Raw genomic sequence first — 72,089 nt, forward strand, 5'->3', positions numbered from 1 at the left:
GCTAGTAGCTCATAACTCTACTTGTTCTCCCATGTAGCAGGCAGGGACCCAAGTACATCAGCCATCACCTGTTAGTTCCCAGGATCCAGAGTATCAGGAAGCTGAAATCAGAAGCAGAACCAAGACTTGAACCAAGTACCTGGATCTGGACCAGTTTCTTGACCACTGTACCAAATGCCACTCTTACTAAAAAAAAAAAAAAAATTACCTTCATATCTCTGTTAAGTGTCTATGTTAGGACACTAAATCATTTCTGTTTTCCTTTGAAGCTCATTGAGTTTCTTTAAAACAGCCATTTTCAATTTTTTGTTTTGGCATTTGTCAGTGTCAGATACTATGTGGTTAGTATCTGGCACCTTAATTTGTGTTTTAGACGATATTATCATTCCTTGTGAGTTCTTGATACAATTTAGCATATGACATTGTCTGTGCATTGAAAGATTAGTTTTTTTTTTCCTGTCTTCATAATCTGGCTTTGTTTGTAGCTATCTCTAGAAATTCTAACCTCTGCTTACTTTCTCTGAACCTGTTAACTTCTACCACTTCAGCACTAGGTGGCACTGTAAGTCAAGATTTGCTACAAATCTACTGCAAATGCACTCACTGCCTCAGTGACACCCTGAGTTAAGCTTTGCCTCAAATCTGCAGTTAATGTGCTGCTCAGAATGAACCTGGAAAGGATCTGGAAAGGAGTAGTCTATGCCTACAAGACTACCCCAATGACCAAGGTAGTCCCAGATACCCATTCCCATGACCACCAACACGGTATTGTCAGATACTTCTGGATACCACAGTATAGACCAGGGTGGCATGGGGCATAAGGACCAAAGCACACAATGCTATCATTTGCTACTGAGATGGACTTGCAGTCTGAGCACACTGCCACTAGCTGTATGAGAAACTACCCAGAAAGTAAGTCCAATCAATTGGAGTCATACAATGCCACCTGACACTGGGGCCAGTGTAGAGGCTTAGGGATGGGAACCATTAAGATCTGCCCAGGGTTGGGTTTTTGTTAGCCCAACTGAGTCCCAACAAATGGTCTTTTGGTCCCTTGCTACCAGTCCAAGAATGAGGGAAGGTGATAAATGCAGTCCCTTGGCTCCCGGTTTGTGCTGAGCTGGAGTACACCTGGATCTCACTGCCACCAAGCCTGCAGCGACCTCTCAGTGCATGACAGGCCCATGTCCATCTGGTGGTGATACACATGGAATGAGTCTTTCCCACATGACACACATCTTTGCCTTAGACTGAGTCAAGTTTGGAGGTCCCAATCACAGGCACTGGTCCATGGATGGGGACCAATTGTAATTGCCCCAAGTGGGTTTTACCGGTTCGGCAGTAAGTCTCAATACAGAATCTCATAGCTTCGGCTATCTACCTGATATTGAGGCAGGGATGATGAAGGCAGTCCCTTGGTCACCCAGGCGGGCATTATATAGGTCACAACTGGATCTCATATTCATCAAATACTGTGCAATCTTGGAGAGCATGCCAGGCCCATATGAGGTTGGCAATGACACATGCTGAAATAAGACTTTTATACCAGAGAGCAGATCTGTGATGCGGGGGTATTTCTAGAGACTATGTCTTTAAGTACTAGCTTGAGAGTAGACTCCTTTGGGCTTTACCACATTCTGAATCTCCCAACTGTGGTCCAGCTCTGAACTCTAAGGAAGGATATAAGTTCCGTTTCCTACCCTACTCCCCAGTAGCTGGAATCTTGCTGTGCTGTCTGCCGAAGGTGTGGTGGAGACAGTCTCTTAGCCTGGGTAAGGAGAGTCCATAATCTCAGTCTGCAAGTATGGGTCTGGGGAAGGGATTGAAGGGCGCTGTTGGGAACTGGTTTTTTACCATGGTGGACCTGGCACTAGATTTCAAGTCTACAGTCTGGATTTAACTCACTCTCACTCTTCTACATGAGAAACAAGGTATCTGTGTCCATGTTATACTACTTGGAGCTGGGGCAAGGTGACACAGACAACTCTTTCCTTCCTGTTTTCTCTAATGTGTTTTCTTTTTTTTTTTTTTTAAATAATTGTTATAGTAAATCCAGGTCCTGTGGTCTCCCACGTGGACTCATAGTTCTTGTGAAGGCAACTTCATGCAAAAATAGCTGCTCAAATTTGCTCCTTGTGGGGAGATGGTCACTCCAGCATCGGACTCAGCCACCTTTTTGCTTCACCCTCCTATTCTATTTTGAGAGTCATGAAAGCAGTGAGAATTGCTAGGAAAACCAGTCACTGAAGCCTTGCTTCTAATTGATGGCAATGACTACCAAATAAGAATGGGAGTATTCTCAAGTTAAATGAGACATCTTATTTGTAATTATGAAGTGTTTAAAATGGCCACCATTGAGTTTTGGCAAGTTAAGTCATTGTTACCAGATATTTGGAATTTGATGCTATATATCTGTACTTATATTACACATAGATATATGTACCTCCCAGGATATCAAGTTTCTACACTGATGTACTAATTAGGTGAAAATTTCTTGAGTTGTGCTTCCAGGAGCAATGGGGTCACAAGAATTATTTTAAGTGGTGTTTTTTTTTTTTTTTTTTTTTTTTTGGCAAAATATTCTTCGACAAAATTAGATATTTAAATGTTGCAAGCTAAGTCACTGTTCTGGTGATTCACAAAATACACTAGCATTTCAAAGACTCTAAGAACAACTAAATTAAAGAAACTCATTCAGCAGTATTTAACCCAGTGCTTCCTAAATATCTTTTTTAAATGTTTAATCTTCCTAATGGTAACCATATAAAGTCAGAAATCCCTGAAAGCAAATATGCAGCTCGATCAATTATAACATGTGTGCCCTTAAGGTGAATGTTTAGCTAATAGTTTAATGCCCCCTCCCCATGAAGTCTCATCATTATATCCTGCAGGAAAAGTCCCTACTATCCCAACATGTTTGATAATCTGCTTATTATATTTATTTCCCACATAAGTAGCAGTGTATTTTAGTTTTGTATTTTTTTTTTGCCAGGCAGAATTAGACAGTGAGAGAGAGAGAGAGAGACAGAGAGAGAGTTATAGACAGTGAGAGAGAGACAGAGAGAAAGGTCTTCTTTCTGTTGATGTACTCCCCAAATGGCTGCTATGGCCGGCGCTGTGCCGATCGGAAGCCAGGAGCCAGGTGCTTCCTCCTGGTCTCCTATGCGGGTGCAGGGCCCAAGGAACTGGGCCATCCTCCACTGCACTCCCTGGCCACAGCAGAGAGCTGGACTGGAAGAGGAACAACCAGGACAGAATGCAGCTCTCCAACCGGGACTAGAACCTGGGGTGCTGGCGCCACAGGTGGAGGATTAGCCAAGTGAACCATGGTGCCAGCCTAGTTTTGTATTTTATATACATATCTAAGCATTTTAAAATCTATTTTTTCTGTCCTTCTTTCTTCTCTCACTTTAGTTTTATATGTGGCTCAGTCTTCTGGTTTCTATATTTATTGACAAATTGATCAAGATGCTTAATAAGTCATGGACAAAGCCATTTGAAAGCTTACTTCATAGCAGGTAATAGTTTTGTTCATTAGGAGAAACTTGATTGGTTGATTTTCTTTCTATGATGTTAGCACAGATACTCAATGACTAGATTCATGAAATCATTAGAATTTCATGGTGATGATTAGATTATTTAATTTCTTCTTCATTTACTAATTGGAATACTTCTATAATGAAAAAAATTACTTCAGTAGCCCTTTGTTGTGGTTACAGTAAAACAAAATTAATGCCAGATTTTTTCTGCTATCAGTTTTCAAAATAAAGAGCTGATATCTTGCAATTTCCACAGGTGACTTTTTAAACACACCTGGTGTGTTTTACCACATTGAAGACACAATATTTTTTGATGTATAGATTGTATCACATTTGGCCAGTAGAAAATCTCCCATTTGGTTCTGGTTTCTTCCTGATGCACCCTTCATCATCTTTATAATTTCCTTGCCATTTGGTGTGAGAGGATTTCTCGGGAGCTCTTTCATAATCTTGCTTTTCTCTGAGAAATCCAGGTGTTTTTAAATTGTGAAATGTTATTTTAAGACTAGTATCTGGAAACTAGGAATAGTTGTTTCTACTGAGTCAGTGGTTTCTGAACCTTTTCAGTTTTTTAAACTGAATTAATAAATGTATTTATTGAAGAATGTGTATATGGGGAGAGAGAGAGAGAGAGAGAAACAAGAGCTGTTATCCACCATCCTCTGGTTCACCTCCAAATGCCTGCAATGACCAGGCCTGTGCTGGGGTCAACACCAAGGCATTTACTGCTACACAGGTGCCAGGAACCCACTTACTTTGCAGTCATGGCTGCCCTCCAGGGTTCGCATCAGCAGGAAGCTGGAATCAGCGGCAGTACTCAGGAATCAAATCCAAGCACTCTGTCTGATATGGAATGTGGGCCTCTCAACAAGCAGCTTAACCATTAGGCTAAATCCCCACCCCCTCTTCAGTTTGTTAAACATGACATACCTTCTGAATTCATACTTGGAAATATATATATATGTAATGTATATAATTATATATATAATATTTCCAGGAATTTATCATCTCATCTCTGAGTTTTGCATTCTGATGCATGTTGCTGCTTCATATCGTGTATCAGTTTTCAATGCTCCTGTTGGCTTTTAGTTCATTGAGAAATGCTTTCTTATGTTTATCTATTTTGTGGGCATTTTTTTCTCTGTCATGCTTTTATTTTGTAGTGATACTATTTACTCATAATTCTCTTTTAAAAATAATAATTTAATATCAGATTTCATCTCGATCCTCTTCTATTGCTCGTTTGTATATAAAATACATTTTCTAAACTTTTGGAATAGGGGTGTGATTCAGTAGACCTCTCCTAATCCTCCTGCACTAAAGCTCCCCCTTCTGACGCTTCTATAAACTGCAGAAATTGGGCACTGCCCTTCACGAGAACTCCTGAATCTTTCTCTTCCTTCGCTTTCCCCGGATATTCTTTGTCCTTATACCAGGCATGTTATTTCTCTGCTAAATTTGTATTTCATTACCTGGACCTCAGGGCGGGCTTTGTCCTGAACTGGAACTTTGGATGGCTGGCATTGAGAGTTCCCAGTCTGCAGTAATCCTTTCAGATTTGACTTTGGACTTCTTGGTCACCCCTACCAGGAGTACTTCTTTAGGCTAAACAGAACCAAACAAATACAATAAATTGCTTTATTACTATTTTATTTTTTACATACCTGATTGCTGTTGGAGGACAGGAAATAATCTGGTTTACATTTTGTGTACATTTTAAGCCAAGACAGCTTAAAATTCTCCTCCACTCAGGCTTCTTCCCCACTCTAGGTTCCTGATTTTCTGGTTTTTAGAGCATTTACTTAAAAAAAAAAGAAACACATAAAAATTTTTCATTGTAATCTCTTTGACCCTTTGAGATGTAAATCTTTTTCAAAAGCCTCCTGTCTAGACTGGTCTTCCTCAAGGGCTTGTTTAGGCTGGTCTCCCTCAGGGGCTTGGGGCCATCCTTTGAAATACAATTTTCAGGGGAGACAGTGACCTAGGCTCTCTGTGACAGGGTAGGAGACTGACTTTGGAGGGTGTTAACTAAAATTTGTAAGATAACCTTGTTTCATAAAGCTAGGAGGAGGTTTAGCTTCCTTAGATTCAAGAAAGTTAGCAAACACAGATAGCCCATGATACTCTACTTCTAGATCTCAGAAAGTTTCTGGACTCTTGTTTCAGTAGCATATCATAACTTGGTCTGTGTTCTTTTCCCTGCTTCTGGAAATAATGTCAGAGTAAAATTGATTTTTGTTTGCTTGTCTTGTGCAATTTCTTCTTAACAGAAAAATTTGATGATTATGGCGAATAATGATAATCCAGTCTGTAGTAATCAAAAATTAGCATGAAGTAAACCAAGCCAAAAGGACAAGTACCCCATGACCTCACTTATGTCTGGAATCTTAAAAGAAAAAAAAAAGGCTGACCTCATAGGAATTAGAGTAGAGTGGTGTTTGCCTCAGGCTGGAGAAACGAGGGGAAGTGAAAAATGAAGAAAAGTTGATTAACAGGTATGAAATTACTGATAGATAGGAGTAAGAAATTCTGGTTTTCTGTTGCACAGTAGGGTGTTTATAAATAATGGTAATATACTGTGTATTTGCCATAGTTTAAACATGTTTTGGCTCCCAACTCATGCAGACATTCCAACCTCAATGTCTTATTTTAATGGTTAACCTATCTATGTTCATGGTTGATGGATTGAGGACAGAGGTTTGACCCAATTATGGTGTCTGGGAGGTGGAAGGTGGGAGGTCTTTAGATCATTGTGGGTATGTCCTCAGAAGGTAGTTCCCACTAGAGGGCTGGTTACATAAGCTCAGCATACTCCTTGTCTCTCTGCTTCTTGGTTTTCCATGTGACCATCCCTCCTCACACCTTCCACCATTGCCAACCTCAATCGTTATCACATCGTAGGCCAATGGGCTCCCTGATTTCAGACTGTGAACTCCTAAAACTTGAGCAGAGATAAGGTCCTTTCTTCCCTAGTAGCTCCTCTTGGGCATTTAGTAATGAAAAGCTGACTAATATAATACAATTCCAAAAACAAATTGAAAGAAAGGATTTTGAAATTTTTCAACATGAAGAAATGATAAATATTTGAGGTGACATGCTTATCTTGATTTGGACATTATACAATTTATATAGGCATTGAAACAGCACATGGTACTTCATAGTATGTGTTAAAATTTTATGTCTGTTAAAAATAAAAAAATTAAAAATTAGTATAATGAAAAATCCATTTGCAAACTTTTTTAACATTTGAATTTGGCATCTATATGCTAGCTGTGAGTCATACACGTAATGAACTTAAATATGTAGGATAAGCCTTTGATCAAGCAATACATGTGCTCATAGGACTGGGAGTCAAAGGGAGCACATAGACAAGTCTAGTACCTGCTAACGCTAACCGATGGAGTAAATAAAGGGGAGAGTGATCCAACATGGGAAGTGAGATACTCAGCAGACTCATAGAATGGCAGATGTCCTAAATAGCACTCTGGCCTCAGAATCAGCCCTAAAGGCATTCGGATCTGGCTGAAAAGCCCATGAGAGTATTTCAGGCATGGAAAGCCAAGACACTCTGGCAAAAGATCTCTGTGAGTGAGATCCCAGTGGAAAGAACAGGTCATCAAAGAAGGAGGTACCTTTCTCTGAAGGGAGGAGAGAACCTCCACTTTGACTATGACCTTGTCTAAACAAGATAAGAGTCGGAGAACTCAGAGGGCTTCCATAGCCTTGGAAACTCATGACTGGAGCATAGGGAGATTACTGATGCCATAGACAGGAGTGTCAATTGGTAAAGTCAACAACAGGAGTCACTGTGCACTTACTCCTCATGTAGGATCTCTATCCTTAATGTGCTGTACATTGAGATTTAATGCTATAACGAGTACTCAAACAATATATTTCACTTTGTGTTTCTATGGGGGTGCAAGCTGTTGAAATCCTTACTTAATGCATACTAAACTGATCCTCTGTAAAAAAAAAAAAAAGAAATTATCAATTCTCAACTTGACTCTCACTGGGATTAAACATGACAATAGGTCTGCTCTAATTTCATCATCATTTAAAAAAAATCATCTATTATTTTTCACTTTATGTTTCTGTGTGGGAGCAAATTGTTGAAATCCATACTTAATGTATACTAAGCTGATCTTCTGTATATTAAGATAATCGAAAATGAATCTTGATGTGAATGGAAGGAGAGAGGGAGTGGGAAAGGGGAGGGTTGTGGGTGGGAGGGACGGTATGGGGGGAAGCCATTGTAATCCATAAATCGTACTTTGGAAATTTATATTCATTAAATAAAAGTTAAAAAAAAGAAATATATTTAATGATAACATCAAGAAAAATGAAAAGTTCTCAATTAAAACTATTAAGTTAAAAAAAATGAACAAGGAAACAGTTCTGTGACTCCTAGCAGGAAAGTGTTGACCTGAGATTTAGACAGTAATTGTGTATTGCTTTCACATAACAGCCTTTCCCTGGAGCTTGTATAGCCCTCTGAACCAGCAAGGATTATTATTGCTGGCTGACAGGTGAGGAAAATGAACACTTTAATAAACCCTCCAAGGTCACGTAATTAATGGTAGTCTTGTTCTATTTTCCTTCATTTGTAAACTGACTCTGTGCAAGTTTTATTTTAAAAACAATGTTTCTATGTAATGACTTGGACAAAATAATTGGAACAATCAAAGAAATATTTTTTAATCAAAGTTTTAGGAAGGATCAAGGGTAAAAGTTTCATGTAAACATGTGAAAAAACAAACTAAAAAATTGCTGCCTAACCTTGGAGTATTAAAACTTAATTTTCTAGCCTATCATTTATCTCATTTTCAAATTGCTTTTTTTTGTGTTTGTTTTCCTTTCATCCCCTTTGTAGACACTTCTTTTATTACTTAATGAATGCTGATTGTTGTGCACAGTACTTAAGAATGTTTGCATTGTTGAATGAATGGTACTTATTTGGTCTTGCTTTAAATTGAATTACAGATGTCACACTTAAGAAAGTAATAATAATCTCATTAGAGTCTATGATTGTGTTTACAATTAAAAAAACCTTAGATTTAGGAATCTAAAACTTTTCATAGAAAGTAGGATATTATTTGTACCTGCAAATCTTGAAAAACTTTGTGGCTATTGAGTATACTGCCTTTATTGATAGTTTTTTATACAAAGTGCTGCATATATTTAATATATGCAATGATGAATTTGCATATAGGCAAACATCTCTAATGCCATCTGTGGCATTAAGGTAACAGCTATATCCAACCCTTTCCAAAATGGCCTTGTGTGTCTGTGGTGGTAGATGGCGGGTGGGGAGGAAGTAATTACACTCAGCATAAGATAATACTTTTAAGAATTTTTAACAAAGCATCCTTCTACATTGAAGGACATTAGGGGCTGTACACTATATTTTGTTACATCTTCGATTTACATGTCTGCTGTTATTTTAGAGTAAGGCAGCTTAGATGGGTTTTGTCTAAAGTAGTTTCATAGGATGATCTCTGAAAACAGAAGGACTTTTTATTTGACATGTTTGTGTGCTTTTGCAAATCCTTTTTGTCCCAGATTTTTTTTCCCCAGAAGTTGCTGTAACAACAGGTTCTAGCAGGCCTGAAATTCCTGGGATGGGTGTGGTCTGTCAGTGTCTTTCCTCAGGCCACACATGTCACTTACCATATCCTGTGGGGCTCCTCTGATACTGCAGAGTTGGATGTCCGAGAGAATTCGTCCTATACTCAGGCTCACAAACGAAGCAAATATTGGAGAGTTGATTCCTGGGAGTCCACCCTAGGCCACTGGGGTCTGGAAACAATGCATAGATGTTTGTCCTTTGCATCCTGAAGGGTAGAATTTTAAGACTCACTTTTTTTTTTTGTTTCGTTTTTACTTTCATTAAAATTTTTTTATTAATACAAATAGAACCAATTTCAAGCATATAATTCCAAGAAGACACATTTCAAAGCAATATTGGAAGATGCTGGATGTTGCTATCCATAACAACAACAAATTTGCAATAAAAAGTTTTTGTTTTATCTCTTTGTTCTGCTCTTCTAGACCCCAGTAACTCCCCTCTGAGATAATTTCCCAAATTCTCAAGCTCTGCTTTCGGGAAAGGCATGAGTTAAGATGTACATGTGGGGTGGCGCCGCGGCTCACTAGGCTAATCCTCTGCCTGTGGCGCCGGCACACCGGGTTCTAGTCCCAGTCGAGGTGCTAGATTCTGTCCCGGTTGCGCCTCTTCCAGTCCAGCTCTCTACTGTGGCCTGGGAGTGCAGTGGAGGATGGCCCAAGTGCTTGGGCCTTGCACCCGCATGGGAGACCAGGAGAAGCACCTGGCTCCTGGCTTCGGATCAGCGCGGCTGCAGCAAGCTGGGCCGCAGCGGCCATTGAGGGGTGAACCAACGGAAAAAGGAAGACCTTCCTCTCTGTCTCTCTCTCTCTCACTGTCCACTCTGCCTATCCAAAAAAAAAAAAAAAAAAAAAAAAAAAAGATGTACATGTGAATATTTTTGTTGTGTGTTGTATCTTCCTCAATTAATTCACAAACTATATTTCTCACATTGGAGGCTCAGAGAAGCCATGCAGTAAACGAATCTGTTTAACTTTGTGAATCCTAAAACTCTTCAAAATTAAACACAAACCCTTACTTCACCTCATAATATCAGGTTGTGTTAATTCTTTGAGAAGACCTAAAGTTATATAATAGTGTTCTGTTTTAAAAGCGTGATTCCTGTTGGACAAGCCCTAGTTCAGCTGACATTCCAGCTTACTATCAATCAGATAAAACACAGTCAAGTCTCATCTAATTTCTTATTCTCTCCTTGAAGAAATATCCTGCTCTTATAGCCTAGACATTGATTATTCTGCTCATAAAGCCTTGATCTTCCTCTCCAAGACCAAACATTATCTAATGGGATGATTATTGTGATTTCAGTGGTTATTACTGGCCTCTTACAACTCAAGAAAGGTGATAAATTTTCAGGTTAAATAAAAATTAATCAACACAAAGAACACTTAAGAGATTATATTACATAAAACACTGTGGAGAATCCTTTAAAAGAGAAAGGCTAATTCTGTCCTTAAAATACTTAAAAACATTTTTTATATAGTCTCAGCACAAATGGGTTCATGGTGTATATGTTTTTGTATATATGTTTTTGTAGATGTTCCTTTTATTTTCTTATTGAGACAAAAAGTACAGATTGTAGAAACTCATAAATCTTGAAGGTTTCCTTTCATTAACGTTGACAGTTGGCTACAACTGTTTACCACTGAAAATGATATATTTTCATCACTTGATGAAAGTAGTGGGATTTCTGGATCATAGATAGTGCTACTTGTAAATTTTTGAAATTTGTATCTCAAAAAGATATCTGTACTGCCATGATCACTGTAGTATTACTGAAAATAGTGAATATATGGAATTGACCTAAGTGTTCATCAAGGGATTCATGAATAAAGAAAAAGTAATATATACACAAAAGAAAGCTATTTAGTTTTTAAAAAGAAGGAATATTTGTCATTTGTGGCAACATGGATGAACTGACATTATGCTTTGTGAAAGAAGTCACACACAGAAAAATAATGCACAATCTAACTTCTGTGTGAGACTTAAAAGAGCCAAATCCATAGAAGCAGAGGATAGGGTGGTGTTCCCAGGGGACCTGGTGGGTGGAGGGGGAGGGATGATAAAACGTTGATCAAAAGGTGCAAAGTTTGACAGGCAGGATGAATCAATTCTGGAGATCTCACTAAAGGGTGGTGATTAGAGTTAAACACTCATATTTTTTGACACTTGAAGACAGCACTGAAGCATCCAGAAGGCAGATACTAAATGTGTAGGACAGCTAACCTGGAAGTTCACCTGGAACCAACAGCAGAATTTGCCTGAATGAGATACTGCATTAAAATGCTCTTTGTCACGGCAGCTTCACTTCACCCATCTGAACCAATGTAATATAGAGAATAACAGACAGAAGAAACAAAGGGGTGCCTATGAAAAACTATGCAGGTTTGAGATTTTACTTTACTTGTAGCTAAAAAGCTATATGACTACAGTTTAATGGATGCTGACAGAAGATGCCAAATACCTGGGTATGACATAAAGAACTCTACTCACAGTCATAGCAGTAGCCAAAGTATCTGCATTTGTGCTGGTTCCCTGAGCTTCAATTCCCACAGGGCTCTGCAGGAGCAGCAGATGCTTCTTGCACCAAATATAGGGTATGTTACAGCAAAAGAACCCCGAACTTGGGGACTCTGAATCTTTTATAACAGTTAGTTGGCTGTTTGCTATCCTGGAGGGAGGAGATATTCCCATGCTAAACACAGAGCTATGCCTAGTCTTTAGTCCAAAGAAAGTCACTATGTAGCAAGAATCTCAGAGAGCTGGAACACAAAGGCTCTTAGGAAGCAGATTTTATTCTTGTTTTATTGTTGATATTTTGACTACAATATGTCATACTGATGACTATCTTCTGTGATTATGTGTGTAGCACATCCTTAAGCATCTTTTGTAAGGCTGGACAAGTGGTGACAAATTCTTTCAATTTGTTTGTTATAGAAGGTCTTTATTTCACCTTCTTTCACAAATGAGAGGTTTTCAGGGTACAGTATTCTGGGTTGACAGTTTTTTTCTCTTAAGACTTGAAATATATCTTGCCATTCTCTCCTAGCCTGTAGGGTTACTGATGAAAAGTCAGCTGTGAATCTAAGTCTAATTGAATATTCTATGAAAGTAATCCAGTGTTTCTCTTGTGCACATTTTAGAATCTTTGTTTTACTGTGGAGAGTTTGACTACAATGTGTCATGGTAAAGATATTTCTGGTCATAGCTATTAGGAGTTCTATGGGCTTTCTGTACTTGGAGGTCCCTTTCTTTCTCCAGTTAGGGAGTTTTCTATAATTGTTTCACTAAAAAGGCCTTCTAATCCATTCTCTTTCCATACCTTCAGGAATTCCTAAGACATTTATATTGGGTAGCTTGATAGTATCTCATAGATTTCCAACACTGTTTTTTAGCTTTCTAAAGTCTTCTTTTTTCGGTCTGATGGTAAAATTTCCAGAGGTTTGTCTTTTTTTTTTTAAATTTTTATTTTTTTAATTTTTTTTGACAGGCAGAGTGGACAGTGAGAGAGAGAGACAGAGAGAAAGGTCTTCCTTTGCCGTTGGTTCACCCTCCAATGGCCACTGTCGGCGTGCTGTGGCCAGTGCACTGCGCTGATCCAATGGCAGGAGCCAGGTACTTATCCTGGTCTCCCATGGGGTGCAGGGCCCAAGTACTTGGGCCATCCTCCACTGCACTCCCTGGCCATGGCAGAGAGCTGGCCTGGAAGACGGGCGACCGGGACAGAATCCGGTGCCCCAACCGGGACTAGAACCGGGTGTGCCAGCGCCACAAGGCAGAGGATTAGCCTAGTGAGCCGCGGCGCCGACCCCAGAGGTTTGTCTTCTAACTCAGATATTCTTTCTTTTGCCTCACCTATTGTGTGGTTAAGGCCTTCTTCCACATTTTTTATTTGTTCTATATAATTCTTCATTTCCACTATTTCATTTTGATTTCCCTTTAAAATCTCAATTTCATGAGAAAAATTTTGTTTTCATTCTTGTTTCCTGAGTTGCTGCATTTATTTTTAGGCATTTGTTGAGTTACTTCTTGGTTTATTTTTTCCCCCTGTGATGGCTTTTATCTTTGGACTATTCCTCTGTGGATTAATGGAGTGTCTGCTCCTTCAGTGTATACCCTGTGGTGTGTGCTAGGTGTGGCTATGGAGCTTTGTTCAGTGTCCCAGGGTAAGGGGAGTATCCAAGGTGACACCCAAGTTGGGTGTGGTAAATCTCTTCTTCTAGAAGCTAAGTTGGACTTTATAGGGAATAATGTATAATGCATCACATCCTTATGATTGCAAATGTCTAATATATTGTTATAGAACAAAACAATAAAACAATTTCGGTAACAGCATTTTAAAACTCTTTAACTTTTTTAAAAAATTACCATCAAATAACTAGAATTACTTTTTGCTCTTAATAATCTGAATTAACCATACTTTTTCAGTTGTAACCTGTAGTTCATTGTTAGACTTTAGCTTTACTTGTTCACTAAGCTGTTTCAAAGCATTGAATACAATAGAAGTCATGAAAAAAGCCCTTAGGACACTAAAAGAGGAAGTGTTTAAACACAGAACCAACAATATTTTAATTTTCATGAGGAGTGTGTTTTGGATTTTTCTTCAGAGCCTGGGAACCTCTTATTTAATCCACTGATTTTAAAGTTGTCAGAATACCTGTATTTAAGAATGTTTGTTAGAGTTGTTTTTTTTTTTTTTTTAATCTGAAAGTGGTTTTAGAAAATACAAAACTTTGGATGACAAGAGATTTAAATAGCCATGGTTAAATTATAAAACTCATTAACTGACAAGAAGAGGTGCCTATTTACTCCACACAGTATTTTAGAAAGCACTTGTAGGATTTAATAAACATTTATCCCTTTAGGCCTCCAGACCTTTTTGTTATAACTATCATGAATGGTAGACTTTTGTAATTTTTGGACAATTGTATTATTAACTTTTTATATTATCGTATCTTAAAGTTTAACACCACTTCACACCCTGACATTACCGTTAATATAATCCAAATAGCCTAATAAGTTGGTGTCTCTAAAAGATGAAAGATACATCTTTTGACATTTCCGAGGGTCGAACTGGAAATATCAAAGTCCAAAGAATTTAGGACTTTGATTTTTAGGAAACCTGTCAAAGATGACAAGAGGACTTAGAATAGTGGAAATAAGATTTAGCATTTTGAAATAATATCTATCTATGTAGTCAAGGTAATTTCACCAGTTATAGGTCAGATTAATTCATAGTTATATAGCAAGTGATTACTCAAATACACTAAATTAAGTAAATATCCAAAAATTACCTGAACTCTTTTGAAACTCAGCTCTTTCCAGTCAGAACCAGAAAAGAGCTTCTAGCACCTGACTATAAAATTAACAGAGAATATTCAATTAAGATGAAAATTATTAATTGGATATATTGCAATTGTTTGCAAAAACAGATTTTAAAATTTAAGATTGAGACTACTTTTAGGTGTTTGTTAACATACTGATAAACATTTATTTTTTTAGAAAACTTTTATTTAATAAATATAAATTTTGAAAGTACAACTTTTGGATTATAGTGGATTTTCCCCCTGTAACCACCATCCCACCCACAAACCATCCCATCTCCTACTTCCTCTCCCATTCCATTCTTCATTAAGATTTATTTTTAATTATCTTTATATACAGAAGATCAACTTAGTATATACTAAGTAAAGATTTCAACAGTTTGCACCCACAGAGACACACAAAGTATAAAGTACTGTTTGAATACTAGTTTTACTGTTAATTTGCATAGTACAGCACATTAAGGACAGAGATCCTACATGGGGAGTAAGTGTACAGTGACTCCTGTTGTTGATTTAACAATTGACCCTCTTATTTATGTCAGTAATCACTCGAGGCTCTTGTCATGAGCTGCCAAGGCTATGGAAGCCTCTTACGTTCACAAACTTCGACCTTATTTAGTCAAGGTCATAATCACAGTGGAAGTTCTCTCCTCCCTTCAGAGAAAGGTACCTCCTTCTTGGATGGCCCGTTATTTCCACTGGGATCTCACAGAGATCTTTCATTTAGGTCATTTTTTTTTTTTTTATTGCCAGAGTGTCTTGGCTTTCCATGCCTGTGACACTCTCATGGGCTTTCTAGCCAGATCTTAATGCCCCAAGGGCTGATTCTGAGGCCAGAGTGCTGTTTAGGGCATCTGCCATTTTATAAGTCTGCTGTGTATTCTGCTTCCTATGTTGGGTCATTCTCTCTTTTTAATTCTATCAGTTAATATTAGCAGACACTGGTCTTGTTTGTGTGATCCCTTTGACACTTAATCCTATCTTTATGATCAATTATTAACTTAAACTAATCACTTTAACTAGTAAGATGGCATTGGTACATGCTCATTTAGTGGGATTTGGAGTCCCATGGCATGGATAAACATCTATTTTATACCGCAGTAAGAAACAACGAAATCCAGTCATTTGCAACAAAATGGAGGAATCTGGAACACATCATGCTGAGTGAAATAAGCCAGTCCCAAAGGGACAAATACCATATGTTCTCCCTGATCGGTGACGACTGACTGAACACCAAGAGGGAGTGAGGTGGACACTATGGGAAACGGTGGCTTGATCAGCATAGCCCTGACTGTTAATGAACAACTTAATACATTATCCCTCTTAGTAGTTTTTTTATCTGTTCTACTTAATATGACTGGTTTAGTTCTGTAATTGATGCACAGTTATTCTTAAGTGTTGAAAATTAACTGAAATGTGATCCCTGTTGAACATGGGAGTGGAATGGGAGAGGGAAGAGATGTATAATTTGGGACATGCTCAGGCTGACTTGCCCCAAGTGGTGGAGTTGGAAGCATACCAGGGGATTCCAATTCAATCCCATCGAGGTGGCATGTACCAATGCCATCTCACTGTTCCAGGTGATCAATTTCAGTTCACAGTTGGTCATGGTGGAGGGACTGGGAGTCAAAGGGAGCACATAGACAAGTCTAGTACCTGCTAACGCTAACCGATGGAGTAAATAAAGGGGAGAGTGATCCAACATGGGAAGTGAGATACTCAGCAGACTCATAGAATGGCAGATGTCCTAAATAGCACTCTGGCCTCAGAATCAGCCCTAAAGGCATTCGGAGATGGCTGAAAAGCTCATGAGAGTATTTCAGGCATGGAAAGCCAAGACACTCTGGCAAAAGATCTCTGTGAGTGAGATCCCAGTGGAAAGAACAGGTCTTCAAAGAAGGAGGTACCTTTCTCTGAAGGGAGGAGAGAACCTCCACTTTGACTATGACCTTGTCTAAACAAGATAAGAGTCGGAGAACTCAGAGGGCTTCCATAGCCTTGGAAACTCATGACTGGAGCATAGGGAGATTACTGATGCCATAGACAGGAGTGTCAATTGGCAAAGTCAACAACAGGAGTCACTGTGCACTTACTCCTCATGTAGGGTCTCTATCCTTAATGTGCTGTACATTGAGATTTAATGCTATAACGAGTACTCAAACAATATATTTCACTTTGTGTTTCTATGGGGGTGCAAACTGTTGAAATCCTTACTTAATGCATACTAAACTGATCCTCTGTAAAAAAAAAAAAAAAAAAAAAAAAAGAAATTATCAATTCCCAACTTGACTCTCACTGGGATTAAACATGACAATGGGTCTGCTCTGATTTCATCATCATTTAAAAAAAATCATCTATTATTTTTCACTTTATGTTTCTGTGTGGGAGCAAACTGTTGAAATCCATACTTAATGTATACTAAGCTGATCTTCTGTATATTAAGATAATCGAAAATGAATCTTGATGTGAATGGAAGGGGAGAGGGAGTGGGAAAGGGGAGGTTTGTGGGTGGGAAGGACGGTATGGGGGGGAAGCCATTGTAATCCATAAGTCGTACTTTGGAAATTTATATTCATTAAATAAAAGTTAAAAAAAAATTAAAAAAAACATCTATTTTAGAACTTCATTGCTTTAAAAGAGACTTTAACTTTCATTTAATGTTTAATTTTTAAAATCTTTGACTTTATTATTATATTTGTATTTCTTTAAATTTTATTTAAGTTATACAAGTTTCATGTATTTCATATATATAGATTTAGGAACATAGGGATAAATTTTAAGGAATCTTATAAATAATATTTTGCCAACTGTAGTTAATTTTATCACCCAGAAATATCTCTTTCTTTCAAATCTTTTGTGACTTGCTGACACCTTTTGTAATATACTTAAATTTTTAGGTATTTTTACATTTTGAAATAATACTTTTTAAAAAATCTCTAAATTAAATAACTTTAAAAAAATAAAAGTATATATCATATCTCAACCTTGTATCTGGGAGACTGCTGAGTGTCACTGTCGCAGGCTGTGAAATGGTTGGCCGTCCTCCTCTACCTTCCTAGCAGGAGTGTGTGTGGGGTGAGTTTCAACTGTCCTTTTTTATATAACAGAAACTACAGCTGCAGAGGAGGGGAAGGAGTGGGGTTTAACCACTTAGGCTCCCCCTTTAGGCCCTTATACAGGTATGGCAGAGTTTGGCTTTATAACCTAACAATGGATTTCAGGTTATGAAAAGGAGGATGGCTATTTCATGCCATATTTTGGTCTCATTGTTTGAGAGTTGCAGGGATGCATCTGGAAGGTGGGAGGTTGGAGACTTGGTTTAGAGCTGTGAAGGTCAAGAACTTGTCGCACCTTCCCCCTTCTCCCTTTCCTCCACCCCACTTCTTCCCCTTGGTGGAGATCCTTGGTGCCTAACCACACCCTTCTTACCTCCTTGCAGTGAAAATGGCAGAGCAGATCAGCTGCACAGGGCAGCTATGACACAGAGACACGGAAGTTCTGTGAGACTCCAGAGTCCCCTATTTTTCTGTCAGTCACTTCTTATTCCTTCCCCAGGGTAGTGGCAAATTCCCTCCTTAACCTGATGAAAACCTGAGCTCTAAACAGGCTCGGTGTGCAGTCTCTTTGCAAGAACAGACTGTCACCAACCTTTTTGCTTCAAATAAAGTAACTTGTCTCTGTCGAGTCTGTCTCCACCTGCTTTTTCCACCTCTCCTTTCTGGGGTATGAAAGGCCAGATCCCTGATCTATTCCATACCTAACAGACAAGTCTTTTAAAATTTTAGAGGTAATTTTCTTAAGACATATTATTATTATTTTTTAATTTAATGTCTCCCTGGAATTGTTCTTTAAATCAAGATCTGAGGGTCAAAGGAATTTCCACTGTCTTAGTGGTCAACTATGGGTACATTTTTCTTTCTGGAAATATGCAAGCCCTGGACTCTGGTGTACAAGACAGGGGAAACTTCTCTGGTGCTCCAGATAAAATGAACTTTTCAAGGTTCTTGTCTGCATTTTGAAGATTGTTTGAAAATAAAATCCAAGCAAAAACATGTCCATTTTTAAAAAAACAAATTTAAAGTAAGCTATTTCCATGTGAGCCAAAAAGATATTTTGTGCTAACACTTTTACTATATATGAGTGCTTTTCTATCTATAAGCCAATTAAAACAGAGTTTTTAATAAAATTTTCCCCCATAGACACACAAGATGTACACACAAATAACCCATACTTTACCCAAGACTCGTTTTTTTTTCTTTTAGATTTTATTTATTTATTTGAGAGGTAGACTTACAGACAGAGAAAGGAAGAGACAGAGAGAAAGACCTTCCCTTTGTTGGTTCTCTCCCCAAATGGATGCAATGGTCCAAAGCCAGGAGCCAGGAGTTACTTCTGGGTCACCCATGTGGGTGCAGGGGCCAGAGCATTTGAGTCATCTTCTACTGCTTTCCCACGCCATAAGCAGAGCACTGGATTGAAAGAGGAGCATCCAGGGCACCAACTGGTGCCACAGTTGGAGGCTTAGCCTATTGTGCCACAGGGCCAGCCCCCCAAAAGTCATTTTAACACTATAGTTTCCTAAATATTTCTGTTCAAATATTTCTTTTGTTATACACTCAGATAAGATCTCCAATCCACCACCTAATTCCTAAGAATTGCAACTTTCATTTCAGTGGAGCCTTCCACCTTGGTACTTCCTCTGACTTTATGAGACTACTTGGCAATTCTGCAAGGCGATCAAGTGCCCCTTTCAACTCTTATGAGGCAGGTCTTCCACTTTGCGAACGTGAGTTCCTACTAGTATTACCAGTCCATCGGCAGAGGCTCCCTTCACTGGTTCCAGCATCTTGTGGATGCTTATGGTACATGTACCTCACTGGGTTCTTTTTTACTTCTGGGGTCCTTGCCCTAGCACACCTGGAAGGCTAGTTCGTTATGGGTCAACCAGTCTACTGGTGCCAATGTAGGGGTTGCCTATCCTGGTATCCTGGTGACAAGGAAATGAAAACACTATCTCCAAGTCTCTGACCCAAATCCCCCAAAAATGTAGTGGAATCACAGACAGGGAGGTGGGGCACCAAGGCACTTCACAGGAGGCATATTTTATTATCCATTTTATGCTGGAAGTCCCAGAAGATTCAGTTTGGGCCAGAATAAAACAAGGCATTGTCTTATATTCCCTGGAACAACCAACTAAGGTTTTTTTTACATACTTGGTTCTATATATTTGATTGGATGGCTAAAAGCTATAGCACTGCTTATGTAACCATTGTACAAAGTCACATGTTTGAGCATTAGATCTGCTCTAGTTGACCTGGTTGCAATTGCAGTATTTCTCAGATAGCTTCCTCTAAGCACCTTGTTCCCAGAAAGCCCCTGTTGCCCTCTGTTACTGGCTTTAGTGTTTTTTTTCTACATAAGTGGAGGAGGTCCCTGTCACAGCTATCTTCATCTTCTGTCATAATCAGAAAACTTGCCTTTGGCTCCAGAGGAAGATGCTCGCTCTTTCTGAGCTGTTTTTATACAAATGTCCTTTATAAGATGGTCTTTCACAATGGCATCAATGTTTCTGCCTGTTAAGTGTCCAGAAACATGGGAAACCAACAGTATATAAAGTAATTCTCCAATAGATTATTCATTCATGTATTCATAAATGTTGTTGGATATTTAGTCTAGATTAGGTGCTTTTTCAGGCTCTGAAGACTGAGTAGCCAAAATGGAAAAGGTACCTTATTTCAGGAAGCCTAAATGATAATCCCTCTGAATTCATGGGAGATGGTTTCTAGGATTCCCCTCAAACACTAAAATCTACCAGTGTTCAAATCCCTTATATAAAATGGAATAACATTTGCACATAACCTATGCAATCTTTCTGTATTCTTTAAATCATGTTTACATTGCTTATGATATCTAATTAAATTTAACTATTTTATAAATAATTTTGATACTGTTTTGTTCTCATAAAACAGCAGATGTCCTAAACAGCACTCTGGCCTCAGAATCAGCCCTTAAGGCATTCGGATCTGGCTAAAAAGCCCATGAGAGTATGTCAGGAATGGAAAGGCAAGACACTCTGGCAAAAAAAAAAAAATGACCTAAATGAAAGATCTCAGTGGAAAGAATGGGCCATCAAAGAAGGAGGTACCTTTCTCTGAAGGGAGGAGAGAAGTTCCAGTTTGACTATGACCTTGTCTAAATATGATTGGAGTTGGTGAACTCAAGAGGTTTCCATAGACTTGGCAGCTCATGACAAGAGCCTTGGGTGATTTCTGATGTCATAAATAAGAGGGTCAATTGTTAAATCAACAACAGGAGTCACTGCACACTTACTACCCATGTAGGATCTCTGTCCTTAATGTGTCGTACTACGTGAATTAATGGCATAACTAGTACTCAAATAGTACTTTATACTTTGTGTTTCTGTGTGGGTGCAAAGTGTTGAAATCTTTACTTAGTATATACTAAATTGATCTTCTGTATATAAAGATAATTGAAAATGAATCTTGATGTGAATGGGATGGGAGAGGGAGTGGGAGATGGGATGGTTGCGGGTGGGCAGGAGGTTAAGGGGGGAAAGAGGCTATAATTTAAAAGTTTGGAAATTTAAATTTATTAAATAAAAGTTAAAAAAATAATGACAAGATGAAAAGAGCCCATATATGTTTTAGAAAAGATGCAATTTTTTGTTCTGAATATTTTTGATACATGGTAAATCTCTGGATATGGGTGGCCTACTGCAGTAGAATGTGGAGATCCAAACAATAAATGAAAACTGATCTATATAGTGATGATCATTAAAAAAAAAAAACAGAGAAATGAAATAAAAAGTAATTTGAGTCCAATAACAGGCAACTTCAAATGGAAAGGGAAAGTCCTAAGGAGGAAACCCCTGGTTAAGAACTGATTGACCAAAAGGATCAGCTAAGTACATATGTAGGGTAATTTGTGTTTTCTTTTATTTCTTTTTTTTTAGTGGGAGGTAAAATAGCAAGGTTTATTAGGGAAGGGACATCCATAAGGACAGACAGAGCCTGAGACTGAGAGGGTGCCCAGTCACTCGGACTGGGGTGGGGTGGAAGGATCGAGGTTACATGGTTGAGTGGAGAGATTACACCTGGCCAGAGCAGACGGGTGGCTCAACAGAGAGGCAGAGGGCTGAGCACACAGTCCGGTTGAGGCCAGGGGTTTTTAAGGAGATGGGTCTTGCTTCACACACTTCCTCCTGAAACAAAGGACTTTATGGCTGAAACAAAGGACTTTATGGATGCAAATGTTATCAGACAGGAGGAAGGGTGGGCAGGACCCCCTAGAGAATTGGAATCCAGAGCAGGGTGTTTGAAATGCAGATACTGGGCTGCACCTGGGAGATTGTGGAAGATTGTCGGCAGAAGGGGTGGGAACCCCCACCTGGCAGGTTATTAGGTAGAAGGGGGCAGGGCAGGGCAGGATGTGAATACTGGGCTGCCCCTGAAACACCATTGGGATGACCTTGAGATACAGCATATGCTTGACATAGATGTCTTCTCTTTAGGCCTTTATGTTGCACACACATAAGCTCATAACTGACTTCCTACCTAACATTCCCCCCCTCAAGAGGCAATACCCAAAATTCTTCTTTGGGATTATGGATAGAGTTCCGTTTTCTGTAACTTCTTCAAAGCTGGCATATGGGCTTCGAGGGGGATTTGGGTATTTTCTCTTGCTATCTGTCTTATGGTGTGCAACAGTGGCCTTGGAAAGACTGTGTTGCTCGGTACAGAGGGCTGCTCAGGTTGTCCAATGGAATGGGCTGGAAGCCTTGTCTGATGACCATTTGGAGTTCTAAGCTTTTAGTCTGTTAGAGAAAAAACGAACAAGGGCATTAAAAACACTCGGTGCAAAGAAGAGCATCAAGATTACAGAAGTTATTGGGCCAAGGAAAGGAAATAGCCAGGATTTCTATGACCAGATGTCAGGCCAGAAATCCCAACCCTGCTTGGCCTGGTCCTGGAGCTATTTGGCTTTGTTCAGGAAAAGTACGAATTTGGATTTTTACCTGTCTATTCTGATTGACCCAGAGACAACATTCTTCCTCGAACATGGCACAGATACCCCCTGGAGCAGCAGTTAGCATGTCTAATGTTTCTTTCTTTCATAACCTTTTGTGACTTCCACACACCCTCTTCAACTTACTTGAAACATTCCATCATTTCCATTCCAGTCTAGAGTAAACTAGCCATCAGGATTCTTACAAACCATGTTCTTTCCTTATTTAAAAAGCTTTCCTTTTTATCCCTTCTTACCAACAACACTCTTTCCTTCTAAACCTTTCTTACCAAGCACACATTTCTATACTTGTGATGTTTTCCATAGAACCTGGTTGGCTCTTTCTACCTTACTGGAAGACTGAGGTCTCCGTGCAGAGTGAAGATGCCTTACAAATCCCTTGTGTGATCTAGAGCTCTGGTTAAGGCAATCAGTTCTGCTAACTGAGCAAAAGTTCCTGGGGGCAGAGCATGCTTCAATAACGTGCCATGCCGTAAGTGTTGCATACCCTGAGAAGCAGGTCCTGTCTGACAAAACTGTTTCTGTCTGTGAACCAAAACTCATCTGCATTAGTCAGGAGGCTGTCTTTTAGGTCCCTTCTGCTGGCATAGATCAAGTCTATTGTCTCAGTACAGGAGTGCCCCTGGAACTGGCATTAAAGTAGCCAGGTTTAGAGTAGAGCAATGTCTTATTTTTACCTGAGGGTTTTCTAGAAGGAGGATCTGATACATTAGTATCCTACTATCTGTGAGCCAGTGAGAGCCCTTTTGCTCTAATAGAGAATTTATTTGATGTGAGGTATAAAGGGTGATATTTTGCCCCAATGTAATTTTAGATACCTCCTCTGTCAGCAAGGCAGCTGCTGCTATCATCCTTAGGCAGTGAGGCCATCCTTGTGCAACCATGTCTAAGGTTTTAGAAAAGTAGCCCACAGGTTGCTTAACAGGTCCCAGATCCTGAGTTGACACTCCTAAGGTGACTCCCTGCCTCCCAGTGACATACAGCTGGGAGGGTTTCTCTGGGCTTGGCAGTCCTAGCACAGGGGCTTTAGTCATAGCATCCTTTAGCTGTACAAAGGCTGTGGTTTGCTCTTTCCCCCAAAGGAGGGGGCTCTGCTTTGGCTGCCTGTGGAGAGCCTGGTTTTGGAACTGTGCTATTTCCCTGTATCTAGGAACCTGTAACCTGATAGAGAAAATCTGGGACTGCCTGAAGTTTGCAGAAGTAGGAATTTGCTGCATGGCCCATATCCTCTCTGGGGCTGGTTTTCTCTCCCCAGGGGTGAGGATAAGGGTTAAATAATTAACACTCTGATGTACTAGCTATGCTTTGTTTTCCTCTAGAAACCTAGTAGCTAGTTTTGCTGGGAAGTTAAGCCAATGTACAAGACTAGAGTCTCAGGCTGGGAAAGGAGACAGACTAACAAATCATTCACATTTAACCATCTACATTATGGATTATTGTGCACCCTCCTCAAGAGATAGGCCCTTTAAGTCCTCAGTGAGGACCTGTCCAAATAGGTGCGGGACTATCTGAGTTAGCTGTTACTGAAAGCCCTGTTTTTAGGAACTGGCAGGGAGGGCTTTCTAAGCTTAATACTATTGGATAGACTTTTAAGGCCTGGCTGGGTGTGTGAGGCCCAGACCTATCCATGGGGTGCTGGAAGAGAATTGAAAGGGATGCAAATCTCCTTTAAGGGAGGCACCCTGTTGACTTGCATTACATGGCTGGACTAGGAGGAGAGCTGAATAGGAGGCTGATAGAAATATGCAACTTGCATTTCACTGACCCTAGGCCATCCCCTCAATAGCAGTGGCTGGAGCTGGAGGCTGGGTAGAGGCTGGGCAGAGCCAAAGGCTTTTTAGCTCAGGGCTACAAGGTCTGCAGTTCTGAACCAGGAGTCCTTTGACACCCAGGGCAGTTCTGTGTCCAGTGGCCTTGCTCTTGGCAGAGCTGACAGAAGGCAGTTGCTGTCACAACAGTTGCTTGCCCAATGCCCTGGCTCCTTATATCAGCAAGTTTGGGGTGCACCGGCCTTGCTGGGTCTCCTTGATGGCAGATCACCATGTAAAGCAGCCATTGATTGGCCTGTTGCCTAGCCTCTGCTGTTAGCTTGTTCCTTGTTCTCCTGGTCTCTAATAATAGTAGACCAAGGAGGCAGCCTCTATGATGTCAGTCAAGGGGTGCTCAACCCAACCCTGATTTCTGAAGCTTTCTTCTAATATCAGGGGCGGCTTGAGTTAGGAACCTATCTCCTAATATGGCATTTCCTCCAGCAGAGTCAGGATCTAAATCGGTATACTTCTCAAGACCCTCCTTTCTAGAAAGGCAGCTGGATTTCCCTGTGGTCCCTGTTCTATCACTGATAGCTTATTAAAGTTCTTTGGTCTTGCCTTACTGGCTGCCCTTAGACCTGCTAAAAGACAGGCCAGCATGTGGTCCCTACTTTTTCTTCCCTCAGGGGTATTATAGTTCCATGAAGGTTCCTTAATTGCGATTGCTGCCTCTGGGATTGGGTGTCCCTCATCCTGCCTATGCAAGGCGTTTGCATAATCATTGGCATGCTGGGACACCATTTGCTTTTCCCATGAGTTAGGGTAGTGTTTAGAAGGAATACTTCGTCCTTCCAAGTAAGCTCAAACATGCCGGTGATCTTATACCATCCCTCTAGCCACCTGTTGGGATCCTCGGTGAAGCGTCCCATTTCTGCTTTCATCTTATTTAAATCCTGCATTTTAAAGGGGACCCATATTTTGGTGGGGCCATTGGGTCCTATCACTTCCTGTAAGGCAAACATTCCTGTACCCACCCCCCGCCCTAGCACCTGAGCTCACGCCTGTGCTGGGGCTCCAGCTTGTGTTCAGCCTCGGGCTAGGGCTCTGGCTAGGCCTTGGCCTCAGGCTTGGGCTCTGGTTTGGCCTCGGGCTCCGGTTTGGCCTTGGGCTCCCTCTCTGGCTGGGGCTCCAGCTAGGCCTCACCCTAGGCCTTGGGCTAGGACTCCACTGAACCTCTGGGCAAGGTGGGGCTGTTGGCTCCACAGGATGCTGAGGGTGTATTGGCTCTGGGGCATCTAGGGGAGTGCTAGATGGTGGCTCCTTTGACTTAACTTTACAGTGGACTCCTGATAATAACTCAAATGAAGTTAACATTGCTGAGTCCAGTCTGCAACTTTGACAGAGCTCATGATCTTTCCTGAGTGCCATAAAGACCTGTACATAAGGGATTTCTGTCCATTTACCATGCTCACGGCAGTATAGGTATAAACAAGAAATGGTATTAGAATCTAAAGTCCCGTTTCCTGGCCACACTCTCTGATCATTTAGTTTGTATTGTGGCCACACGTTGTTACAGAGAGAAACTAGCAATTTCTTCTTTAAGACCCTTGGGTTGAACCGAGACCAATTGCTGAGAATGCATCCTAGCGGTGAGTCACGTGGTGGTGAGGAGAGCTGGTTTCCCATCTGAAAGAGAATAGAGGAGAAATCATGGCAGAGGTATCTGCAGTGCTAGGGAGGGAGCAGGTGTCCCCGCAAACCTCCAAATCACTCCTTGGCTCGCTATGTGGCCAGTGGGTTATGGGCCTGGGTTGCCGGGTTTAACTAGTATTACCATGTAACCTGCAGACACTCTTGGGGTTCCTGGAACCCAGTAATCTGGTATCTGCCTCATAACCACCTCAAAATGTCTCTAAATCTCTCCCTTTTGGGATCCTGTTCTCAGTACTATCCCTTAGTCAGACTTGGCCTGATGGCCTCTGGCTATTTTTAATGTTAATTTGGCTAAGCCAGTCAGCCCCTCTTCTGAAACAACAGAATCCGGGCCTGCAAAACTGCTTGAACTATATACTAAAGTGCTCTGTTTACTTGGAAGGGTGCGGCCTGATAGCAAAGTCTATCAGATGGCTCCCTGTCCATACCTATGCCTAGGGGGAACAGGGGAGGGTCACGAGTAAGGACAGAAGTGCAGCAGGGAGAGGTAGCCAGCTCCCTGTCCTGGTGCCAACAGGGCCCTGGTCAGACACCAGGAGGGAGGGCACACTGCCCTTGCTGTCGCACAATTCAACATGCAGAGCAAGCCAGACCTGACACAAAAACCCGCGGGGGAATGAAGTCAGCTCTGAAGCTGCATCCCATTAACAGCACATAAGGAACCAGACCCTTGGTAGGCACAATATAAGCTAGCAAAACCTTTATAATGCAATAAAGAAGTTCAAACTATCTAGAATAATCAAAACAGCCATCAAGGTGAGATCTTTATCCACACTGCTCGAATACTTCAACCAAAACCAGATCTAATCAGGACTACTGGAATCACTCAGTCAATTAAAACAGATAGTTAACTTTAGCTCCTTTCCAGATTCAATCCTCAGACAATCAAAGCTTAGCAATAGTAACAGCGCACAAAAACTTCAAGACGCACCAGAGCTACCATAAGTTGCAAAGATGGAAAACCTTCTACCAGGTTGGAAAGGGTTAACTGGTAACAGCTTTTTCCTTTAGGTGGAGAGACCTGTGGAATTTCCCTCTCCCTTTCTCCAGGCCAGCGGTATAGGATTGGAGAGGAAGAGAGCAAAAGAGTGGGGGAGGGAGCTCTGAGAGGAGGAGGAAGTGACAGAGGACAAGATGTGAACGACTGCCCTCACCTTCCCCTATGAATCTCAGCTGGGGGAGAGCATAGGGAAAGGCCCTGATGTCTGGGGGCTGAGTGGGGTTCGAAATCTTCTATCGCTCAAGATTGCCTGCTACCTAGTTGTCCGAATTTACCTGGAGGGCCAATATTAGCCTTGAACAAAGCTAAGCCCTGCCTGCGTAGCCGTAGGCAGTGTGACCAGGCATCCCTCCAAGAGAGAGACCTGGTCCTTGGGTTGTAGTCCGGCGGCCAGGAAGCCAAAATGAGCTCAGGGGGTCTCCAGGCTCTCAGCCAACTGCCCTTCCTAATTTCCCTCCCGTTCCTTACAATCCTTCTGGAGTTTCAGCCATAGCTAAGCCATGGGTGGGGGGACTTCGCCTTCTCAGAGAGCTGTGGGGTGCTGGACACTCAACGGTCACTTCCACAGATCCGGTCCTGCTTAAGGGAAGGAATACTGACCTCCGATGTCTTCTCAAAGTCCCTTCGTGGTCGCCAAAAATGTTACTGGAGAAATTGCAGGTGTGAGACAGAGAGTAGTGGGAGGTAAAATAGCAAGGTTTATTAGGGAAGGGACATCTGTAAGGACGGATGGGCACCTCTCCAGACAGAGCCTGAGACTGAGAGGGTGCCCAGTCACTCGGACTGGGGTGGGGTGGAAGGAGCGAGGTTACATGGTTGAGTGCAGAGATTACACCTGGCCAGACCAGACGGGTGGCTCAACAGAGAGGCAGAGGGCTGAGCGCCAGTAATTTGTGTTTTCATAATTCACTGTTTGGTGGAATGAACTCAGCTTTTATGATCACAGAAATTCTGGTGCTATTACCACCACCACTACTAGCTATTACAAGCACAACTACTATGATGACCATAGAATAGAGCATCTCCTCTAGTCATCTTACATGTTGACAGGTAAAATTTCAGGCTTAGAGAGGAGGAAGGTAGTGATGCTCAAAGAAAGAGGGGAAAGGAAGTCACATTCATATACCAGTCATTGCTAGAGGGGGGATCAGAGTTCTCAAGTTCTGGTCATGTCAGAGCTTCCCAGGGTAGGTGCATTCTGAGCAAGGTTCAAATAGGCAGAAGAGGATGGTAGTTTTATAGGGATAGAACTTTACAAGCAGAAATGTTGAGTGAAAGAGAAGAACTCAGGCAGTGCAAGAAATGACTACGGAAAAGTTAAAGATATGTTTGCTGATTTGGATGCATGAGTGTATGGGTTGATGTAGGGGACATGGCTGGAGTGAGATTCAGTCATATACAAAAGGTGAAATGAAAAACTTTTTGAGTTATAGGCATAAGGTGTATATTGCATAGATCAATCCATTTTTAGTTAGAAGTAGTTAAGGATCGAAGAGACCTAGAAATTTTCTGAACGTATCCTTGGGAAAGCACATAGATGCATGTTCATCATTCTGAAATATTTTTAAAGATTAAACACTGAAGATGATGCACAACTCAGAAGAATTGTCTAATTTCTGAGACCTTTCTGGAAAGGCAAGCATCCCATGGAATGGCTAGAAGAAGTATTGTTTCAGAGCTGGCTGAAGACAAATCCTGCACAATTTCAAGCTACTATGTTATAAGTTTTGGCTAAGGGTTGAGCTGGTGACAATCCAGGCAGAAATGTGTTTTGCTGCTGGAGAACTGGTCAATAGGTTGCTGGCATATCTCTCTTTTTCATGGATCTTTCAAGAAAAAAATGCCATTACTCCATTTCCATGGTCACTAAAGGACTTTATTGAGGAAAAGTCTTTATTCAGGGAAACTGGGACCAAAGATAAACACTCGGTCCACAATTTTCAATCTTCATCTTTGTTAAATTAAAGTAAAAAGATAAGGAAAGATAGTGTCTTTTTCTTTTTCTTCCCTTTAGCTCCACATTGACTGATGAGAAACCTACAGTAACTGAACAAACACTGGGCATAATTCAATGATTGTAATTAAGAACAATTATCTTAAAGTTCATGAATGCTAGCTTTGTTTTGTTCCATATAGTAGAGTTGGGATAAGTTAGATATTGTTTTATACTTATGAGTACAAAGAAGAAGCAAGAAATATGATTATTACTATGGATACTTTTCATTTCTTTTGTATAATAGTAGTAATGAATATCTCAAATGATTCTAAAGATTTTTTATTTGTGTTCAAATATTTTTTTTCCAAAGAAACCTTTTATTTAATGAGTACATATATTTCATAAGTACAACTTTAGGAATATAGTGATTCTTTTTTTATTTTTTAATTTGACAGATAGAGTTAATGAGAGAGAGAGAGACAGAGAGAAAGGTCTTCCTTCTGTTAGTTCACCCACAAAATGGCCGCAATGGCCAGAGCTACGCCGATCCAAAGCCAGGAGCCAGGTGCTTCTTCCTGGTCTCCCATGCGGGTGCAGGAGCCCAAGCACTTGCGCCATCCTCCACTGCTCTCCCAGGCCACAGCAGAGAGCTGGACTGGAAGAGGAGCAACTGGGACTAGAACCTGGTGCCCATATGGGATGGCTGGTGCTGTAGGTGGAGGATTAACCAAGTGAGCCATGGCACCGGCCCCAGGGATATAATGATTCTTCCCACCATATCTGCCATCCCAGTACCTGCTCCCACACCATCTCCTCTTCCCTTTCCCATTCCTAGTCCTATTCTTAATAAGAAAAAAAAAAAAAAAAACCTGTTCCTCAACAGTCAAGACAAGGGCTGTTCATTGTTTTCTCAAAGTGTCAATTTCACTTCTACTGATTTCCTTTTAGATGCTCTATTAGTTATTACAGATCAAATCAGTCCCCAAAGGGACTGACTTATTTCCCTAAGTAAAATGTTTTCCAGATTCATCCATTTTGTTGCAAATGACCATATTTCATTTTTTTTACTGCTGTGCAGTATTCCATAGAGTACATATCCAATAATTTCTTTATCCAGTCTTCAGTTGATTGGCATTTATGTTGATTCCATGTTTTAGCTACTGTGAATTGAGCTGCAATAAACATGGGCATACAGATAACTCTTTTATTTGTTGATTTCATTTCCCTTGGATAAATTTCCAGGAGTGGGATGTATGGATTATATGGCAGGTCTATATTTATATTTCAAACTGACTTCTACAATGGCTTTACCAGTTTGCATTCCCACCAACAGTGGATTAGGGTACTCTTTCCCCACATCCTCACCAGCGTTTGTTGTTTGTTGATTTCTGTATGAAAGCCATTCTAACTGGGATGAGGTTGAACTTCATTGTTGTTTTGCTTTGCATTTCCCTGATGGCTAGTGATCCTGAACATTTTTTAATGTGTCTGTTGGCTATTTGGACTTTCAAATAGCCAAATGGACACTATGAGAAATGGTGACTTGATCAGCTCTTGTCCTGACTGTTGATGTACTTTATCCATTTTAGTATTTTCTCTTTGTTTTGCTCTAGTACTATTGGTTGAACTCTGTAATTAACACACAATTATTCTTAGGTGTTGAAATTTTAACTAAAAAATGATCCTATTAAATATAAGAGTGGGAATAAGAGAGGGAGGAGATGTACAATTTGGGACATGCTCAATCGGACTTGGCCCAAATGGTGGAGTTAGAAATGTGCCAGGGGATTCCAATACAATCCCATCAAGGTGGTGTGTCCCAATGCCATCTCACTAGTCCAAGTGATCAATTTCAGTTCACAATTGATCACACTGATAGGTCTAAGAGTCAAAGAGATCACACTAGTGTCTGCTAATACTGACTGATAGAATCAAAAAGGGAGAGAATGATCCAACAAGGGAAGCGGGATACACTGCAGACAATGGCAGATGTCCTTTGGACATTTCTTAACTGGGTTGTTTATTTTGTTATTGTAGAGCTTCTTGGTCTCTTTATATATTCTGGTTTTTAATCCTTTATCAGATACATAGTTTGCAAATAATTTCTCCCATTCTGTCAGTTACCGCTTCATTTTCCTGAGTATTTTTTGCAGTACAGAAGCTTCTCAATTTGATATAATTACATTTGTTAATTTTGGTTTTATTGCCTGTGCCCCTGGGGTCTTTTCCAAGAACTCTGCCTGTGCCAATGTCGTGCACAGTTTCCCCAATGTTCTCTAATATTTGATGGTTAGGTTGTAGATTTAGATCTTTAATCCATTTTGAATTGATTTTCATGTAAGGTGCAAGGTAGGGGTCTTGCTTCATGCTTTTGCATGTGGAAATCCAGTTTTCCACACACCATTAGTTGAAGAGACTTTCCTGCTTCAGGGGTAGGTTTTCAGCTCCTTTGTCAAATATAAATTGGTTCTAGATGCTTGGATTGATTCTGGCTATTATATCCTGTTCCGTTGGTCTATCAATCTGTTTTTGCACCAGTACCAGGCTGTTTTGATTATAATTTCCTTTTTAGTATGTTTGGAATCTGGTATTATGATACCTTTGGCTTTGTTTTTGTTGTATAAGATTGCTTTAGCTATTCAAGGTCTCCTGTGCCTCCATGTGAATTTCAGCATCATTTTTTTTTTAGATCTGAGAAGAATGTCTTTGGTATTTTGAATAGTATTGCATTGAATCTGTAAATTACTTTTGAGGAATAAACATTTTTATTATATTGATTCTTCCTATCCATGGACATGGAAGATTTTTCCATTTTTTTTGTATCTTCTTCTATTACTTTCTTTAATGTTTTATAATTCTCATCACAGAGATCTTTGACATCCTTATTTAAATTTACCACAGGGTATTGGATTTTTTTTGTAGCTATTGTGAATGGGATTGTTGTTAGAAGTTCTTTCTCAGCCGTGGCACTACCTGTGTATACAAAGGCTATTGATTTTTGTGCATTGATTTTATATCCTGCTAATTTATCAAACTCTTCTATAAGTTTCAATAGTCTCTTGGTGGTGGTTTTTTGATACCCTATATATAGAATTATGTCATATGCTAATAGGATATTTTGACTTCCACTTTCCTAAGTTGAATCCCTTTGATTTCTTTTTCTTGCCTAATGGCTCCGACTAAAATTTCCAGGATTATATTGAATAGCAATGACATGAGTGGACATCCTTGTCTGATTCTGGATCTCATTTTGAATGCTTCCAACTTCTCCCTACTCAATAGGATGTTGGCCATGGGTTTTTCATAAATTGCCTTGATTGTATTGAGGACTGTTCCTTCTATATGGAATTCGCTTAGTTTTCATTAAGAATGGGTATTGTATTTTATTAAATACTTTCTCTGCATCTATTGAGATAATCATATGGTTTTTGTTCATCATTTTGTTAATGTGATGTATCACATTGTTGTATCAAATGTATAACATTTGCTGCCTCACTTCTATGAATTTCCATAATGTGTGGAACACACTTTCTTTTTTCCTTTGTGCAGTTTGTGTATTATTGAGCATATGTAAATATTACCTATGTTATCTGCTAAATACTTCATACATGGTTATTATTATTCTTGAGTTTGGGAATTAACATGAAATTTCAGGCTTTCTATGTCCCCTCTTCAGAATATTGTGAATTTTATCTATAGTTAATAGCTGGTAGAAAACAGATGATCTTTTCTGTTTTTGAAAATTATATCTGGGGTAGGATATACACACACATATAATTTCCAGACCTATGGTTCAGATACTGGACTTTTACTAGGGGGAGGATAGATACTACTTTGGCTCTAACCTATGGCCAACCTCTTTCTGTGTTCAAATCCACATGACATTTTTTTTCTGTCTTTAGCTCTATTTAAATCAGAATGACAAGATGAAAGAGAAGATGGCTAAGTAAAATAAAAGAAAAATTATGTGATTCCATATTTTTGAATTTTTTAATAGATGTCATTTGTTTTTTGTTCACTGTAGGCATGTTTTTAATGCAGGAGTATAATTTAGAGAACTTTTAAATTTCAAAGAATAAATCTCATAAAATAAATGAAAAATGTGTTTTCAATTTTTGCTAAATGTAGGTTGCTAGAATGAAAAAAATTTGAATCTTTAAATCACATTGGCCAAGAGACAATTTTATATAGGAGATTATTCAAAAGCATAATTATTGAATCATTTTCCATGGTATTTTAAAAAAAGATTTTCTCATTTACTTGAAGGGCAGTTACAGAGAGAGAAAGCATGAGAGCTATTTTCCATCCACTGGTTCACTCCCCAAATGGCAGCAACAAACAGGTCTAGGCCAAACTGAAACCAGGAACCTGTAACTCCACCTGGGTCCCCCACATGCATGGCAAGGGCATTATCACTTGGAGCATCTTTCACCTCTTTACCAAGCATATTAGCAGGTAGCTGGGTCAGAAGCAGAGCCCCTGGGACTCAAAACAGTGCTTATATGGGATGCCAGCATTGCAGGCAGCAGCTTAACTCCCTGCATGACTGCACTAGCCCTGTGTATGCTATTTTTATAAAAGAAGAGACTTTTTTTTCTTTTTTCTTTTTTGACAGGCAGAGTGGACAGTGAGAGAGAGAGAGAGAGAGAGAGACAGAGAGAAAGGTCTTCCTTTGCCGTTGGTTCACCCTCCAATGGCCGCCGCGGCTGGCGCACTGTGGCCGGCGCACCGTGCTGATCTGATGGCAGGAGCCAGGTGCTTCTCCTGGTCTCCCATGGGGTGCAGGACCCAAGTACTTGGGCCATCCTCCACTGCACTCCCTGGCCACAGCAGAGAGCTGGCCTGGAAGAGGGGCAACCGGGACAGAGTCCGGTGCCCCGACCGGGACTAGAACCGGGTGTGCCGGCGCCTCAAGGCGGAGGATTAGCCTAGTGAGCCGTGGCGCCGGCCCAAAAGAAGAGACTTTAATATATAGAAAATTATATATGTGAAGTTAACATTTTTATCTAGTATTTTTAAAAAATATTTTTATTTCATTAAAAATTAACAGTAATTGCACATATTTAAGGGCTTCAGTGTGATATTTTAATACATGTGTACAACATGTACTGATCAACACACAATAAGCCACATTTCCCCTTCTTTGACATTACTTTATGATTGGAAGCTTGGAGGTTCCTTTTTAGTTTGTTCATGCAATGTATGCTAGGTTGCTGTGAACTCTAGTCATCTCTCCAGAATGCTGTGTAACATTAGGAACTTAATCCTTTGAGCTGCCTTTGATTTGGTACATGTATCCAAACTTCCTCTGTCCTTCCACACCATCCTCCAGCCTCTTGTTGTTTTAATCAGAGTTTTTTCTTAAATGATTTATGTATTTAGTTGGAAGAAAGAGTAAGAAAGGATAAGAGAGACAGAGAGAGAGAGACAGAGACAGAGACCTTACATCTGGTTGAAAGCAGGAGCCAGGAATTCCATTGGGGTCTCCTACATGGGTGGCGGGGACTCAAATACTTGGGACATCACTTGCTGCCTTCCAGGATGTGTATTAGCAGGAATACTGGGACTCAAACCAAGGCACTCCAATATTTGACTCGGGCCTCCCAAGTGGCAGTTTAACTTAGAATTAAAATAATTTTATTTTTTACAGGGATGGTACCAACAAATGGAGTATTTGTGCTTTCGTAGATTTATGTTTTTCTTTAGTAATAATCAAAATCTCTTTCTTTTCCTATAAGTCTCCTTCGAATATCCCCTGAAACATTTTAAAATTAGTGCAGCCACCTCTCTTAAAGTGGAAAGCTAAAGAATTCACTGCACAGCATTTTATTCTTGATATGGAATGTTATGGTTTCATTCGCTCTAACCCCAGGAGGGCAGAATCAGTATCATGTGAATTGTAAGCTCTCTACCTCTAAAACCAGAAATATTCAGTTGCTGCACCCTAGGTGGCATAAAAATTATACTTTCAGATAACACATCTGCCAGAGATGAATAAGAAGTTAGATCCTGAGGACTAATAATTATCTGATACTTTCTTGTGCCCACTCATTATGACCCATTCACAGCAGGTGAGCGACAACATAACAGACTCTCTTGTTCCTATGTTTCCTTCAGCAGTAGACTTTAAAGCACATTTCTCAGAAATGTATTCATGAGGTCTCTACTAGTCCATTGAGACAAACACTTGCTGACATCCTGTAAAACTTTTTAAAAAAGATTCACATATTTGAAAGTTTCTGTTTTCTACTTCTTTTACTGTGACATTTTAGATGCTCACATTGGAAAAAGAAATGTAATATTGCCTGTATTTTTGTCTCTAGCTTGGATAATAGCTTATTATCACATCTGAACATAAATCTTGTTCTTTTCTTCATCCAATTCACAACAAATAATTAAAACTCTAGATAAGATTTTAGTAATAGTGGAGGTAATATTTACTCATTATTCCTATGTGAGAAGACCTGGTTACTGTCTCATATACATCATTTTACTTTAATTTGACAGTTACTCTATGTCTAGAAGTTTACATTTTATAAAAGGCAAAACTGAAGCTTGGAGGGGACAGTGTTGTAGTGTAATGGGTAAAGTTGCTGCCTGCAATGTGGGCATCCTATATAGTTGCTAGTTCAAATTCCAGCTGCTCCACTTCAGACTCAACTCCTTGCTAATGGCCTGGGAAAAGTATTGCAAGACTTGCTCAGCTGTTTGGGTCTTTGCCACTCACATGGGAGACCTGGAAGAAGATCATGGCTCCTGGCTTTGGCTTGGTTCAGTCCTGGCTGTTGCAGCTACCTGGGGTGTGAACCAGTAGGTGGAAGATCCTCTCTGTCTGTCTGTCTGTCTCTCTCTGTAATTCTGACTTTCAAAATAACTAGATCTTTAAAAAAAACTCAAAATAACCAACTCTGTCATGAAAAATACCTTCTGAGGTATGTCCCCATCCACCAAGGACACTTTACAATGACCTAAAAATCTCTCACTGGCCACCACTGCTTATTCACTCCAATGAGATCACATATCCTCCCTTAACCCATCAACTATTAACATTAAGAAATCAGACTTTAAACATCTGTATGAGTTTTTGGGGAGACAAGTCCTGCTGTATCCACCCCCCCCCCCCAGTGGATAAGGCCAATCTCTGTAGACAAATATTTCTCCATTCTTTTCTCCATTCATCTTCTAGATTTTTTAATAAATGTAATTTTTATTTAATTTTATAGTCAAACTTTCATCTAACAAGAGATTTCTGTTACAAAGGCAAGAGGATTTTTAAATCAAGAGTTTTGGCATTATAGAGGTGGGATAAAATATAAACCATAAATCTAACAAGGAATTAATATTTAAGTATGTATGAAACTGAAACAACTCAAAAGTTAATAATAATAACAACAACAACACACAATTTAAAATTAGCAAAGGATCTGAATTGACATTTCTCCAAAGAAGACCATTATTTCCCAAATGGTCGTCAGCTAAATTTTGTTTTGTCTTTCAAATGAAAGGCAAAACAAAACCATAATAAGATATCACTTCACACTTAGGGTGGCTATTATCAAAAACCCAAAAGATAAAAAAGTAGAAGACAGCATGGAGAAAAGGAAACCCTTGTATATTGTTGATAGAGGAGTAAATTGTTTTAGCCATTATAGAATACAGTATGGAGATTTTGCAAAATGGCATGATAAAGTAATCCCACTTCTGTGTATATATATCAAAACAAATAAAATATATACAAAACAAATAAAATCGATATCTTGAAGAGATGTCTGCACTGCCATGTTCATTGCAAAATTATTCACAATATACAAGTTATGGGGATAATGCAAATGTCCATCACCAAATGAATGGATAAAAAGAATGTCATGTTTGTAGGTGGGTCTGTGTAGTTAGGTGTATGCACCTAAGTGAAACTTGAGATCATTGCTTAGTAAACTAAGCCAGATACAGAAAGATCAATGCTGCATGATCTTACTTATGTATGGAATCTTAAAAAGAGCCAAACTAACAGTAATGAAAAGTAGAATGGAGCAATATTTGTCCAGGATATAAGCTTTCACTAATGAAATGATTAGCTACTGAAGAACTAGCATTCTCCATGGTTAATCACATATCATTCATACTATATTATATATTAAAATTTGAAAATATTGTATATCAAGTGTTCTCATAAAAAATTTTAAATGTAAGTAAGCAAATGTGAAGTGATAGATGTGTCAATTAGCATGACTATGGTGATTATTCCATAATGTTTATGTATATCAAAACATGTACACATAAATATGTACAGAACAGTTTTTATCTGTGAACAGAACCTAAATAAAGCTTAAAATAAAAAGATATGGATTCAAATCTAAGCTTTACCACCTATTGGCTTTAAAAATTTGGCCAAATACTGTATGTTTCCAAGCTTGAGTTTAAAGTTAGCATACATTGTCTCTGTTCTAGGGTCTCTTCTTCCTGATTGTTCGTTTGCACCCATCTCAACAAGCTTCAGCTAGACACCAGACAATGAGGTTACAGATACTGAACTGTAACCTCCACACTGTAAGCTGAAATAAGCCTTTTCTTTCCTAAAGAAATTCCTCTCTTTTAGTTAAGGGAATGAAAAGCTGACTAACGCAACTTCAAGGGAGTGATGGGCTTGGGGAGGATGAGGGCGAACACTGTCATTGGTGGGGGATATCCACCCTGGAGGTGCTGGTTCAGTACTTCCCATATTGAAGTAGCATGAACTTACATATTATAGAGTGGTCAGAGAACAATCAGAAGTAAAACGTGATTTAAATTACCAGGAGAATGTAAAATTGCATTATTTTTGGTCAAAGAGGTTTAAAAAAGATGAAAAACACTGTAGTTAAGTAATATTTTATATCTAATCTTTGCTTTGAAAATCATCATAAGGCACATTTTATTCTTGTATAAGTATTCAAGAATAATTCCAATTTGAAGAATATAAATTATGCTTCTTCTATCTTTATTATGTCAAAAATTAAAGGTCGTACTTTTAATGAGCAGATACCACTATCATAGTATCTTGTAAGAAATAAGAAGCACAGATTGGAAAAACAATTGCCATGATGTCATGGTACTGACAATAATAATAACAGAGTGACAGGAAGATAGACATCTGGTGTTCCCGAGGCAGGTGTAGCTATCTCAAATTGCAAAGCTAACAAACAGAATTACTGCCAATGCAGTACATGTATCACTAAAGTCCTCAAAACCCCACCGCAGTTCTGCACTTTAATACGTAGTAGATAAAGGAATTCACACTAACTGTTGTAATTTAGGGAATCACATGCATGCATCACTTCACATTATAGATGTGAACTTACATTTTATGTCAAAAATCAGAAGAGGGAACTTAAATTCAACCGAAGAACGCGAAGTTTGCTTAGCAGCAAAATATTCTCTGACACCTCCTTGTGTTGGGTCAAAATCATATCATATAGGGATCAGGCTTGTTTTGGAGGAGGCAGATAGTTGGGAACAGGAAGATCCCAAAGAGGGTGAAGAAACTTGGGATGATGATGGATATGCTCCTGTCTGCATTGTGCTGATGGTTTCCTGGATATCTGCATATACTCAACCTTCTAAAAATTCACATTTTAAGTACTTGCAATTTGTTATCAATTATACCTCAATAAAATTATTTTAAAATTCTATAACTTAGATAGATTGTATTTTACATTTCAGCTTCATCAGCATGTATATGTATATGTATATGTATATGTAAATGTCCATGGCTTCTAGCTCCATTCCCTAAACACATTATAGTTTGTTCTTTATATGCTTGTTTCCATAACTGGATGAGTGGGCATTATAAATTTTTTTTAGAGGCATAATTGCAGAGAGGGAGGGAGAGAGAGAGAGAGAGAGAAAGAGAGAGAGAGAAAGAGATCTTCCATCCACTAATTCACTCCTCAGATGGCCACAAATGCCGGAGCTGAGCAGATCTGAAGCCAGGAGCCAGGAGCTTCTTCTGGGTCTCTCACGTGGGTGCAGGGGCCCAAGCACTTGTGCCATCTTCTACTGCTTTCCCAGGACACAGCATGGAGCTGGATCAGAAGTGGAGCAGCTGGGACTCAAACTAGGCGTTACCTGCCATGCCATAGCACAGGCCTCTGTAAAATTTAAAACACTAGCACAGAGCTAAGTAAATGCATTAGGGATACTCTTACATATACAAGCTACTAGTTGATAACACAACCCTGCATGTTGAGACATTATGTAAAAATTTCCAAAGCGCTTATACCTGTTATTTCATTTGGCATTTTTCACATAATCTCTGTTCATTACATATAGTTTCAGGTAAAGCAGCAGAAGTTCAAAGGACTCAAAAGACTTCCTGAAGTTATAATAAATATATACATAGTTGATTTACAAGTGTATTCATACAGATGAGTTTACTTAATCTGACATTGAACTCTAGACTAATCAGTAGAATTGTTCATTAGTGTTAAGAACTTTTTGTATCTCTGCCTTCAAGATTTTCCATATTTTTAACCTTTTATCATACCTGAGAGTTGACACCAATTAGCAGCGGGAGAAAACAGCTTTTCATAGCTTGTTGTGTTATGATTATAAAAATGGGGCTCATGCTATCTTGCTTTTTATAAAAAATAAAAATTAATTCTTCGAGGCTGGCGCCGTGGCTCAATAGGCTAATCCTCCGCCTGCGGTGCCGGCACCCCAGGTTCTAGTCTTCTTAGGGGCACCAGATTCTGTCCAGGTTGCTCCTCTTCCAGTCCAGCTCTCTGCTGTGGCCCGGGAGTGCAGTGGAGGATGGCCCAAGTGCTTGGGCCCTGCACCCGCAAGGGAGACCAGGAGAAACACCTGGCTTCTAGCTACAGATCAGCACGGTGCGCTCGCCGCAGCGGCCATTGTGGGGGTGAACCAATGGAAGAAAGACCTTTCTCTCTGTCTCTCTCACTGCCCACTCTGCCTGTCAAAAAATAAAAAATAAATAAATAAAAAATCTTCGGTTTATGAAGTTGAGCAAAATGGGAGGCACACATGATTCAAATGTTATTACAAAATTTGATCTGCTTCTGTATTTCCTTCTTTCCTTACTTTTATTTTATTATTTTAAGATTTATTTATTTATTTGAAAGGCATAGTTACAGAGAGGCGGGGCAGAGAGAGAGAGAGAGAGAGAGAGGTTTTTCTTTTTTTATTTATTTTATTTATTTATTTATTTATTTATTTTTATTTTTGACAGGCAGAGTGGACAGTGAGAGAGAGAGACAGAGAGAAAGGTCTTCCTTTGCCGTTGGTTCACCCTCCAGTGGCCGTCGTGGCTGGCGCGCTGCAGCCTGCGCACTGCGGCCAGCGCATTGCGCTGATCCGATGGCAGGAGCCAGGTGCTTTTCCTGGTCTCCCATGGGGTGCAGGGCCCAAGCACTTGGGCCATCCTCCACTGCACTCCCTGGCCACAGCAGAGAGCTGGCCTGGAAGAGGGGCACCGGGACAGAATCTGGCGCCCCGACTGGGACTAGAACCCGGTGTGCCGGTGCCGCAAGGCGGAGGATTAACCTAGTGAGCCGCGGCGCCGGCCGAGAAAGGTTTTTCTATCCACTGGTCTACTCCCCAGGTGGCTGCAATGGCTGGGGCTGAGCCAATCTGAAGCCAGGAGCCAGGAGCTTCCTCTGGGTCTCCCATGTGGGTGCAGGGACCTAAGGACTTGGATCATCTTCTACTGCTTTCCCAGACCAGAGCGGAGAGCTGGATGGGAAATGGAGCAGCTGGGATTCCAAGTGGTGGCCGTATGGGATGCAGGCACTGCAGGCAGCAGCTTTCTCGCTATGCCACAGCGCTGGCCCCTCTTTCCTTACTTTTAATCTGTTTCCTTTTGTAACCTTAAGAGGAGTATCTGCCCCTGGTTGCAATGAAAAACAGAAACATTGTTTTTTTGAGTCAGCCTATGATTACCCTCCAAAAGCTTCCATGTGGACAATTCTTGCTTGTTTCTTTAACTAGTTTTAGATTTTATTCCCTCTGTGATGTTGTGAGGGTTTGGAAAATGTTGTATTTCATTTATTTTAAAAAAGGTCTATTTATTTAATAGAGAGGCAGAATGTGTGTGTGTGTGTGTGTGCCTGTGTGTGTGTATCAGGGAGACAGAGAGAGAGAGAGAGAGATCCTCCATGTGCTGGTTAACTCCCTAAGTGCATGCAATGGTTGGGGCTGAGCCAATGCTGAGCTAGGAATGCAATCTAAGTCTCCCACTTGGATGGCAGGGATCCAACTGCTGGAGCCATCACCACCATCTGATAGAGTCTGATTGGCAGGGAGCCAGAATCCGGAGCTGGAGAGCAGTATTCGAACTCAGGCAGTCTTACGGGATGCAGGCATTTTAACCTGTGTTTGGACTACGCTTTTGATCATATGAGAGATTTCATCGTATCAACCTGAATTCACTGCTGATGCCAACCTTGATCCCTTGGTTAATACAACATTTACAGGCATAATTCACTGTAAACTTATTGTTTTCCAGTTTTCATACTCTATTTCAGAGATAAACAAATATTTTCTGTAAAGTGCCAGATAGTATTTAGGCTTTGTAGGACGTAGGGGCTTTTGTTAAAACATCTTAACTTTTCCTAGTTAATAGGAGAGTGGACATGGACAATACATAAACACATTCCCATGTCTGTTACTCTAACATTTGCTGACCCCTGTTCCATTTATTAGAAGGCAATCACTTGGAGTCCAGCATTGTGGCCCAGTGGGTTAAGCCACTGTCTGCCATGTTGGCATCCCATAAGAGAACTGGTTTGAGTCCTGGCTGCTCCACTTCTGATTGAGCTTTCTGCTAATGCAAGTGGGAAAGAAGTGGAAGTTGACATAAGTATTTGTGCCCCTGCCACCCATGTGGAAGATCCTGGTGGAGTTCTTTTTTTTTTTTTTTTTTTTTTTTTTTAACAGGCAGAGTGGACAGTGAGAGAGAGAGACAGAGAAAGGTCTTCCTTTTGCCGTTGGTTCACCCTCCAATGGCCACTGTGGCCGGCACGCTGCAGCGGCACACCGTGCTGATCCGAAGGCAAGAGCCAGGTGCTTCTCCTGGTCTCCCATGGGGTACAGGGTCCAAGCACTTGGGCCATCCTCCACTGCACTCCCTGGCCATAGCAGAGAGCTGGCCTGGAAGAGGGGCAACCGGGACAGAATCTGGCGCCCCAACCGGGACTAGAACCCGGTGTGCCGGCGCTGCTAGGTGGAGGATTAGCCTATTGAGCCATGGCGCCGGCCCCTGGTGGAGTTCTAAGCTCTTGCATACATCTGGGCCAGTCTGGCCATTGAGGTCATTTGAAGAGTGAATAAATGGGTTGAAGATTCTCTCCCTTTCTCTTCTCCATCTCCATCTCCCTCTTCCTTTCCTTTTCTCTCTCCCTCTCTCTGTCTTTACCTTTCTCTATGCAACTCTGTCATTCAAATAAATACAATAAATATTCTTATAAAAAGAAGGCAGTCACTAAGTCCACTCATACTTAAAGGAAGAGGAATTAAAGTCCACCTCCTGAAAGACCATAAAAATTATGGCCCTAAATTAGAATTATCACAGTAATGAACATTTTGTGAGAGTTACTTTGAGGCATTGCAGATATGTAATTTCTTCTTGTGTTTTTCCCAGTGAGTTTAGCATTCAGCAATGGGTCTCATCTGAAGCAACTATTATTATGGTTTTCTAATGGTGATTTTTGAGGGATAATCCAATATTACTTTTTGTTACTGTTACAAAGTTGGGTTACAACTTTGCTACTGAGAACCCTTCTAGGTTGATCCCTATGGCTCTTTGATGTACCCCATATCCTTTTGTGTTTTGAATGCTTCTTTAGTCTTCGACTCTGCAAGTTGCTCTAGGTGCATCATATTTTTTCTCCTCCATCAGTGCTAGAATCAGTCATTTCTCCAGAAACATTTACTTCTTCTGTTGGTGAGTGGTATTTAGAAACCAATATCTGGAATCTAGGTGTGTTCATTGCTACTAGTGTGTCACTGCTTCTTGATCCTGTTGGTGGACAGAGCTGGGAAACATTGTATATTTTCTGACCATGTAGATATATGCAGGGGTTCTCAAAAGTTCATAAAAACATATTGTGAAAAATTGTGCATGGATCTCAAATTTATTTATCTATTTTTAAGATTTGTTTTACTTATTTGAAATGCATAATGATAGAGAGATGGAGAGAGAAATATAACTATATATATATTTGGTTCACTTCCCAAGAGGCTGCAATAGCTGGGGCTGCGCCAAGCAGAAGCCAAGAATAACTCCATGCAGGTCTCCCATGTGGGTGCAGGGACCCAAGGACTTGGGCAGTTTTCTGCTGCCATCCCAAGTGCATTAGCAGGGAACTTGACTGGAAGCAGAGCAGCTAGGGCCCAAATGGTTACTCTGATGTGGAATGTCAGTGTTGCCTTCAGTGGCTTAACCCATCATGCCACAACACTGTCCTCAATTTCAATTTTCTTGCATCAAAATAATTCTATTTTCCACACAGTTTTGAAGAAGCGTTGCTTCTACATTTATTTGCATAGCAATCTATTTATTAAAATAAGCTAATTGATATGTCTAACTTCAATTCAGCATCATAGTTTTATTATAGCATTCCTATTTATTTGTTATTTCTCTCCCCATAAATGAGAAAAATGGCTCTTCTTTTCAAGAACATATTTATGTATTTGTCCAATCTTATTGCAGCTATAAAGTAGTTTCAGAATGGTTATAATGTTCTGCCAGGAGAAAAAACCTTACTAACTATATTGTTTATGTATTTATGTGCAGTTATTTTGTCATTGGACTTACAGAATCTACTTAAACATTGTTTTTCAAACTAACTTAGAAAATTATCCACCTTCTCAGCAAGATTATTTCATGCACTTTAATGTAATTATATTCACCTGTCATAATGTGCATTTTTACTAGTTTTTCCATGATACATTGGTTGATCAATATTTTAAAAATTTACATCTTTTGGCACGTATTTAACCTAGGACTGGCTTAAGATGCATATTCAGATGTTCATGTCCCATTTTAGAGTGCCTGTGTTTGCTATTATGTGGGTGATCTGGATTGAGTTCCCAGCATCTGGCTTCAGTTCTGGTCTAACCCTGGCATTTGTGGGCTATTGGAGAGTGAATGAACAGGTGGGAGGTCCCTCCATCTATCTCTATCTCTTGTTCTCTCTCTTTCAAATAACAAAATTACATTTTTAAAGTATGTAAAATTTACTGTTTGTAATTAACAGATGTTCTATGGATTTGATGAATGTAGTCACATATCTACCATTCTAGAGCCACATGGAGCTGTTCTATCACCTTAAGAAAGTACCATGAGGCCCCTTTCCTACAATCTCTAATTCCTGGGAACCATTGGTCGATTTTCTGTTCATATAGTTTTGTATTTTTTGGAGTGATACATAAATAAAGACATACTACCTGTAATATGAAATAGAATGTACAATATGTGGAATGTAAGCATTTTGTTTTACTTAGCAAGACAGAAAAATTTCTTTTACATAGCAAAACAAATTAAAACATATACTTTTTTTTGCTGTGAATCCAGTTTGTTCTTTGTTTTTTTGAATATCATTCCATTAGAGGGAGCTAATGCTAATTCATTCATATTTTTCTTTTTAACTTTTATTTAATAAATATAAATTTCAAAGCACAGCTTATGGATTACAATAGCTTCCTCCCCCCATAACTTCCCTCCCACCCACAACCCTCCCCTCTCCCGCTCCCTCTCCCATTCCATTCGCATCAAGATTCATTTTGAATTATCTTTATATACAGAAGATTAATTTAGTATAAATTAAGTAAAGATTTCAACAGTTTGCACCCACACAGAAACACAAAATATAAAATATTGTTTGAGTACTAGTTATAACATTAATTCACATTGTAAAACACGTTAAGGACAGAGATCCTACATGAGGAGTAAGTACACAGTGACTCCTGCTGTTGACTTAACAAACTGACACTCTTGTTTATGGTGTCAGTAATCTCCCTAGGCTCTTGTCATGAGTTGCCAAGGCTATGGAAGCCTTTTGAGTTTGCTGACTTCTATCTTATTTAGACAGGGTCATAGTCAAAGTGGAAGTTCTCTCCTCCCTTCAGAGAAAGGTACCTCCTTCTTTGATGGCCCCGTTCTTTCCACTGGTATCTCACTCACAGAGATCTTTCATTTAGGTTTTTGTTTTCTTCTTTTTTTTCCAGAGTGTCTTGGCTTTCCATGCCTAAAATAGTCTCATGGGCTCTTCATCTAGATCTGAATGCCTTAAGGGCTGATTCTGAGGCCAGAGTGCTGTTTAGGGCATCTGCCATTCTATGAGTCTCTGCTGTGTTGCATCTAGGTTGTTTCCAGTTTTTGGTGACTATTGACAAAGTTGTTATACATTTTCATACAGGTTTCATGTGAAAGTCAATTTTTAATTCAGTTGAGTGAAGACCTACAAGAGGGATAGCTAGTTTGTGTGAGGGAGCTGAAAAAGCCTAACAAACTTGGCATGGAGGTGAGGAGTGGTAGAAATTTAATGAAAAATAAATAGAGAAAAATGCACTTCAGATTTCTAGCCTGAAGCATGCATTAATTTGGTAAGGAGACAAAATACTAAATGAAGATCAGATTTTTAATTGCTATTTTATTTTATTTTAATTGCCAGGCATAAACTAAATTGTGAATGTCTTTGAGGGGACATAGAAGACTTAAAACTTGCAAAGTTTTACTCTAGGGGTGAATAAGTTCTAAAAGAGCAGAGGGAGACAATTGCCCACTTAAAGTCATCTAGAAATCATGACTTTCAACATATTTTCTTTCCTTTTTTTTATTTTTGACAGGCAGAGTGGACAGTGAGAGAGAGAGACAGAGAGAAAGGTCTTCCTTTGCCGTTGGTTCACCCTCCACTGGCTGCTGCAGCAGGTGAGCTGCGGCCGGCGCATCACACTGATCTGAAGGCAGGAGCCAGGTGCTTCTCCTGGTCTCCCACGCGGCTGCAGGTCCCAAGCACTTGGGCCATCCTCCACTGCACTCCCTTGCCACAGCAGAGAGCTGGCCTGGAAGAGGGGCAACCAGGACAGAATAGGGCGCCCTGACCCGGACTAGAACCCAGTGTGCCAGCGCCACAAGGCGGAGGATTAGCCTATTGAGCCATGGCGCCGGCTAAACATATTTTCAAAATCATCCATCAGCCAAATTATATCCACATTCTGATGACTAATTCAATTATCAAATATTACAATTTTTGCTTATTTCTAATTATTTCCTCATTTTGAAAACAACAGACAGTGATAAAGCAAAATACTAGTTCTAAGTTAAAAGTTAGACTAAAGTGTTTTGAAACCAGTGAAATTGAGTACTAAATTGTCAGGCCCTGTAGGTAAGAAACATAAGCGTAAATTATGACACATACACATTCTTATCAGCTTCAATATGGCACACCAATGTATACAAAAGAGCTTGAAATATTAGTTAAATAAATTATTGAATGAAGACATTACATGAAAGTGGTGTTCAATAAGCACTAGCATTATATATATGTATATATATAAATTATTTACACAAATATCCTAAAATATGTTATTTTTTGTTAAACTGTGAAGGATCTTATTAATAAATTCATGAAAACTCTTTATTATCAAAAAACTGTGCATGAATCTCAATGTGTTTTGCAGAAAATAAATTTATCTTTTTAACACATTTTCCATTTCCATTTGAAATTCCTTTGTATGGAATTTAAAAATTTATTCTATATAAAGGTAATATGTTCATGGGCAATAACATGGATTTTTATAGTATTTAAGAGTTTGGGCTCTGAATATATCTGAGTTTGATTTCTGGCATCATCTTCACTCTGATCTCTGGGACAAGTAACCCTTCTGAGCTTCCCTGTCCTGGTCCAAAATGTAGGGCTCCTAAAAATAGATCCTAATAATATGGACCTTGGTGATTGTTGAGAGAATTAAAGTACATGTTACAGAAAACCTACAGGAAGTTGAGCATATTGATCCTCTCTCGGTTACAAGTTTTGACTAGAATGGTCTTTTTGATATGGTAGAAACATTTTGAACCAAATATTTTGTTGAAACATATCCTTAGGTAGATTTGGTTTCCTTGTGAAGAAAAAAACATTGTCCATATATATGTAGTTAAAATAGGTACATTTATGAGTGAAGAAACTCTGATAGCTATTTCTTCTGATAAATTAAAGATAATGAGGATTATTTGAGTTACATAATATCTTTAGAGAAATTGGCTCTTAAAATATACAATATACAAGTATATATATATTATATAAAATCAAAAGATCATACAAGGATATGGATTACATATCATTTGTATTCATTTAAAAACTTCTTGCTTCAAGCATTTGCTAAAGTGGGTCAAATAATACAATGACACTGCCTTTCTGACCTCTCACCCCCATCACATATTCTGCACCTGACATGCTAGTCAGGGCTCATTATTACTCCCATGCCCCAAACTCCTGGGTTATTTTGAAGTGAATCCCAGATGTTATATCCTGACTGAGTATATTTTTGTTTTGAATCTCAAGAAACTATGATATTGTAATTTTTACAGACATAAGGGCTACTATGTGTCAGATACTACATCCTTGTCAAATAGCGATACATTTTAAAAACCACTCTCATGTTTTTAAAGATGTGATGTGCTACTTGATAGTAACATTCTTAATTATGTTATCAGCTACTTTTAGAGTTAAACTACCATAGTTTAAGAGCTTTGAAAATAATTTATATATTAAAAACTGCTCTATAAATTCGTATAACAGTATTAACAATGAATAATTACTAGAAATCTAAAGATTTATTTTCACATGAAAAATGCAATGCATAAATATATATTTTAGTTGTTACATTTTTTAAAATTTCAACATTAATTTTATTAGAAAGCTAAAAATATCAATTTAAATGTGATTATCTTGTCTCTCCTAAAACCCAATATTTATTTAGTAAATCATGTAGTTTAATCTTTTCAGTTCTTCATAATCATATTTTCCAGTTATACATCATTTTGAAAGTCATTTGTTTGGCATTAATTAGATTTCTTTTTGTAATTTAATGAAATTTGAATGTTGGTAATACCAGTTAAATTCTAAGAAATTTAGAATTGAGAATTGCACAAAGCTGAGAATTAAATGTTTGTCCAGAATAAATTGTGGCATTTTAGAGTATTGTGTATTGCCACAGAAAGAAAATGAAACTTGTTCAAATAGAAATCGTTCCAAGTAGTTGGGATTTAATGGAGTAAAGAATGATTTTGGAGGGCAAAGAGACTTGCTGTGCTTTGATATGATAAACAGTGACACACATTATGGACTAGCTTATTTAAAGCACACATTTCAAGAGCTGTTAATTCATCTTTCCTAAATACTCGATTCAATGATGTTTTTAAAAAGTAAAAGCTTCATATTTGTATTAGCATTTCTATTTGTCTTCTTTCTTACTGATTTCTCATTCTTGAGAAAAAATATTTCCATATGTATTTCTCATTCCAAATTCTTTGTGAGACATGAAAGACTTTTTAAAAAATTCTAAATAATTCCTTCCTTCATAATAATATTTTAACTTTACTCCAAACCCGTGGCAGTTTTTTTCTGTGCAGATTCCTGCATTGGATGCATTTTGATTTGACAGTGAAGAAAAAAGCAAAACGATGATTTTAACATCAGAATAAGAGTTGATGAATACCTTAGTAAACTCAAATATTTGCCAGTTTAATTACATTATATTTTGAATTCTTAAGTTAGCATTCATTTTAAACAAAGATGGTAAAGGAAGGTTAGCTTTTTCTTTGGATTAACTTTTAAAGTTATTGTGGAGATCACTACATTATTACTAAAATCCTATTTATTGTTAAAATAAAATAAATAATAAGATCAGCTAGACAGATCTATTTAAATTAATGAAATAAAAATGTACAACATCAGCAAATGAGAAATTCCCTAGTTAAAAAATTGTTGATATTGATCATTGGATTTGAGGGGGAGTTTCAGAGTTTCATTTTGTGATCTCATGTGCTTATTGAGGTAGGTTAAGAGAGGAAATGAAAGGTTAAATTTCTAATACAATTTATGTAAATGTTTATATTTTATACAAATACTATTATATAACTATTATGAGGTCCAAAGATGAAGACACGGTACTGTCATCAGAAATTATGATTTTCTGTTGTTGCTCATTTTCTAGGAACCCATATTAAGCAAAAAATAAAAAAAATGTATAAATTCAACAACCTTTACTCTGGTCCTTTTATAGACTGGTTATTCATCACATTTCCTCACGTACTGAAATAGTAATCTGCTTGCTGGCTTATTCACTTACTTTTTATTGTATTATGTGGAGAATTAAAATCTCCATGGTACTGTTTCCATTGTGTACTCCCTTTTCATTCGGTTTGGTACGGAAGAGTCACAGGAATTAAATGAGGTCAGTGGACAGGTTCCTGAAATGCACTAGAGAGAAAGCTGTCATGATGAGGGCAGTCGTGTAGTAAGGAACACTACAAATCGAGAAGTCAGCCTTGGCCTTCCTGTGTAAGGGATGAGCTCAGACAAGAAATGTGAGATACACACAGAAGGTTCAGAAACTGAGATAAAATATCACAGAGAACCTCAAAATTACGCCTAAAGATCTAGAAGGCCCCAGGTTCATTGCAGGAGCACACCTTCCCACAATATTTCTTTCCTGTTGAATAAAAATAATTTCCCTGGGAGTTAGCTGACTCTTAAAGGGCAAACTTCACAGGCTGAAAACTGCTCTAAGCAACTGACCATGAGCACCCTCTATCATCTGCTCCGTTTGTTCCTGATTGGCTCCATTTTAGACAAGGACTCCAAATTCCATTTTTTAAGACCCACTTCTGAGCTCTCTTACTTTGGGGGATACCAGACTCCCTCTTTATTTCCAGAGTAGCACCAGAGTTGCTCTGTTTCTGGCTGTGTTCTGAGGTTTTTGCCGGGGGCACTTGCTGTGAGCCCTGCAAAGGATGGGCTGCAGCTATCCAGCCCAGCAGGAGCGTCCTTGTCCATGGAGAAGGAGGAAGAATTCAGGTAGAGGTAATGAGAGTGGGAAATGAATGCAATAGAGAGGTGGAAAGAGGGTGGATTCTTCCATAAGAGATAGTGCTACTTTATAAGATATTTAGATTATAAATAGCATTGCATAAAATAATATATGCTAACTGGGCATGTGCAAGCATGCATACATATTTACAAAGAAGGTAACTTGCCTACATTCCCATTATCCAAAGGTAATCACTATGCATATGTTGGTAAATATTCCTTCGCATATTATTTCTTGTGTATATATACAAATCAGTCAGTGGTTCTCAATCAGGTTGACACTCACTCCCGCCACACATAAAAAAAGACACTCTGGAGATATTTGGCAATGTCTGAAGAAATTGCAAGCTGGCGTGAGGGAATACGATTGGCATATAATAGGTAGAGACCAGGGACACTGTTACACACTACAGTGGCACAGATCAGCCCCAATGCTCCAGCAAAAACTTAAACAGTCGAAAAAGTCAAGTGTTAAGATTGAGGGACTAGTGTTGCGGTGCAGTAGTTGAAGCTGTCACTTATGAGAATATCATCCCATGTCAGAGTGCAGTTTTGAGTCTCAGCTGCTTCACTTCTGACCCACCTTCCTGCTCATGTGCCTGGGAAAGAAGTGGATGACAGTCCAAGTACTTTAGCAGTCCCTGCCACCATGTGGGAGGCCCAGATGAGGTTCCTGGTTCCTGACTTTGGCCTGACCCAGCCATGGCTGTTGGGGTCACTTGGTGAGTGAACCAGTGGTTGGAGGACCTTTCTCTGTCTCTCCCTCTCTTTGTCACTATGCCTTTCAAATAAATAAGTAAATAAATCTTAAAAAATGCCAATGTTGAGAAATCTTGATGCAATGAATGGATATACCTATATTATGATTATGCACAATGTATTCATAATGTATATGCTTGTGCAGACACACTTCTTATTTTGCTATTGAGTTAAAAAAACAAATAATAAAAAAGCATGAATCTTAAAGTTCCAGTTTGGTTAACTTTGACAGTTGGCTACATCCATGTAACCACTATCCAACATAACAATTTCACCACTTGAAAAAACTTACTATTTTTTGCTTTTTCAGTAAATTTTCTGCACTTATGAAAGTAACCTTTTCTTTCTTCCATCATTATAGAATGACTATTGTTGTGAGTTACATGAAACAATCATATGTGTTCATAATAAAATGTCTTTTTGTATAAGTTTTCTTTAAGTAAATATCTCTGAAAAGCACTGCATTAAATTTTTTTTTTTTTTTTGACAGGCAGAGTGGACAGTGAGAGAGAGAGACAGAGAGAAAGGTCTTCTGCCGCGGCCGGTGCGCTGCGGCCGGCGCACTGCACTGATCCGAAGCCGAAGCCAGGAGCCAGGTGCTTCTCCTGGTCTCCCATGTGGCTGCAGGGCCCAAGCACTTGGGCCAACCTCCGCTGCACTCCCGGGGCCACAGCAGAGAGCTGGCCTGGAAGAGGGGCAACCAGGACAGAATCCGGCGCCCCGACTGGGACTAGAACCTGGTGTGCCGGCGCCGCAGGTGGAGGATTAGCCTATTGAGCCGTGGCGCCGGCCTCATTAAATGTTTTTAAAATATATCCATGACCTTGCATCAATTAGTAGTCCATTTCTTTTGTGTCATTGAGTGATATTCAGTTGTATGAATAGAACATTATTTATTTATTTTAAAGATTTATTTTGGGGCCGGTGCTGTGGCTCACTTGGCTAATCCTCCTCCTGTGGCACTGCCATCCCATATGGGTGCTGGGTTCTAGTCCTGGTGGCTCCTCTTCCAGTCCAGCTCTCTGCTGTGGCCCGGGAGGGCAGTGGAGGATGGCCCAAGGAGAAAGCACCTGGCTCCTGGCTTCGGATCAGTGCAGTGCGGGCCGTAGCGGCCATTTGGGGAGTGAACCAACAGAAGGAAGACCTCTCTCTCTCTCTGTCTCTGTCTCTCTCTCTGTCTCTCTCACTGCCTATAACTCTGTCAAATAAACAAAAATATTTATTTTATTTATTTGAAAGACAGAGTTACAGAGAGAGGTAGAGACAGAGAGAGAGGTCTTCCATCTGCTGGTTCACTCCCGAGATGGCCACAATGGCTGGAGCTGAGCCGATCAGAAGCAAGGAGCTTCCTCTGGGCCTCCCATGTGGGTGCATGGGCCCAGGGATTTGGGCCATCTTCTACTGCTATCCCAGGCCATAGCAGAGAGCTGGATCAGAAGTGGAGCAGCCAGGACTAGAACTGGAGCCCATATGGGATGCCTGTGCTTCAGGTTTGGGCTTTAACCAGCTGCACCACAACGCCAGCCCTGGAAGCTCCTTTTTCAATCAGTTTGAAAATTTAAGACATGCAGATTTAAGTACATTTTAAATGATACTTTGTGATAGCAACATGATAAAAGCTTGACATCTTTCTCCTTTTTTAAAAAATTTCATTGCTAGTTTCCTGATTTCAGCTTTGACTTATTTGTTCACTTGTTTATGCAGTATTAGAATAACTTAATTTTTCTTTTTTCCTCTCTTTGAAGCTGTGAATTTAAGGTTAGGATCTGCCTCTGTGACTCCTAGCAAATAAACTGAAGGTAGTTTTGAATAAAAATAATAGTATGTATCCTAATAAGTGATGTGAAGCCTGACTTAAAGACTTGGGAACAGTGGTTTGATCAAACATCTACAGGAAATCTACTTTTATCTCTGTCCATTTGTCTATCTACATAACTAACCATCTATCTACTTCCACCAATTATCTCTCTCTCTTCACATCCATCATCATTCATCTATATTCTAGGTATTTAGGCATCTGTCATCTGTTTATATCTATCATTCAGCTGTCATCTATCACCTGTATATGATCTATCCATCTTCCGCCTTTTTGTTTTATTGGTCTTTTTGATGTATCAACTGATGGTCAAAACTTGTTCTATAGTAGAGGCACTGTGGTTAAGCATAGGTTCTCTGAAGCAGATGGCAGACTAGCCAGTACCTCTTACTAATGGTGCAAGGAAAATTTTTCTAACTTTCTTCTCAATCTCAATAAAATATGAAAATAATAATACCTATCTATAGGTTTATTGTGAAGATGAAATGAGATACATGTTTTCTTTGTGAGGAATGTTCAATTAATGTGATTTTTTTAACTTTTATTTAATGAATATAAATTTCCAAAGTACAGCTTATGGATTACAATGGCTTCCCCCCCATAACGTCCCTCGCACCCGCAACCCTCCCCTTTCCCACACCCTCTCAAACAGTATTTTTCACTTTATGTTTCTGTGTGGGAGCAAACTGTTGAAATCTTTACTTAATGTATGCTAAACTGATCTTCTGTATATAAAGAGATTAGAAAATGAATCTTGATGTGAATGGAAGGGGAGAGGGAGTGGATAAGGGGAGGGTTGCTGGTTGGAGGGACGTTATGGGGGGGAAGCCATTGTAATCCATATTCTGTACTTTGGACATTTATATTCGTTAAGTAAAAGTTAAAAAAAATAAAAAAAACCAAATTGTCAAGTTACACAGAAATATGACTCTTAATAAACCAAAGGATAAAAAAAAAGAAAAATACTGTTTGAGTACTAGTTATAGCATTAAATCTCAATGTACAGCACACTGAGGACAGAGATCCTACATGAGGAGTAAGTGCACAATGACTCCTGTTGTTGACTTAACAAATTGACACTCTTGTTTATAGCATCAGTAATCACCCTAGGCTCTTGTCATGAGCTGCCAAGGCTATGGAAGCCCCCTGAGTTCACCGACTCTGATCATATTTAGACAAGGCCATGGTCAAAGTGGAAGTTCTCTCCTCCCTTCAGAGAAAGGTACCTCCTTCTTTGATGACCCATTCTTTCCACTGGGATCTCACTCGTGGAGATCTTTCATTTAGGTTTTTTTTTTTTTCCCCAGAGTGTCTTGGCTTTCCATGCCTGAAATACTCTCATGGGCATTTCAGGCGAATCTGCATGCCTTAAGGGCTGATTCTGAGGCCAGAGTGCTGTTTAGGGCATCTGCTATTCTATGGGCCTGCTGTGTATCTCTCTTCCCATGTTGGATCATTCTCTCCCTTTTTTATTCTATAAGCTAGTATTTGCAGACACTATTCTTGTTTATGTGATCCCTTTGGTTCTTAGTCCTATCATTATGATCAATTGTGAACAGAAATTGATCACTGGGACTAGTGAGATGGCATTGGTACATGCCACCTTGATGGGATTGAATTGGAATCCCCTGGTATGTTTCTAACTCTACCGTTTGAGGTAAGTCAGCTTAAGCATGTCCCGAATTGCACATCTCTTCCCTCTCTTATTCCCACTCTTATATTTAACAGTGATCAGTTTTCAGTTAAGTTTCAACACTTAAGAATAACTGTGTATTGATTACAGTATTCAACCAAAAGTATTAAGTAGAACAAAGAAAAAAATACTAAGAGGGATTATGTATTAAGTTGCTCATCAACAGTCAGGGTGAGGGCTGATCAAGTCACCGTTTCTCATAGTGTTCATTTCACTTTAACAGGTTTCCTTTTTGGTGCTCAGTGCGTTGTCACCAGTCAGGGAGAACATATGATATTTGTCCATTTGGGACTGGCTTATTTCACTCAGCAACATGTTTTCCAAATTCCTAACAGGGATCACTTTTCAGTTAAAATTTAAACACCTAAGAATAATTGTGTGTTAATTACAGAGTTCAACCAATAGTACTAGAACAAAAAAAAATACTAAAATGGATAAAGTATTACATTGTACATCTACAGTCAGGACAAAGCTGATCAAGTCACTGTTTCTCATAGTGTCCATTTCAGTTCAACAGGTTTCCCCTTTGGTGCTCAGTTAGTTGTTGCCGATCAGGGAGAACATATGATATTTGTCCCTTTGGGACTGGCTTAATTCACTCAGCATGATGTTTTCCAAATTCCTCCATCTTGTTGCAAATGAGCGAGTTTCATTGTTTTTGACTGCTGTATAGTGTTCTATAGAGTACATGTCCAATTATTTCTTTATCCAGTCTACTGTTGATGGGCATTTGGGTTAGTTCCAGGTCTTAGCTATTGTGAATTGAGCTGCAATAAACATTAATGTGCAGACAGCTTGTTTGTTTGCCAATTTCATTTCCTTTGGGTAAATTCTAAGGAGTGGGATGGCTGGGTTGAATGGTAGGGTTATATTCAGGTTTCTGAGGAATCTCCAGACTAACTTCCATAGTGGCTTGACCAATTTGCATTCCCACCAACAGTGGGTTAGTGTCCCTTTTTCCCCACATCCTCTCCAGCATCTATTGTTTGTAGATTTCTGAATGTGATCCATTCTAACTGGGTTGAGGTGGAACCTCATTGTGGTTTTGATTTGCATTTCCCTGATTGCTAGTGACCTTGAACATTTTTTCATGTGCCTGTTGGCCATTTGGATTTCCTCTTTTGAAAAATGTCTATTGAGGTCCTTGGCCCATCTCCAGAAACTCCACAATATCAATTAATGTTTTTTATTATTACTTACTGCCTGTTACTTCCTGGTTCCAATCTTAAGCTGCCCAAGGATTTCTAGAATAACTGAATTTGTCTTTCTGACTAATTATCATCAACATGTTTATTGAAATGTTCCCCATATAATAAAATAAGTATTTCTAAATTCAAGATAGAAAATCTATCAGCTTCAAGACCCATCTGGTATCCTGTTACTTTTTGCTATTATGTTATGAATATAATGCTAATTTATAACTAAATATCTGATTTTTCTTAATTTAAGTGTTTAAAACCAAAATTGAGAAAATAAAATTTCATATTTTTTTAAAACTAGACTGAAAGAAGCAACAAATATTTTTACTTAACATGCTTAAAAGGCAGTTTGAGAGAGAAGAGGATACAGGGAGCCTGAGAAACTACGCAGCTCTTAGCATGTATCTTGGCTCTATGTGGCCACTTGCCGCAGGAGAACACTGGCGTGTTGTGAGCAAATGCGCTGCAGAAGGCCCAATGTGGAGGCTCTTAGTGGAGCGAAGGAGAAGCAGAGTTGATGAAAAGTGGCCATTAACAGCAGAGAACACAATACAGAAAGTAAAAATTGTTTTAAGGTTAGATACACTTTTCAAAGAATGGATAAGATTGAAGCGTCGGAGGAAGTTGACAGAGAAACATGTTGAATGCTTCAGCCTTTCTGTGAATGCATAAGGTATGTAGTGTTTGGCACGCGTTTTGAGTGTAATAGATTACCTTCTGAGTGCGCTCTCGAGGCATTGCCATTGATGACGTGGTAGTTGCCCTCATCCATGAATGAAAAATTTCATATAGTACACACCTTGCAAAACAGAAAAATAAAGGAAGTGAAACCATCATGCCCATGAAGGCATGTGCATACTATTGCAAACTGTATTTGTTAACAACTCATTACCTGCTGATAGGACATACAAAATTTTTCTGAATTCTCTTTTTTCATAGCCCAGAACAAATCTTTTCTTTCTCAAATTTTTATAACGCTAAATAAATTTATCTTCCTTTTATCAGGAAACAAAAATTGTTTTTCTGTGGATAGCTAAACTATAAAACTAATAGCACAGGCCACAACATTGGGGGGGGGAAGAAAAATTGTCTCTACTCTCTCTAATTATCAAATAGACTTCATGCAAAATATTACAGTACAAAATGACTTCATTTTTTATTAATTTAACAATTTTTTTCAAGTCACATATAAGTTTCCCACCATTAGACAAAATATCCTTCCCTCAGATGGTTTAATTTTAATATTTTTCTTTTGGAAATTTACATAAACTATTTAAAACAGAAGTTTTAAAGTAAAACAACATCAACACAATCTATGATTTTATTCCTTACTTTGGTTACAGTCCTTGCTATGGAGGTAAAAATGTATCTATGTTAACTCTTTTTCTATTTTTTTTTCCTGAGCCAAAGCCCAGCACCTGTAAGTGGAGTGGAAAAAGATTTTAAATGAATGGCATGATGGCAGTTTTCTGCATTGTAGCCTAGAACATTTGAGATTGGTTGAATGAGGCTCCCCTGTACCCTGGGGAATGAACATGAGAAGAAAGAGCCTGGTCTTATGGGGTTACTCCTGTCAGAAGAAGGAAAGAAAACTTGTGAATTAATTGTGAAAATACTTGTGAAAGTAAAGATTGGTTGGTGACTAGCAAGATAGAACAGGTAAGGTGGCACAGCCGGAGTATCCCTTCTTTGTCATCAACTCCTTTTTTATTTTTATTTTTAAGATTTATTTATTTATCTGAGAGGGAGGGTTACAAGAAGAGAGAGGGAGAGACAGAGAGAGTCTCAAACTGGCATCCATATGGGGTGCCGGTAACAGGTGGAGACTTAATCTACTATGTTGCAGTGTCAGCCCCTGTCATCAACTCTTGTTCCTTGAATCCACTATCTTCTGCTCTAGATGTAAGATCTTTCTAAAGCTGCTGCCAGCACAAAGAATGTTTGGTGTTCTCTTGTCCTACACTGGGCTTTAGGTTCCTCTGTGACATGGTCTATCTGTACATGTTTCACGCTACACTGAGATGCAGGAGAGCCCTTTGCCTCCTGTAAGCCATGATGAGGTGTTGGGGATTCTCTAGCCTGTCCCAGTCCCACCTGTCTTCAATGTCCCACAGGCATTTCTGCTACTGGGTTTTAGTGCTTTCCAGGATTCTATCTAGAAAAGAGGGAAAATAGAGAAAAGCACTTCTGTGTTCTGAATGTTTGTTTTCCTCCCAATTTTATAGAGTGAAACCTAACATTGGGGTCCAGTATTGTGGCATTTGAAATACTGGTTCAAGTCCTGATTGCTCCACTTCTGATCCAGCTCCCTGCTAATGTACCTGGGAAAGCAGCAGAGGATGGCCCAAGTGGTAGGGCCTTTGCACCCATGTAGGAGACCCAGAGAAATTTCTGGGCTCCTGATTTTGGCCTGGCCAATCCCTAGCTATTGCCTCCATCTGGGGAATGAACCAGTGGATGGAGCATCTCTCTCTGTCTCTCCTTTTCTCTCTTTGTAACTTCGCCTTTCAAACAAATCAATAAATTTTAAAAAGTATCTTTTACCCACATTCTTAAATATTTCCCAACTTGTATGTGTTGTTCATGAACAGGAATCCTTTTCATTTCTTCCAAAAGATGGACTTTTCAAAGGAAAATGCTTATTTCTTCTTATATCTACAGCACCCTTTCCCTGAGATCAAAGCAGCCCACACAGGGAGGAAGGGACAAAGGATAAAGGAAAATTTAGGTGAAGGGAGACTGCCACAAAAAGCATGTTGGTTAATATTTTTGAAATTTTATAATACTCTAGAACACAGAGTGCGCATTGGAACCTACCCGCTTCTCTTCCCACAGATGGGTATGGGAGGGGATAGGGTGACAGTGAGTTGAGGTTTCTCTCATAAGTTACAATCTTGAACTGCTAATGCATTGAATTTGATTTTCCTTTTACGTTCTTTATACATTTATTTACTTACTTGAAAAAAATACTTATTATTGAAATAAGAAAAGCCTGACTTCTTTTTAAAAGTATTTATTTATTTATTTATTTTGCAGAATAACAGAGAGAGGGCCCTTCAGCCTGCTGGTTCACTTCCTAAATGGCCACAACAGCCAGGGCTGAGCCAGGCAGAAGCTAGGAGGCAAGAACTCTATTGAGGTTTCCCACATGAGTGACAACAACCTAAGTACTTGACCCACCACCTGCTCCCCAGGTACATAAGCAGGGAGCTGGATTAGAAGTGGAAGTGCATATTGGATGTGTAGTATCAAGTGGTAGCTTAACCAACTGTGGCTGCATCAGAATGCTGGTACTTAAATCACTGATTTCTTAGCCTTTTAGTCCAAATATGGCATCTCAGGGGAAACCCTAAACTATTTAAAATATACTTATTTAATAAAGCTGATTTTAAAAAAAATATTTTTTTGATTTATTCATTTATTGAAAGGTAGAGTTACAGAGAGGCAGAGTCAGGGAGAGAGAGAGAAAGAGAGAGAGAGAGAAAGAGAGAAAGAGAGAAAGAGAGAGACAGAGAGAGGTCTTCCATAAGCTGGTTCATTTCCATCTGCTGGTTCCAGAGCTGGGCCCATCCAAAGTCAGGAACCAGGAACTTCTTCCGGGTCTCCAATATGGATGCAGGGGCCCAAGCACTTGGGCCATCTTCTACTGCTTTCCCAAGCCACAGCAGAGAGCTCTATTGGAAGTGGAACAGTTAAGACTCGAACTGGAGCCAATATGGGATGCTGGCACTGCAGGTGTTGTCTTTACCTACTACTACACAGCACTAGCTTCAAAAGTGACTTTTAAAGTAAAAAAAATTGTCAGTCATTAACAATACACCATAAGAGTGTAAAACATTGCTGGATGTTTAAAACTGCCTAGGCTTGGCTTTAATATGGTTAGTATTTTTTTAAAAAAATCTTCCGTAGAGTTAAAAACGAATCATTTATGTTCATGCTCATAAAATCATGAATTTACTGGCGTCTTTGCCTCCAGTTCCCATAAATTGGATCTAAGTGCTCTCCTTCATTGTTTAGCTAAAAAATCACATGCATTTTCAGAATCCAAGCAGCAGATATTCAATTCTGTCTTCGAATAATAATTCACCAGAGGAATTCGTGGTGTTGATTTTTTACGAGAGAGATTGTGGCATGAACCTCCTGTACACTGAATGTTGAACAGGCATTACCATTATTTTGACAAATTTCCTAAGGTATTTGGCACTAGTTTTGACAAATGGTCATGATGAAGCTGATTCAAATGAATGACAGACAGCTGTAATGCGGCTCTAGCAATTGATTTTTTGTCATGGAATGATTCAAAAAGGCTAAGGAAAGCATTAATCTGATTTGACAGCAGGAGATCTGTTTGCACTGAGAACTGTGGGTGATTGTTAACAGGCTACAAATACTCAGCACAAGCTCATGGTGCTGGAGCAAATCAGATAATTACCAGTGTCTCTCCCTCCATAGCAAAAAAAAAAAAAAAAAACAAAAAAAAAAAAACAAAAAACACAAAAAAACAAACAAACATCTGCAAGCCCTGGCTTAGAGGATTACACTTAAAATTGTGATTGTATAAAAATAAGGTAATGTTACTCATCATGTAAGGTGAATTACCCATATCCTTAGGATTTATTTAAATAGGGTGTATGTGTATACTGTATGTGTATGCACACACATGTGTGTGTATGTGTGAGTACAGAAAGTACAAAAGACAGTAATTTTTAAGTAGAGCAACCAAATAAAGATAAGATAAAACACACATAAAGATCTTCATATAATCTGTAGCTTTTGAATTATCCTTGTTTTCAGAGAAGATGTATCGGTAACATTGTTCTTTCTTTTTAAAAATTTGCATAAACGTCTATAACATAAAAGAATGAATGTTGAGCTCAATCTAAAATTCTGTGACCTGACAGAATTCATTTCAAACAGTGTTTTCAGTATTTTTCATTACTGTTGTATTTAAGGAGTATTTCAAATTTGCTTTGTAGCTCAGTTCCATTGAACATTTAATTTCATATGTACTGTAAATTTATTTTTAGAGAATATGTCTCAAACTATATATTAAGTATGTTATATATATTTTTATCTAGTCTCCAAAAACCAGCTTTTTGTTCACTTGGCAGTGATATAATTTCATGAAAATGCATTGCTTAATGTCTTATTTAATAACGCAAGAATCATTTATTGAGTACTTGCTCTATATCAGGTGTTATAATATGTACTGAGGGCTTGAAAAAGTGGATCACTCAATTCCTGCCAAAGACAAATTTACAGTGAGGAAGAGTCCATTATTGAAAAGGAATTACAAGTCTGTGAAAGCTCTAAAAGAAATACGTACCTGCAATTAATGGGAGAAGTCAACTCTGCAAGTGTCTTAGCTTGGGCAGCTGTAACACAATATACCATAGACTAGATGGTTTTTAAACAATGTAAATGTACTTAATTATTAATTTATTTCCCACAGTTCTGGGGCCTGGAAATCTCAGACCAGAATGCCAGCATGATTGGGTTCTAGGAAGGGTTTGTTTCTGGGTAGCAGACTGCAATTTCATTTCATCCTCACATGGAGTCTTCTCTCAGGACTCTGATGAAGGCATTACTACCATTCTTCCTCGTAAACTCATTCCATCCTAATCCCTCCCAATGGCCCAAACCACTAATATGTCACCTACCCTGGGGTTCAAACAAATGGATTTTAGGGGGACACAAAATTCAGTGTATAATAGCAGGAGTCATTGCTGATTAAAGAGCATAGGATCCACCTAGAAGATGATGAAGTTTGTTAGATAAAGGTGGGATTCGGGGCTCTCCCAGGAAACAAACCATGTGTATGATGTATAAATGAGATCACGATCTTTGAGCTTTGTTTGCAGAAGTAAATAAGCAACATAGAATCTGCATTATAGTGCTATAAAAGACTTAGAGAAAGTACATGGAAAAATATTTCAGAGATTATAGAACACTTAATACATGTAAGGACTAATATTTCTAAACCTCTGCTAGTTACCAATTTATTACTTTAAATCCACATGCAATTTGGTGTTTATTTAGAGTAAGTTTCTAGTGGGCTGAAGGTTAAGTATAAAATCCTTTTGGTGTAAGCTCTTAAAATATAAATCTTAATAAATTAGGAAGGGAATATATATTTTCCTGGCTAATCAAAACATATGGATCACTTTATAACTTTATATGCATGCTTTTTCTTTTTACATTTCATAGCAAATTATTTTGAAACAAGGACAGTCTATTCAATATATGGTGCTGGGAAAATTGGATTTCCACGTGCAGAATCATGAAGCAAGACCCCTACCTTACACCTTACACAAAAATCCACTCAACATGGATTAAAGACCTAAATCTACGACCTGACACCATCAAGTTATTAGAGGACATTGGAGAAACCCTTCAAGATATTGGCACAGGCAAAGAATTTCTGGAAAACACCCTGGAGGCACAGGCAGTCAAAGCCAAAATCAACTATTGGGATTGCATCAAATTGAGAAGTTTCTGTACTGCAAAAGAAACAGTCAGGAGAGTGAAGAGACAACCGACAGAATGGCAAAAATATTTGCAAACTATGCAACAGATAAAGGGTTAATAACCAGAATCTACAAAGAGATCAAGAAACTCCACAAAAACAAAACCAACAACCCACTTAAGAGATGGGCCAAGGACCTCAATAGACATTTTTCAAAAGAGGAAATCCAAATGGCCAACAGGCACATGAAAAAATGTTCAAGGTCACTAGCAATCAGGGAAATGCAAATCAAAACCACAATGAGGTTTCACCTCACCCTGGTTAGAATGGCTCACATACAGAAATCTACCAACAACAGATGCTGGCAAGGATGTGGGGAAAAAGGGACACTAACCCACTGTTGGTGGGAATGCAAACTGGTCAAGCCACTATGGAAGTCAGTCTGGAGATTCCTCAGAAACCTGAATATAACCCTACCATTCGACCCAGCCATCCCACTCCTTGGAATTTATCCAAAGGAATTTAAATTGGCAAACAAAAAAGCGGTCTGCACCCTGATGTTTATTGCAGCTCAATTCACAATAGCTAAGACCTGGAACCGACCTAAATGCCCATCAACGGTAGACTGGATAAAGAAATTATGGGATATGTACTCTTTAGAATACTATACCGCAGTAAGAAACAACAAAATCCAGTCATTTGCAACAAAATGGAGGAATCTGGAACACATCATGCTGAGTGAAATAAGCCAGTCCCAAAGGGACAAATACCATATGTTCTCTCTGATCGGTGACAACTGACTGAACACCAAAAAGGAAACCTCCTGAAGTGAAATGGGCACTATGGGAAATGGTGACTTGATCAGCATAGCCCTGACTGTTAATGAACAACTTAATACATTATCCCTCCCAGTAGTTTTTTTGTCTGTTCTACTTAATATGACTGGTTTAATTCTGTAATTAATTAATACACAGTTATTGTTAAGTGTTGAAATTTAACTGAAATGTGATCCCTGTTAAACATAAGAGTAGGAATAAGAGAGGGAAGAGATGTACAATTTGGGACATGCTCAAGCTGACTTGCCCCAAATGGTAGAGTTAGAAACATACCAGGGGACTCCAATTTAATCCCATCAAGGTGGCATGTACCAATGCCATCTCACCAGTCCAAGTGATCAATTTCAGTTCACAATTGATCATAATGAAAGGACTAAGAGTCAAAGGAAGCACATAAACAAGTGTAGTACCTGCTAATTCTAACTGATAGAATAAATAAAGGGGAGAGTGATCCAACATGGGAAGCGAGATACTCAGCAGACTCATAGAATGGCGGATGTCCTAAACAGCACTCTGGCCTCAGAATCAGCCCTAAAGGCATTCGGATCTGGCTGAAAAGCCCATGAGAGTATTTCAGGCATGGAAAGCCAAGACACTCTGGAAAAAAAAAAAAAAACCCTAAATGAAAGATCTCTGTGAGTGAGATCCCAGTGGAAAGAACAGGTCTTCAAAGAAGGAGGTACCTTTCTCTGAAGGGAGGAGAGAACCTCCACTTTGAATATCACCTTGTCTAAACAAGATAAGAGTCAGTGAACTCAAAAGGCTTCCATAGCCTTGAAAACTCATGACTGGTGCATAGGGAGATTACTGATGCCATAGACAGGAGTGTCAATTTGTAAAGTCAACAACAGGAGTCACTGTGCACTTACTCCTCATGTAGGATCTCTGTCCTTAATGTGCTGTACATTGAGACTTAATGCTATAACGAGTACTCAAACAGTATATTTCGCTTTGTGTTTCTATGGGGGTGCAAACTGTTGAAATCTTTACTTAATGTATACTAAACTGATCTTCTGTGAAAAAAAAAAAGAAGAAATTATCAATTCCCAACTTGACTCTCACTGGGATTAAACATGACACTAGGTCTGATCTGATTTCATCATCATTTAAAAAATCATCTATTATTTTTCACTTTATGTTTGTGTGGGAGCAAACTGTTGAAATCTTTACTTAATGTATGCTAAACTGATCTTCTGAATATAAAAAAGAATCGAAAATGAATCCTCATGTGAATGGAAGGGGAGAGGGAGTGGGAAAGGGGAGGGATGCGGGTGGGAGAGACGATATGGGGGGGAAGCCATTGTATCCATAAGCTGTACTTTGGAAATTTATATTTATTAAATAAAAGTTAAAAAAAAAAAGCATTGTCTCATGTTTCCGTGGATCAGGATTCTTCATGTTCCTTAGCCTGGCAGAACTCTTTCAGGATCTTTCATGAGGTCGCAGTGAAGGTATATGAAGAGTCTTGTTGAAGGATCAACTGGTAGGATGCATGTATGGGAGTATAATTTGTTTCTAAGTTTATTACAGATTTGTTGGTAGGATATACTTCCTCAATGGCTGTTCCTTGATTATTCCTAGCTGTCAGCCGCTCTTATTTTTTACTTTTTTAAAGATTTATTTATTTATTTGAAAGTCAGAATAGCAGAGAGGGAGAGACAGAGCAAGAATCTTCCACTCTCTGGTTCACTCCCCAGATGGGCTCAATAGCTAGAGCTGGGCCGTGCTGAATCCAGGACTCCCATTAAGAGTTCCCACAGGTTTCCCATTAGGGTGCAAGGCACAAGCACATGGGCCTTATTCTGCTGTTTTACTCAGGCCGTTAGCAGGGAGCTGGATTGGAGAAGCTGGGACATGAACCATAGCCCATATGGGTTGCCCACGGTGGCTTTATCAGCTATGTCAAAACACCAGCCAGCCTTAGTTTTTTTTTTTTGACATATGGGTCTCCTCATGGTGCAGCTCACAACACAGAGGGTGGTTTCCTTCAGAGTAAACAAGTCAGAGGGTGAGAAAGAGAGCCTGTCATGGAATCTCATTCTTCTTTTTTTTTCAACTTTTATTTAATAAATATAAATTTTCAAAGTACAAATTTTGAATTATAGCAGCTTTTTCCCCCATAACCTCCCTCTCACTTGAAACCATCTCATCTCCCACTCCCTCTCCCATCTCATTCTTTACCAAGATTCATTTTCAATTATCTTTATATACAGAAGATCAACTTAGTATATACTGTGTAAAGATTCCAACAGACTGCACCCACACAGAGACATGAACTACAGAGTACTGTTTGAGTAGTAGTTTTACCATTAATTCGCATAGTGCAACACATTAAGGACAGAGATATTACATGGGAAGTAGGTGCACAGTGACTCCCGTCATTGATTTAACAATTGACACTCTTATTTATGACATCAGGAATCACCCAAGACTCTTGTCATGAGCTGCCGAAGCTATGGGAACCTCTTGAGTTCACCAACTCTGATCTTATTTAGACAAGGTCATAGTCAAAGTGGAAGTTCTCTACTCCCTTCAGAGAAAGGCACCTCCTTCTTTGATGGCCTGTTCTTTCTGCTGGGTTCTCACTCACAGAGATTTTTCATTTAGGTCATTTTTCTTGCCACAGTGTCTCAGCTTTCCATGCCTGAGAAACTCTCATGGGCTTTCTAGCCAGATCCGAATGCCCCAATGACTTATTCTGAGGCCAGAGTGCTGTTTAGGGTATCTGCCATTCTATGAGTCTACTGTGTAGCCTGCTTCCCATGTTGGATCGTTCTCTCCTTTTTAATTCTATCAATTATTATTTGCAGACACTGGTCTTATTTATGCAATCCCTTTGACAATCTTATCTTTTTGATCAATTATGAACTGAAACTGATAACTTGGAGTAGTGAGATGGCATTGGTACATGCCACCTTGATGGGATTGAAATGGAATCCCCTGGCGTGTTTCTAACTCTACCATTAGGGGTAAGTCTGAGTGAGCATGTGCTGAACTGTACATCTCCTCTGTTGCAGTTGATTTCTCAACAGTGTTGCAGTGGATTCATTTCTGAGAGTAGCAGCGTGGTGGGGGCAAGAGGCATGGAGTCACCACACAGACCCCGGGAGTCGGGTGAAAGCAGGCTTGAGGCGAGCAGCCCGCAGACTCATTTATTTCAGTTGGTACAACATCTTATATAGCCAAGACCAGCCAATCTGGTCAAGGGGCGGTCTATGCCCCAACCAATCACAGCCTGTTGCCAGGCAGTTTCCAAAGCCATCCAATCACAGCCTGTTGCCAGGCAGTTTCCAAAGCTATCCAATCACAGCCTGTTGCCAGGCAGGCTCCATTGCCATGTGGGTTTCAAAGCCATTCCTGAGAAACTGACGCTTGCTTGCCAGTGGCCACCTTGGCATGGTCTTCTCATTCCACCACACTCCTCCCTCGCTTATTCCCACTCATATTTGACAGAGATAACTTTTCAGTTAAATTTAAACACCTAAGAATAATTGTGTGTTAATTAGAGTTCAACCAATGGTATTAAGTAGAACAAAAGAAAATACTAAAAGGAATCAACTAGTAAGTTGTTCCTCGAAAGTCAAGAAAAAGGGTGGTCAAGTCATTGTTTCTCATAGTGTCCATTTCACTTCAACAGGTTTCCTTTTAGTGCACAGTTAGTTGTTACCAATCAGGGATAACATATGATATTTGTCCCTTTGGGACTGGCTTATTTCACTCAGCATAATGTTTTCCAGATTCCTCCATTTTGTTGCAAATGACTGGATTTCACTTTTGTTGCTGCTATATAGTATTCTATAGATTATATATCCCATACTTTCTTTATCCAGTCTTCTGTTTGGCAGATTTGATGGGCATTTAGGTTGATTCCATGTCTTAGCTATTGTGAATTCAGCTGCAATAAACATTGAGGTGCAGACAGCTCTTTTATTTGCCAATGTAATTTCCTTTGAGTAAATTCCAAGGAGTGGGATGGCTGGGTTGAATGGTAGGGTTATATTCAAGTTTCTGAGGAATCTCCAGACTGACTTCCATAGTGGCTTTATCAGTTTGCATTCCCACCAACAGTGGGTTAGTGTCCCTTTTTCCCCACATCCTCGCCAGCATCTTTTGTTAGTTGATTCCTGTATGTAAGTTATTCTAACCGGGTTGAGGTGAAACCTCATTGTGGTTTTGATTTTCATTTCCCTGATGGCTAGTGATCCTGAACATTATTTCACATGTCTTTTGGCCATTTGGATTTCCTCTTTTGAAAAATGTCAATTTAGGTCCTTGGACCATCTCTTAAGTGGGTTATTTATTTTGTTATTTTAGAGTTTCTTGATCTTTGTGGATTCTGGTTATTAAACCTTTATCGGTTGCACAATTTGCAAATATTTTTTCCCATTCTGTTGGTTGCCTCTTCACTTTCCTGACTGTTTCTTTTGCAGTACAGAAACTTCTCAGTTTGATGCAATCCCAAATGTTAATTTTGGCTTTGACTGCCTGTGCCTCTGGAGTCATTTCCAAGAAGTCTTTGCCTGTGCCTATATCTTGCAGGGTTTCTTCAATGTTCCCTAATAATTTGATTTTGTCGGATCATAGATTTAGGTCTTTAATCCATGTTGAGTGGATTTTTTGTGTAAGGTGAAAGGTAGGGGTCTTGCTTCATGCTTCTGCACATGGAAATCCAGCCATTATTCTTGTAACCCAATCTCAGAAATGATACCCTTCACTTTTATCAATCCTATTTTTGGAAAGGAGTTCTTAAGGTCCATCCACAATACTCAAGGAAAGGCATGAATATCAGGAACCAAAAATCAATGGAGGCCATTTTTGAGTCTGCCTACTGCATGATGCATTAATTCACTTCTGAAGCCAGTTGAGATGGTCGTTAAAAACTAATACTACTTACATGTTCTTACAGACTTATGGTCTTACATTTAACAAACAATGGTGTTACAGACTCATTAGGTTTTTTATTTTGAAGATTTACTTTTTATTTGAAAGGCAGAGTTACCGAGAGGCAGAAACAAAGAAAGAGTGAAAAAGAGGTCTTCCATCTATTGGTTCATTTCCCCAATGGCCACAACAGCTGGAGCTGCGACAATCCAAAGGCAGGGGCCAGGAGCTTCCTCTGGTTCTCCCATGTGGGTGCGGAGGCCCAAGGACTTGGGCCATCTTCCACTGCTTTCTCCGGCCATAGCAAAGAGCTGGATCAAAAATGGAGCAGCCAGGACTCGAACTGACACCCATATGGGATGCCAGTATTGTAGGTGGCGGCTTTATCCACTACGCCTTAGCGCTAACACTGTAGACCATCTTAGTTTTAAGGTATAGTCAATGTAATCATAAAGGAATAACAAAGAGAGGAGAACATTAAATACCTTGATTTGATCAACAAGTATTATGTAAATGAATTAAAATATCACATTATATCCATAAGCATGTGCAATAATTAGGTATTAATCAAATTTGTTTTTTAATATTTAAAGAATGGAAATGTTTTTTTGCATTTTACCTTCATGCATTGAATTCATGTATTGCATTATCATACTGTATCCCATAAATTTGTACAACAAAATTTTAAAATGACATAAAACAAAATATGAAAACTCTGTGTGATTATTAAGCGCTACTTGATGAGATCTAGTAACAAAGAGCTAATTGGTGATGAAGGTATCATTTCCACAGCTCTGATTGTGTTGAAATGTCCTTCTCCATAATTCCACAAAATAGCACTAGAAGACTGCGAATATTAATGCAGTTTTGACATTTATAAGAAAATGTTTGAGACCATAGCTTGGATTATAGAAAGCATGTTAGAAGGAGATTGATTAAAGAATAATTGGGTTAAGCTCTCTACTTTCTTTAAAGAAAGTTTTTTACTCAAGCACCCACTGAGCGTGATTAGTTCAGGCACTGGGAATACATCAAAATTTAAAAATATCACGTTTGTGTCATATATTCCAAGTGAGAGGAAGTGTGCAAAAACAGAAATGTCAGAACTTTGGGTCTAATAACAAACTGATAATGGATAGAGAGGACTAATAGAAAGAAATCTGCTATAGTATGTCTTATATGCCTAAAATGGGATTCTTAGTATCTCAGTATCTCTAGAGTCATAAGGCAAGAACAATATGTAAGTGAAAATCTCTCTCTTATCACAAAGATGCCAGAGTATTTGGCAAGACATGGTGAGAAACAGTAAAACTGTTCATATCAGTGTTATGGGTTATAAACTACTAGCAGTGAAAGAGGTCTTCAGTAATAGAATTGTTATGGGGAAATGATGATGAAGGTGACCTTGGTTTTTGTCTCACGTAGAAGAATTTTCATTCAGACAAGACAGTGAGCAAAACAAGATCTACCTAAGTCAAAAACCTCCTCCCGCCACATTAGGAAGGGGGCACCAAGGGAGAAAAACCTGAGAAACTTGTCAAAGTGGGGTCTTTTAAACACAGCTCAGCGGCATGGAATAACAGCTAACAATCAGAGGGTGGGGAAAACACCCATCTGAGGGCCAGAATTGTAATTCTGTCTGGCCCGCACCTGATAAAAAGAAATCCATCAGAAGGAACTAGAATCTCAGAGACTTAGGATCAATACTTCCTTGCTATTCTTACGATAAACTAGAAACTCAGATCAGCACTTTAGTCTTGCTAAAGGAAGCTTCTGAGGAGAAACAAACGTTTTTTGTTCACTTTTAAAGGGACTCCCCCTTTTTTCATTCCAACAGGGATGGAACCTATTGGCTATTAGCAGATCTAACTTCTCACATCCCATTCTCCCAGAAGAATGAACCCTATTGGTTGATAGGGATATGGAGGTGACTGACAACTCTGGCTGCTTCATGCTGAAAGGAGCTGTCATTGAGGGACAGAAGCAGAACATTTTTCTGAGGGTTGATCTAAGAGTTCCTAGTAGAATGCAAATTTCCCTGGAGACATTGTCTGGAGTATCACAAGGAGTTTAAAAGCTTCTACGTGTTTAGTACTGGACAACATAAAGTGTACAAGACAGTTATTATCTCTCCCAAATGAGAGCCTCATCTTTTGACAGTTCTAGTCATCCAGTTGGAAGACTCAGGGTCAAAGACTCAGTTTTAGAGCTTTAGGTGTAAAAGTATTGTCAGAGGTTTAAACTATTTGGTCAAAATCAAAGTTGAGCCTGAGCATTTTAACGAAAGCTGTGTACCATATCCAATATAAATTTAACTCCTTTAAGACAGATTTGTAAAGCAATTAAACTCAATAAAGGCAACAGAAAACATGAAACTTCCCTGGGATGCATAGAACTATTACCTAAGTCAGCTATAAAACACAGAAAAAAACTGAAAAGATTAGCATATGATTTCAACATATGAATCTATAACTTATGACAGTTAATTGCATCATGGAACAAAGAGGTAGAGAATCAGGTAATCCTACTATCTGTCTTTTTTACCAACTTTAAAATAATTGCCTTCCAAACTAATCTCATACAGCATTTGACTTCTACAAACCTTCTACAACATGCTTGTTCCTTCAGCTCCTCTTTCTATTAAAAAAAATTCCTTCTATCCAAAATTTCTCTTACCCTTGCATCATATACAATACATTTCCATACTTATAGTTTTCTCCACAAATTTTTCTCCTACTTACCGGTTCCTTCAATACAGAATGAATTTCAGGGTAATTGAAATGTGTGCTCTGTTTCCTATTGCTGCCTCTCTTCTTCTCCACAATAAGAATAAACAGTTATACCCTCTTTATCTTAGGTTAAGGGAGAGGTGATGACAAAAGTCACTAGGAGAGTTGGGGAGTTTGTCTAGGTCTAGTTTTGTGGAGCCTGGATACAATAATTGGAATTATGTCCATATCTTCAGAGAAAGAGGGAAGAGAAAGATATAGGCTACACTGTGTTGGTGATGAAATACTCAAGGTGAAGGACATGTTTTCCTCTGAACACAGAGAGAGAGAGTCTCCAAGAGGATGGCATGGAAGAGTAATCAAAAACTGAGAGAAGCAGAAAGCTGTCAGTGAAGAAGTGAAATCTGTGCAAATTACAATACGGAGTTCGCAGGGTGAGAATCTCAGAAATTCACATGGCATTAGAGAAAGAAAGATTCAAACTTGAGTGTCTGCAAAATTTTGAAAACACCCTTACAGATCTTGACGGCACTAGCTCCCTAAAACTGTGCTCAGTCTCCTCTGATCTTATCACTTTTAAACCAGATCCTGGATCTCAGAGCCCAAGCTCTGTCAAGGAACATTTTTTTTTTTTTTTGGGGTTTGTTGGTTTTTTTTTTTTTTCATTTTTTTTTATTCTTCATACTATTTGTTGAAATTTTTACTTAAGATACAGTTAGTCATATGTGTATAAAGTCAATTGAGGATGGATCTCAGTATAAAATAAGAATGGGAATAAGAGAGGGAGGAGGAAGTTTGTAACCGTAAAGCTGGATAGTTCTGCATACATTCCTATGGACTTACTTCTAAGGGTATAGTTTAAAAACTTGTCATGGACTCCAAATCCCATTAAGCTTGGTGATAAAAATGCCATCTTAATTGTTAAAGTTATTATATTAAGTGATAAAGTGAACTTATAGATAGGATTAAGTGTTAAAGTGGTCATATACATAGAATCAAGTGTCTAGTAGTAATAATAGAATTGAAAAGGAGAGAATGTTTCAACATGGGAAGCAGTCCACACAGCAGACTCACAGAATGACAATCGCTTTAAGTAACACTCTGACCTCAGAATTAGCCCTTAAAGCTTCCTGGTCTGGCTGATAATCCCATAAGTGCATTTCAGGCATGGAAAGCCATGACACTGTGGCAAAAAATGTTCTACATGAAGGATCTCTGTGAGTGAGACCCCAGCGGAAAGAAGTGGTCATCAAAGCAGGATGTACTTTTATCTAAAGGAAGGAGAAAACTTCCACCTTGCTTATGGTCTTGGCCTAGGCTTCCATAGCCTAGGCAGCCCATGTAAAGAGCCTTGGGTGCTCACTGATGTCATACATAAGAGTATTAATTGAAGGGTCAAAGAAAATAGGAATTTTATCCTAAGAAGGAATGAAGATGACAATACAACATATAAAAACTTAGGGAATACAGCAAAAGCAATGTTAAGAGTATAGTTTATAGCAATTACTGCCCACATCAAGGAATTGGAAGGCTATTAAATAAATGATCTAACAACACACCTCAATGATGTAGGAAAAAAAACCAAAATCCCAAATTAGTAGGAGAAAAGAAACAGTAAAAATATGAGAAGAAATAAACAAAATTAAAATGAAGAAAACCATAGAAGAGATGAATGAAATGAAGAGATAGTTTTTT

The sequence above is a fragment of the Oryctolagus cuniculus genome, chromosome 4 (assembly GCF_051225735.1).
Source record: "Oryctolagus cuniculus isolate XC-2025 breed Fujian yellow rabbit chromosome 4, ASM5122573v1, whole genome shotgun sequence".
Classification (NCBI taxonomy): Eukaryota; Metazoa; Chordata; class Mammalia; order Lagomorpha; family Leporidae; genus Oryctolagus; species Oryctolagus cuniculus.